Source organism: Musa acuminata, chromosome BXJ1-11 (genome assembly GCF_036884655.1).
Source record: "Musa acuminata AAA Group cultivar baxijiao chromosome BXJ1-11, Cavendish_Baxijiao_AAA, whole genome shotgun sequence".
NCBI lineage: Eukaryota > Viridiplantae > Streptophyta > Magnoliopsida > Zingiberales > Musaceae > Musa > Musa acuminata.
In genome coordinates this window covers 7402889-7454182 of record NC_088337.1, presented here as the reverse complement: position 1 = coordinate 7454182, position 51294 = coordinate 7402889, and the positions used below count along the sequence as shown (strand labels likewise).

At 39.7% G+C, this 51294-nt stretch overlaps 4 protein-coding genes across 4 annotated transcripts; 2 read left to right on the top strand and 2 right to left on the bottom strand.

The window, feature by feature from the left end:
* Window positions 1-10258: 10258 nt before the first annotated feature.
* On the bottom strand, window positions 10259-18074 carry LOC135597127 (defective in cullin neddylation protein AAR3-like). Its single transcript, XM_065089668.1, has 9 exons — window positions 17801-18074; window positions 17111-17195; window positions 16067-16118; window positions 15904-15979; window positions 15719-15801; window positions 14637-14733; window positions 14468-14513; window positions 10936-11024; window positions 10259-10803 (listed from the first exon to the last, which is right to left on the bottom strand). Exons 1-9 carry the CDS (start codon window positions 17856-17858, stop codon window positions 10475-10477), a joined length of 915 nt encoding a protein of 304 aa, XP_064945740.1. The 5' UTR covers window positions 17859-18074; the 3' UTR covers window positions 10259-10474.
* A 3018-nt stretch (window positions 18075-21092) lies between these two features.
* On the bottom strand, window positions 21093-26387 carry LOC135597126 (probable glucomannan 4-beta-mannosyltransferase 11). The gene is made up of 10 exons (XM_065089667.1): window positions 26205-26387; window positions 25759-26102; window positions 24100-24198; window positions 23564-23816; window positions 23081-23191; window positions 22866-23002; window positions 22379-22492; window positions 21999-22198; window positions 21715-21909; window positions 21093-21611 (listed from the first exon to the last, which is right to left on the bottom strand). Exons 1-10 carry the CDS (start codon window positions 26209-26211, stop codon window positions 21446-21448), a joined length of 1626 nt encoding a protein of 541 aa, XP_064945739.1. The 5' UTR covers window positions 26212-26387; the 3' UTR covers window positions 21093-21445.
* Window positions 26388-35893: 9506 nt separating this feature from the next.
* On the top strand, window positions 35894-36626 carry LOC103970762 (transcription factor DIVARICATA). The gene is made up of 2 exons (XM_009384677.3): window positions 35894-36285; window positions 36357-36626. The coding sequence occupies exons 1-2, from the start codon at window positions 35930-35932 to the stop codon at window positions 36574-36576; spliced, it is 576 nt and encodes a 191-aa protein (XP_009382952.2). The 5' UTR covers window positions 35894-35929; the 3' UTR covers window positions 36577-36626.
* A 1930-nt stretch (window positions 36627-38556) lies between these two features.
* Window positions 38557-43960, top strand: LOC135597125 (vesicle-associated membrane protein 714-like). The gene is made up of 4 exons (XM_065089666.1): window positions 38557-38884; window positions 40522-40712; window positions 41641-41804; window positions 43605-43960. Exons 1-4 carry the CDS (start codon window positions 38668-38670, stop codon window positions 43696-43698), a joined length of 666 nt encoding a protein of 221 aa, XP_064945738.1. The 5' UTR covers window positions 38557-38667; the 3' UTR covers window positions 43699-43960.
* Window positions 43961-51294: the final 7334 nt, after the last annotated feature.

Sequence of the window (51294 nt, the reverse complement as noted above, 5' to 3'; positions counted from 1 at the left end):
GATGCAAGCATGGCATTAATACTCATATATTTCTCCCCCTTTGTCATCAACAAAAAGCATGGTAATTGTGATAGCAGGAGAGCAATAAGCGAATTTTGAGCATAAGCGTGATAGTTGTTCATGCCTTTACATGTTATTTTCCAAGCATATAAAGGAAGGCATGATACATAGATTGCTTTGAATACTTCTTCCTTTTTATTTATTATAATCTTTTTGCATGAAGGAGGAAGGCTATTTGTGATTCCAGCTATTTGTGAGTTTACTTTGAGTGAAGTTAAAACCGATGAGAGATTAAATCATGCTTCATTTTTACAAGGATCAAGATATATATGTGAAACAAATCTTTGCAAGTAAAAACACTATCATTCATATTTCAAGATGGAATTCATAAGCAGGAATCATTTCATCAAATCCATTTCAGAAAAATATTTTTCATATAATAAGTGTATGAGAAAATTCGATTTTTAGGATACCCATTGTTAAGCGAATCCGAAAATGAAATTAACACTTTCATTCATTCGGACAAGACTATGTTATTGATTTTCAAATACAATCATGAAGACAAAACATGCTTATTGTTATGAAAATTTTTGTATTCAACACATAATTTCCAACATGTTATTTAGGCATGTAATGGCAATCAAGTGATTTGATCATTCAATAAAGTCCGAAAGATAACTAGTTTATGTATTCGGACACATCAACATTCCTAATTCTCTTCTTATGAAATCAAATTGTTCTTCACTTAGAGGTTTTGTAAAAATATCAGCTAGTTGATGTTTAATATTATGGCAATATAATGGCGCATCAACTGCATTGGTATATCATTTTCACAAATCATATTTATCATGGAAACCAAGACACAAGGTTTTCAAAAACATTTAGTTTCGATATAAAATCCGACAGTGAGTAACGAGATTAAACAATGAGTGATGTTTGTGTTGGGAAATCATGGGGGTGACATCACATGCGCAGTGGAAGAACAAGAAAATAAAATCCCTGATTCACAAAGAGATGTTCGTCGTCGTGCGAAGATTGGTGCGCAAAATCCGCGAAACTTAAAACTGCGTATAGAGTAGGTTGTGTTACCTAGGGAGATCGTATATCCCTATTTCCTTACAGATCCTTAGGAGAGGGTGAAGGAGGTCAAGCGTCCTCCTCTCTAGCGGTGATCCACACAGCAGGGTTGCGACGATGCTCCTCAAAACTCCAGGCCTGCTCTAAGGTGGAGAGGAAGAAGAGAATAGAAAAGGCAAGCAAAGGCTCTAGCCTATGAGGCTCTGAATCCCTCCTATTTATAGAGATCCCCTGTCAAACCCTAATGGGTCCTTCCCTAGTGGGTATTGGATCTGCATCTAATAAGACAAGGGCTCCGTCGGATATCTCATATCCGAACCTCTACTCATCGCAATGTCTACCATATGTGTGACCCTCTAGGCCCAATATCGAGCTGGCCGTGAGTCATACCCATCAGAACTCCTTCTAACTCAGTGAATTATTATCTCTGTAATAATTCATTTGACTCATCGACTACGGACGTACTAGGCCACTACGCCGTAGTCCCCAGACGATACAGGGGAATCCAATCCATTGGACCTGTCTGTCCTCAGTTACCGTATACCTATAATATCTCATCCATCTAATATCCCAGAGACCGTATATCGAGCATGGTGTTGTCAGACCCATACGGTTTCTACTCGAGTCTCGCTCTAATCGGATTCTCCCGGAGAACTCTTTCTCTCTCAACCCGAATGACCCTGGTCAGGGATTTGTCTGAGCAAGAACACATGGGATATTCCTCTCATGACGCCGAGAGTGGATGATCCTCTATCGACACTCAATAGCCCTCGTACGGTCGACTATCACTCCCAATGACCAGCTGTACTAGATCTGGGACAGCCAAACCTATAAGTCTGGTATCAAAGAGTGGAGCACTCATACAGGACATCCTTAGTGTCTCAAGTCTAAGGACCAGATACACCACTAGGACTACGGAATCACTGTCTGATAATAAGGCATCATCAACCATCCAGCATTCCGTAAGCGGATCAATCAGTGAACTCATTCTCCAATTAGCACATGTACTGTATCCCTAGTGTCCCTACACGAGCAGCTATGAGACCAGCTGCATCCATCATATGGACGGGTATACAGCACACCAGTCTATCCGGTTATCACGATGTCCCTCTCGAGTAACCTATGATCGGGATTATTTAGGATATGTGTTTAAAGGTCAATCGATCTCATTATTGTGATCTCATCACGATCCGATTCCCATTGCACAAATCTAAGGACATCACAATATATATATATATATATATATATATATATATATATATATATATATATATATATATATATATATATATATATATATATATATATATATATATATATATAAAGTGATATACGCCAAAATATAATAAGCAAAAAGATTCTGTATCAAGTCACATGTGCCATCACTCATGTGATTGGCTTGCTGGGCACCTATGACTAGCAATTTAGGCTAGAGAGCATCGCAAGTTCTTTTTGGATCTCGGGTCATGAATATCGAGAATCCAAAGAGCAGGATATTATTTCTTGCTCCCAGCTTAAGATATTTTATTTCTTTACAAGAGAGGATGATCTTTAGTACCCATTTGCTTTTGGGTGCCTCAAAAATAGATCTACATTGTTTATCATGTTGCATAGAATTTATCATGGTTCATTTAGGAACCCAAATTAATTTGTTTGGACTAATTTTCTTGAATGGACAATAATGCGTTTTGTGTCCAAGTTTGCAACAAAAGTTGCATTTATCTTGGTGTAGAATATGTAAGATGGGGTCTTTTATGAAGGTGGTTGGATTTTGGTGAGGACTTCTCACAAATCTGATTCCACTTCTTTTGGGAACGTGACCCTTGTTTGCAAGGATCATGTTCAAGGACTTGCTACCAACCTCGAATTTCTTCAAGGTGTCCTTAAGTAGCAAGTTTTCCTTTTGGAGAGTTTCTAGATCATGGCATTTTATGCATGAACTTAAACTATCATGATATTCAGCTTTTAACTTATCGAAATTACAAGTAAAACTATCATGCTCCTTTTTTAGCAATTTGTATTTTCTACTAATAATCTTGCATTCATCAAATAAATCATGGAAGACATTTAATAATTCATCAAATGATAAATCTGCATCTATTAAGTTTGTTACCTCCTCTCCGATGGCCATTAAGGCGTAATGAGCAACTTGCTCGGTGTTGGACTCCTCTTCTTCGGACGCGCTCGAGTCATCCCATGTTGCTTTGAGCGTCTTCTTCTTTGATGTTTTTTTTTTGACTTGGGGACAATCACTCTTGTAGTGTCCCCGCTTTTTGCACTCATAGCAAATAACTTGGTCCTTCTTGGGTTCAAGTTTATTTTTTATGTCATTCTTAAACTTGTTTCATTTAATGAATTTTTTAAATTTTCTTGTTAGAAGTGCCAAGTCATCGTCACAGTGAGTTTTCTCACCCCCCCCCCCCCCTTCTTAGTGCTCTTGATCCTAACAATTGGTATCAGAGCGGGGTTAACTCTCAAACGGATTAAAACCCAAGAGAGATGGCATACGCCGAAAACCAAGAGGGTCATTCTATTACACGTCCACCCATATTCAATGGGACAGACTACACCTATTGGAAGACCCTAATGAGTATCTTTCTTATTTCTATAGATTTTGAACTTTGGAATCTTGTCGAAAATGGATTTTCGAAGTCTTCTATTCCAATGATCGATTGGAATGAATTGGAGAAGAAGGCTTTCACTCTTAATGCAAAGGCTATGAATGCCTTATTTTGTGCGCTTGATAAAAATGAGTTCAACCGTGTTTCGGTTTGTGAAACCGCATTTGATATTTGGCACACACTCGAAGTGACTCATGAAGGCACAAGTAGAGTGAAAGAGTCAAAAATCAATCTTTTGTTACATTCTTTCGAACTTTTCTGGATGAAGTGCAGCGGAAAACCTTCTACGAAAAATAAAAACTACGTTCGTTCGTTAAAAGTGATTTTGGTAAGAAAGCCAATTCGTAAATCACTTTAACTTTTGTTTAACCGAGATGCAACAAAGATATAAATGCAGTTTGCAGTTATGATTCTAATCAGATAGTAGGCACAAACTAAAATATGATATTCGTACGAAAAAGCTGATTTACGTCTAAATGCTGATTCGTAAATCACTTGATTAAGCGAGATATAGTTTAAGCAAGGATATAAAGGCAGTTTGCAGTTATGATAGAAATCAAAACGTTAATGTAAACAGAAATATGATGATCGTATGATGAAATTGTTTTACGTCTAAACGCCGATTCGGAAAGTGCAAAGCTTGAAACCCGATCGTATATGTGCAGAAAGCAGTAAGCTTTAGAGGAGGTTTGCCGTAAAGATAATTGCTCAAAGTAAATGCAAACCGAGATTTAGAGTGGTTCGGTCAATCTTGACCTACTCCACTTTTGGCTTCCTCCACCGATGAGGTCACCGACGTCAACTAGAGGCCTTCCTTCAATAGGCGAAGGCCAACCACCCTTTTACAGTTTCACTCCTTTTGACGGGCTTAGGAGACAACCCTTACAGAATTTTCTCTCCTCTCTTTAAAGCTCAGAACTTGGAAGAAAAGAGGGAGAACTTACAACAATTTTGAACTCTAAAAATCATAGAACAAGATCAGGATTTCGGTGTATATTCTGTGCCCTTTCAGTGCTGAATGGGTGGGGTATTTATAGACCCCAACCCAGTTTGAATTTGGAGCTCAAAACTGTCAATTCCCGGAATTCCGGGATCTGGCGGTTGCACCTCCTGACTGGAGCGGTTGCACCGCCTGGCAGAGCTCGAAAACTAAGCCTCTAGGTGGTGCCACCTCCTGTCAAGGGTGGTTGCACCTCCTGCCAGAGCTCGAAGACCGAGCTCAGGCGGTGCCACCTCCTGACTGAGGCGGTTGCACCGCTCAGCCAGAGCTCGGAGACCGAGCCCAAGCGGTGCCACCTCTGTCAGGGGAGGTTGCACCGCCCAATCTCGCTCGGAGACTGAGCCTAGGCGGTGCCACCTCCTGGCTGGGGAGGTTGCACCGCCCAATCTCGCTCGGAGACTTAGCCCAGGCGGTGCCACCTCCTGGCTTGGGTGGTTCAACCGCCTGGCAGAAATCAGGGTCCGAATGGGTTGATCCATTCGGCCCAATTTGGGTTTTTCATGGGCCCAATTGCCCCAAGATTAAGTTAATGGAATCACCTCCCATTTTCAACTTAATCCTTGTGCTAACTACGATTTTTCCTAAGATATTTACTGCAACTTGCTCCGATGCGTCAATCGCTTCTTCCGGTGAGCTTCCGGCGAACTTCTATCGATCATCCGATGAACCTTCGGTGATGCTCCTGCGGACTTTCGACAAACTCCTGGACTTGCGACGATCCACTTGGCGAGTTCCGACGAGCTTCTTTTGGCAAGCTCATGGACTTCTCGGATTCGTTCCCGCAGAACCTCCGACGACTGTCCGAACTTCCGTCGAACTCTCGAACTCCCAACGTGATCATTGTCTTGACTCCGGCGCAACTCCTGCTGCATATCTTACTTTCATCGTAGTTAATCCTACACACTTATCTCAACATATAGATTAGATAACAAATGACAATTGATTTCATCATCAAAATCTGAGATTCAATTCAACACACAAACACACACACACACACACACATATATATATATATATATATTGTAGGACAAGTATATTCCTAACCTTCTTTTTTTGTCACATCTTGGATTTTTTTTTTCATATATTTTCACACAGGCCAAATAAATAAACATCACTTTATTCATCATCTATAACCATTTATTACAATTCATTTATTCATCAAATTACAAATAGAAAAGTTAACTTCAAGAGTCATCCAAGTGGCTCTACCTAGCGGTAGAGGAAGGTTCGCTCTCCACTGGAATCCGATTTAGTACTGGAGGGAGGCTGCTCTGAAAATCAAAAACAAAGAAAATTCAGCAATGCTGAGTAGGAACCCCAAAAGTCAAATCAAAATAAATACATGATCAAAATTCAATCAATCATCCCATTGGCGTATATCAAGTACCCGAAGGAACAGCGGATGGAGAGGCTTTATCCTACGGGATGAGTTTGTGTTCTCCCAACAGCGGATGGAGGCAAACTCATATCACACTCCCAACCGCGGATGGAGTGGTGTCCCACACCCGCCAAAGTGGGGACACGTTCCTCCCAACAGCGGATGGAGGAACCGTCCAGCCGCCACGTCTGACGGCCCGCTAATCCCCGAAGGGAATCGCCCTACCTGCTCTCGGCAGGAATATAATCTCACACTGGTCATATCCATTTCGGGATGAAATAACATATTTAAAACATCTCTTTCAAAAATCATCAATATCAAATAATATAAATTAACCCTCAATTGACTTAAACTCTAGTTTAATCGATTCAATTGAACTCGATTTACTAGAGCCTAACTGAACTGATCTCTAATCCTTATTTAACTGGTCTGGAACCACCCTAGACTAGTATAATTTAGACTAGATTAAGTTCAATTTAGGTTAAACTAACTTGAATAAGTCAATCAATTCGGAATCACCCTGAATTGATCTAGACTAATCAAGTCTAGTTTAATTCAATCAATATTTGGACTCAAGTTCAACAATAATATTGGGCTAGATTAAGTCAGTCCATCTACCGGTCATGTGCATTATACATGATCGAGCATGCATTACATAAAACTGGCCCAGCCTTGGCCCATGGACTAGTCATAGCATATACCCATTAACAACATAAATGAAAACATAATAATGCATTAAAAGATAGATGAGGAGAAAAGCTTTAATACAAAGAAATAACATTCTCAATTTGACTAGAAATCATAAGACATTAAAAGAGGGACTAGGAGATAAAGTTTTAACACAAGGAAATAGCTTTCTAAATTCAAATAAAAATCATGTTTTCAACACATAAAATTTCAACATATTCTAGTCATATTTTAAATCATTCAAAATAATATATTTTAAATTTCAGATCAAAGAATATCAAAAAAAGGGATTTTAGATAACATATTCTAGTCTAACAAGATTTTAATCCAAATAAGATTGAAGATAAACTCTAATACAGAAAATATATCATATAAAACATATATTTTTTTAACATATTTAATTCTACAATAAAAACCTTAATCATGGGTCAAAGAATATTATGAAAACTTTAATTGATTATTTTAATATAAAAAAATTGACATTTAAAGAATTGATAAATATTTTTCAAACTATAAAACTTTCAACATTTAAAGAATCAAAATAAAAGCTAAAACTTTTAAGAAAGGTAGGGAAACCTACCTCTTGTCAATAGGGTGTAACTCCTCGTTCCTCCCGCTGCCAGGCTCGACTAGGTGAGGAACGAAGGAGATAGATCCCTCCCCTTTAAATAGGAGGAGGCGAGCCTCTATTAAGGGAAATAAATTTTTAATTTTCGTATTTATAAATTATTTCCATTTAATATACTACCAAATATGATATCATCATATTTGGAATACTTACTAGTTATTTCCTTAATTCATATCAACATATAAGGAAGTAGATTAAGATTTCCTTAAATTATAATAACAAGTAAGGAAAGAAAATCAATTCCTAACTTAAATATTTGATGTGATTACATTTTTACCTCCTTCAAATGTGTTTTGGATTGGAACCTCTCTACCTTGTAATTATATAGAATGGTAATGCTGAAGGTAACTTTGAGATATAAAAAAAGATTGGGCTTCCATTCTATTATTTAGTGAGAGAAATATCTTCTCCTATAGTGCAACTGAGGAAGAATATGGATTATAGTTATGTAAATTGGCTTAGTGATGATATCAATGGCTATCGAATCCAATAGCCACTTCAAGTTTCTAATATTGGGAAGTATCATGTATGAGATCATACTTAATATTATTTTGATTGAAGAGTGGGAGACTGACATAGTAAGAAGTCAACTGTGACTCTTCTCCTAAAAGAAGGTTTTCAAGTTCATCATTATATAACTTATCCTGCATTTAATAATATCTTACAACTCAAAAGGTTGATCAGTGTAAATGCGAAGCCGAAAGAAGTCTCACTCTCCAACTATGAAGCTCCGATAAAAGACACATTTAATTTCATATTGATCGAAGAATCGAAAAGCTAAGGCCTAATAAAAAGACAATAAAAGTATACTGTATCGTACATGCTGGTTCAGTAGACGACCAAAACAGATACTAAACTGAGATTGAAAACCTTGGATCGAACTACATGAGATCTTACGATCTATCATTTATTGGACACCAGGTAGTAGTGCATACGGTAGTATGTTTCTACATGAGTTCTTCGTATGAACAAAAAATGGTGCTTTCTGCACACCGACGACTCGTCTTTCCACCCGACAATGGCCGACTCATTTAAACCTTCTTCCTCCAAAGTGGATGGTCACGACCACTAAAAACCTTGTGCATTGTTGAACTCCTGATGTAAACATCTCTCGGAATGCTACCACCACAAAGGAGATGATATGTTTCTTTTCTCCTTACAGGATAAGCCATCGAGATGAGTGCTTGCAAAAATTAGTATTCCAACAAAAAATGGTGGAATTCAGAGAAGTTGGAGCTCCCTTTGAATCCAACATGTACGATGACGAAAGATGATGCAGTAAAGTGATCTGCATCTTATGGCATCACCTGATTTCTCTCTAATCCGTCATGGGAACGAGATTTCCTCCCTCTACTCCATCACAATAGATCTTATTTTGGCTTTGGATTCATCATATTGCTGCGTGCTGTTATAGAGGTGTCACCCGAAACATCAGTGACCACATCTCTCGTGTCACGCTGCACTTAAAAACCGGTGCATTCCCTCTTCCCGCAACCTTGACTTGCTTGCATCCCATGTCCACTTCCTCGCCGTATTGGCTTTACAGATCAGCATGTCAATCCAAAACTGCATTGCATCTCTAAAGGTGGAACACAGCTTTCTTTTTTCTGACTTTGCCAAGTTGAAGGATAAGTAATCTGTCACAAAGCAGCAAAATCCCTGACGGCAAGTCCACCTATGGCCGCTGCACAATAAAAAGGATCCCCTGGTGGCTCTGCTACTGGAGCGGCAGCAATGGTGGATACGAAGGGGATGACGAGCCTTCGTCTGCTGTTGATCTCGTTGGCCTTGGCTCACCTTATCGCTGCATCTCATGCAGTTCCATCGACAAGTGATCATCTTCTGCTAATCCCCACTCCTGTCGTGAGACATCAACCTCATCCTTCTTCTTCTTCTTCTTCTTCTTCATGATTTGTTCTTCTGTGTCCTCCAGGGGATGGAAGAATGCTGAGAGGATGCAGGAGCGTTGGTGATGCGGTTCAGGTAAGTGAAACTTCAAGGCCTATATATTCTAGCATTCGGATGATTTTGATGAGCAGATTTGTTGTTGCTGCATATCATGAATTCGATGAAAACCATCAACCAACAACAATAAGAGCTGAAGATGCCAACATGGCAGGAAGAATTGTCAAAGACAACATACTCTCGACTGGTTTAGGGTAGAATGAAAAAGGTATTCTCTGAACTAAACCTATCACCTTCTCGACTGATGCAGGTTATCAACGAGGATGAAGAGGCCAAAATCCAGAGGATGGACATAGAGATCAATGACTATCCAGGATCAGGTGCTAATGACCGCCACACTCCAAAGCCACCAGAATAGATCGGCGATGTCGATGATCATATTCACAAGTCGAATCTTCTTGGCTTCCTTTGACATTTGCCATTAGATGGATTCTTGCAATTGCCATATATTATACTGAATGAATAAATTTGGATACTTTAATTTTGTTGCTTCTTTTTTTTTTTTTTTTGGGAGAAAATTGCTTCCTAATTCCTATACACAGACAGAGAGAGAGAGAGAGACTGAGCTTTAAGAAACCCTTCTCGGACACTTGAAAGCATGTAAGGGAGACAATGAGATCAAATGGATTGAATTTGTTGCAACATGGATGAAGTTGCAATGTTTGTAGAAAACTTTTAATTTTCTCTTATATCATTCTAATGTCAGAAAACTTCCATCAATACCTTTTAAATCATAAACCATCCTCCATATTATTAATATACTTGTGGCAGTCAGATCGACGAGAAAATGATGCTACTTATAATGGCCGACAGGCTGATTTCAAACATGACAACTTGAACAATTAATACGGTAAGAGAAAGAAAAAAAAGGGAAAAAAGAAAGACAAACTGTAGCCATACAGTTACAAAAGGAAACATATGGTTAAAGCTCGAACTTCAATGGCATACCTTGCGCGACAGTGACCGAGAATAGACATGCGTAAAACAGGACATTCTCCAACAGGACATTCTCCATGGCACAAAGCCATTCTTGAAGACAATTTGCGTGAATTGTGTTCAAGATTATCAAACCGGTTTCGGCAGCGGATGGCTATAACACCAAAAAATAATTAAAAAAATCAAATACCGACCCGTACTGATCTATATGGTCTGGTACGCGGACTTGGTTGAACCTGTGAATACCGGTTGGTATGTACTGGTCCTACCGGTACTTGAAAACTTATCTTATTCATTCCATCCTGGTAGTCTGACGTACCATCGGCCATGCTCATACATAAATCAGAATTCGGATGAACAGTGTTGGCGATAAAAGAAGTCTGCTTTAGTCGCTTGGATTGTGCCAAAAAGTCCGAAGATTTCGAGACTTCCTGAGATTTTATAACTTTATCAACGTTTTCCTCAAAATCGGCAGAATTTTTTCTCTTTGACCCCGGGTGCAAATTCAATCCTGCAAAACAATGCAACAATCATGGGAACATGAGTCACAATAAGGGGTTCTGTTACTGCTACCGTTGACATTATGACACACAGACACACAATACAAAATCTTGCAGTTCTACATAAAGTTTGAGCTTATTACCACTAAACGTGTTGGATATGCTGGGTTGTGCTTCTAGATTGCCACAATAACATATATCCTGTGAGCTGCAATCATTGGATTGATTGATGCTGCAAATTGGCATAAAAATTTTAACGAATCAGATAATCTACACACAGACAAGCGACAGCAGATTATTCTTAAGATAAGTAAAGAAATTTAAAAAGGGAGGAATAACTGAGTTGCGCAGTCCAAGAATCATGATGAAATTATCAGTGCTAACTCAAATGTAGTAAACTCAAATGAAAAAACATACTGCATGCATATCAGAACAAAACCAACAAACTAAGCCAAACATGGTTGGCCAGTAATTATACTCATTCTTCACTAGTAAGCGTTGGAATGGTTTTCTTATCATTGTGTACCTCTTCTATTTCATTTCTTTGCATGCAGAGTCCCATATCACTTATACACAGTATCCATATTTCTATGTGCTGATGTTTTGGAATTTCTGCACAGTTTTCCTGCAAATTGATTATTTAACAGACACCTATATCCAGAGTCATCCGCATATGCGTAAGAATATTACAAGAAGTCATGTTAAGCTTCTCTAAAAGATTTGCCAATGCTAGATAAAACCAGCGCAGAGCTTCAGCAATGTAAACTGCAGCCTCACTCATTACTAGCCCGACTGCTAAAAATAACTTCTCAATCATATTAAAAATTTAAAACCATAAAAGAGTAATTAGATAAGCATCTAAAACCAGCACCACTTGATTAAAATTTCAGTTCTACAGTCATCCCCTTCCACACAGTTACCACCTCTTGATTAAAGCAGCAATCAAGAAGACACGTTTATACATTCAAATGAAAACTTATGGAACATCTTTATTTCTTTAACAGATAATTAGCTCCTTGATTATAACACTACTCTTGTTGAAATCAAGAAAGTCAAAGATATTTAATGGAATTTTGTGAAATTATTTTATTTTATAATATACGGTTCAAATAATAATTCCCACCAAGACAGAATCAAATAGCCAGGAACTTGTTAGTCCACCATAGCAGGGTTGCTCTTTCCTTGGCTCTCTAGATATTCATGATAAAGAATCCATCAGTTACAACATCTGATGTCAGGTACATGATTCTTTATACATTTAGACTCAGGTACATTATGTTTTGTTAATTAATGAATTCTACAAAATGCAGGATAACTAGTCAACCTAAAAGCCACAAATAATTTTTTATTGTTTCTGATAAAGTCATCATGGTTCATTATCTGTTTCTACTCGCACCACTGCCCTAAAATACTTTCAGCTAATTTAATGCAAGTAAACAATTTATATAGTAATCCCTGAAAGTATTTATATTTGTGCATACTGCATACACAATTTCAAAGTCAGCATTTGCATCTCTTCCGAAAAAAAAAATATCATATTTACATGTATAATCCTCTATACAATCTCCACATATGGTTTTCACTAATCTGAGTTATATCCTTGTTTTTATTTAACATAAAAATTTAAACCTCTTGGTTGGCATGGAACGTAAGATTTGAAGGAACATGTCACAACTTATTGTCAAACTTTCTCTATTTCTTAACACAAAATGTTTCATGGCTATACTTCCCCGGTTAGTGATAAAAATCTAATGTTTGGAGAAGTTAACTAAAAGGGAATTCCTTAATATACATAAACCATTTTGAATGGGCAATGGCGTGACTATCTAGACTACAAGGGAATATATGCATATGCCTAATTCACAAGGTACATATACAAAAATGCCCTCAAGTGGTTTGTACTCTTCCTTATTGTCCTCTTATTCAGATGATGTATCATTGGATACGACTGGGTCACCTTTTGCCACTAATAAATGGCAAAGAAGTCCTCCGAAAACCATGTTTTACAAGATTGACCGATCCTAAAACAGATCCAGGATAAGTTGGGTCGTATCTGACACTGAGAGCATCAATTTTTAATGAAATCTCCCAAACTCATAACAGTCAAGACCAACCATAACACAGCGCATTAATTCTTATTAGAGATTGATGAGGTCCATCACCAGCATTACTAGTGTGATTACTCTAACCTGTGAAAAATTGTCATCTCTGGAGTGGGCCCTGCACAATTTCCCTCTTGGGTTCAAACCACAAAGTACACCACTTGGAGAAGAGTGACATTTGAATCACTATGAGGCCATAGCTTTTTGACTTTCCAGCCCCACGTTAGGGTGTTAGTGCCTCTTTGGACCCTTTGGTGGGTGACATCTAATGATGTCCACCACATGTCATCACTGGTGTGGGAGTAAGTCTGCACTAGAGTGTGCCCCATATGATTTTATTCTTTCGGGTGGATCTCAAAAGGCGACTCCAGTTAGAGGATTAAGTTTTGGCAATATATGAGGCCTTGGCTCTCTAGCTTTCGAACTAACTTGGGACCGAATTGACCTCATCAGATTCCAATTAGCCAAACTAGTTTTGGCTAAGTCACCAAATGTTCAAGTCAGTCCCTGACAATATCAACATCCGTAACTTTCTCAGCCTAAAAAGAAGCACACGCTCCAATTGTCATCCAAATAACTTAGTCCAATTGCAATCCCATGGCTCATCATGAATGTGGTCCTAATCTTCTGAAACTTGCTAAAGAGAGATTTTCAAAATTAAAAAAAAGAAAGAGAGGACAAGCTGGTAAGTCCTCTCCAGCAATGGACCTAGTGATTGTTGATGCCTTGAAGCCACTTACCACCAAACCCAATGGTTGACCTATATCTACTTCTTGTGGTTTCCATTCTAAGCCAAGAAGAAACAGATCTCCTCCAATAATTATGTTCTTCCCCAAAGCTACCATTGTTCTAGGGTTCATCTAAAGTGTTTGTTTTTTGGTTTGCTTTCGATATTTTCCACTGTTCTGGACATTGGTGTCAGCTATATAACTCTAGTGAGTGTATGTTAAATGTTTTTCACAACTGCGCATCAAGCCTGGAAAAGGAGAGAATTTTGTTAGGTAGCTAATAACCAACACAATTTTTGCCAGTCTGTAACAACATGGATATCTAGATAACAATATTGGCTTAATGATAGAAAATGATTCATATAGTCAACAGCAAATAGCTGGAAAATTATGGTTTCTTGTCACTGTAATGCCATTGCTTGAGTAGATTAATGACCAAATTTCCAAAGCTTGTTAGGTAAAACCTAAATATGAAGAGAAAAGATAACAATATCAATATTTGGGTTAACAAGCTCTTATTTGAATCAAAGAACTGCAATTCTTGTTCATATGCCAGGTATGAGAGCTTAGAGTGTCCATTATAATCCATCTCACAGTTCCATATCCATGTAACGTCAGACTTGGGTAGCAACATGACAGTAGATAATATGCAAAAAAAGACAGCTTAAATGGAAATATACTATTAAATAGTAGCATGTACCATTAAATAAGCATAATACCAATAATCCAGACAGCTGAAATTGAAATACAAAACGAAGTTCCAATCATATGATGTAAGCCTAATAATATACCAACATGTAAAAGATGAAATCATTTATAGTACATAATATGCATAAAAGACAAACCTGTACATGTGCTCAACAAAATCATCAATAAGAACAGGCCAAGCACCTAAAAGAATAAAAAAATGAATTATCCCTGCTTAATTATTTCAAATTGCACGTGGGAAACAGAGTTTAAACAGCATTGTTGCCATAATTATACCAAGATAAGATGATACTAATATACACTTACCTCTTGGATCATAGCCTTGAAGATCTTCATTCACGCATCGGCTAAAAGCCAGGAGTTGTTGCCAAGTATCCTCAGATATATTATGCCTCTGGTGTTTCTGAGCTCAATAATCAAAATGAAAAAGGAAAAGTCAAGGACTTAAATGCAATGACTACCAACAAGTTCTCTCATAAATAAGAGCATGTTTAGACTCTTCCAGACAAAAAACCACTTCCACTTTGCTTACTTTAAGATAGCACTTTATTCCCATATTTAAAATTCCATCATTTAGCTCAGAGTTCAAGTTCAATATACTTTACAAACAAACCTTTGTATTGTATATTTGCTACTAGAGGAATGTATAACATGGTAAAATCTGAGCTTATGTATCCAGTTTTATCTTTTCCTTGTATTGTTCTTCATGTATGCTTACAAAGTTTAAATGTCATTTACCAATGAATCAATTTATGTCCTCATAAGTTCAGTTGAAATAAAATTATAAGTTTTAGTTTTGAATTCTCAATAACTCTAGATTTTCCTGGTTCCATTGTTTCCTACAAGAAAATCAATTCTTCAACTGACAATCATATAAACCAACTCAAGCCCCTTTTTCTGCATGCATTTATGCACTCCAAGAACGTATAATTGAACTAGAGATCCTTTGCCTTGCTGATTTACAATAACTAGTCCTCAATTAGTTACCACCTCAAGGTCAATGCAATAAAGATGCTTCTAGATGGCATAGTAACCAAATCCAGCACTTTTTCACAAAGCATCTAGGAATTATAAATACCACCAGATTGCACTTCAACTGAAGTATTGGTAAAGGTTTATCTTCATGAATGTCCTACATAGTTTTTGAGCAACACCACCAAATGTCCTAAGGATGGACATGCCAATATGTAATTCATAACTGCATTCACTTAGCAGAACATGAAAACAAATTACAATTCAAAAGTGAGAAAAAGAATGATAATGAATAGTCAGAAATGAAACAGCATATTGAACACTGATGTCTTGGAGACCAACTAAAGAAAGGCCAAAAGACGATATTGAAGGTCTATGCAACTTTTATGTAGTGATCATGTGTGATATTTTCATACCTCAACAAAATTACACCATCGGTCCAGCATACGGAACCTTCCATTCAAAACCAACCTCCATGCTGTTATGGCCCTATTCACAGCTAAAAATATGTGGAAAGAAAGAGTCAGATAATGTACAACATGGCAAAGAACACCAAGTTACAAATATAGCTACTCAAAATAGTTCACAGAAATGATCTTACTGATATTCTTCTGGCTGTTTTCACGACAAATGAAGAAGACAAAATCATAAAAGCAACTGAACTTAAGAGAATCGACCTACAAAATCATTACAAGCAATAAAAAATTAAAATGGCAAACAGAAATGCGATATACAAAGGATATCACTTATAAATCCACACTCACAGACAAGTCAAGGCATGTCATGAGCTTGTAGATGTCACTGAATATTGTCTCCCTAAATCAAAAACCAGAAATTTATTAGAAAGAAAGTGAAGCATAAATAAAATAACTAATGCTACTGCAGAACAGATTTGCATTGCACCAAAATGGTCACTTCTAGAATATTCTCTTTTAAGTACAAGAACGATGGGTATCCACTTCTACCAGCACTGTTAGGATTAAATATCTCTACTGTACTACACAGTCAATGGCGGTGAACCACAGTGCCAACACCAAATTAATGGGTTACATTGATCTTGATATGGATAACTATGAGAAATTCAGAAGATACATTACAGAAGTTTTGAAATGCTTAATCAAAGAATTTTAAAATTGTCTATTGCTTGCGAAAAACAGAGAATCAAATGAGACTTTTATAAACAGATCTTTTAATCTTGTTGTGGATAAGTGATTGGACCTCCAAGACATGCAAATATGAGAAAACCGAAGCTTGTCCAACCAAGGTATTACAAACAGTTTAGAAAACTTAATAAAAAGAGAAAAAAATACAAGATGCCATGTAGGATGAAGGTATTCTTATATGGTATGGAATGATAAAAACGCAGTAGGCCCCACAATGATGAATCCAAACCCTGGGATACACAGGTTTTGAGTACCAATATGTCATTCAATTCTGTGAAAAAGGTGTCAAATAAAGCTTTTACCAAATGGCATGTGTCAGCTTCAAAACCCTGCAAAGATGATTATTGATTCAAATCGAGTCTACAAGGTAATCACGAATTCCTTCAACCCGTGGTTTTTATGTGATCAGATGGGTACCTGGTGTTGGTGACTCCTATTTATGGAGTGAATTTGAGTGCTAAGTACTTGGCATTGACAGATGGCATGTCCAGAAATATTACAATTGCATTTGATGTTAAAAAACTAATGCATACATGGGAATGAGACATGTATACTCCATTGATCTTAAAAAGAAGTGCAACAAACAGAGGAGCGTCAAGTCTTCAATTTGATTCAGAAAATCTTAAGCATCCCAAAGAAACAAACCTTGTTTGCCCCCGATACTCCATTGATCTTAAAAGCACAGCTAACAGCTCCTTTGAGCTTGAAAGTTCATTATTCGACACAATATCTGCATAAGAATGTCATACAGTCCATATTAGTAAAAAAAACCATTTTTTTATTCAGAAAATTGCACTAAAAAAATTATGACCAGAAATACTCAAGAATCAAAAAAAAAAAAATTTCTTGCTTTACGTTCAAAATTGCAGGTTTTCGAATTAAAATCACTATGGAATAAGCATACTCGAATAGTATTGACATATTCGAATCTTCCAAGATAGTAAGTACACTTAAAAAGAAAAAAAAATCTTCCATCAGTGTGTAAGAGTAGTAATAGACGCCAACTAACATAAGGAGAAACGATCAGAAGCTGATTGCTTCATATCACGATTTACAGCACAGCCACCCCTCTTCTTTCCAAGTATTTCACAAAGAAAGATATCCGAGTCGGGGCCAGAATGCTTCCTATAAGACAAAATTTTCCAGGTAATACACGGGATTCATATACAAATCAACACGAAAGCACTCGATTCTGCGCCCACAGGTCATCTTGCCCCCACAAGACTCCAAAAGATGAACCACTTTCCCGCATCGGGGAGCGAGCGATTTTTTTCCCAAATTACAACACCAAACAAAGGTCCATAAACCAAATCTGTCAAGAAGGATCCCACTCACCGCAGTATCTCGCGAAGACCTCGAAGATGTCAAACCGCTGCGGAGCGGAGGATTCCATGGATCCGAACAACAAGGGTTACGCGAAGTGTTGTCTTGACAGCACAAACCCAGGATCCAGTTCGTCGAATCGAGACGCAAGAGGTCCGAAACCGTCGATCTCCTCTCCGATCGCGTCGATCGGCTCGGAGAGGAGGGTTAGCGGCAGCCTGCGCTCCTCAGTACCAAGATAATATGATAGACTTTGCTGCGGGTCCCAAATTGCGGATCCCATCCAAGAAGAACATGGAGGCAGAAGGCACAGATTATATGTATGGTAAGCAAAGCTACGCGTGTAGAATACATACCAAGTATAATGTAGATATTTTTATACGGGCAAAATTGCACATATACATACTCATTAATTTATCCCTCTTATTATATTTAAATATAATGTCATATAAGAAAGAGATAAGAAAATTACACATATATATATATATATATATATATATATATATCATTGTGGCTGATCATTAATATAATAATATTTAAAATTCTAATTTACATTAATATGATTTCAAATATATTATTATATATTGTATATTTTTCGCATCAAATTCGGTCATTGATTTGTTGCGTCAAAATTGATACGATCTGATCTATGTTACCATCTTCGAGATTAAAGATTCGAACTCGATAATTGTGTTGTAACATATTGAATTAGAGAGAAACCTAAAGGAGAGTCACTTAATATGATTAGAGACTTCAACTGTATGAATTTAATTTAAGGGTAACATTCTTCGAATCAAGTTTGATTCAGATGATATTTATCATTTTGATTTAGTGCTGATGTGACAAATGTCGAGCTGGAGAACATTCACAGAATCAATATTATATTAATATTAAAATAGTAAATAGGAATCTAAATAATATAAGTTTTGCTATCAATAACCATAGTATTTATCAACTAAACTAATTGACATCTTTTAAACCATATAAAAAAAATTGTAATTAACTCAGGAGATTAAATGTGATATTTTGTATGATGATTATTCTTTAAAAAAATTAACCACGATGATTATGGAGATTATTATGAGAAAACAGTAAAATTCTTTCATTAGGTTACTACGCTCCCTAGCAATTATCTTGAAGTTCATTATTTTTTTGGGTTCAAAATGGCGGTAAAATAAGCAAACAGCAAACCTTGCATTCACTGGTTCATGATCAACAACACATCTCAATCTACTTGTTAGAGGTCAACAATAATAAGGTCAACGCAACTTTGTTGGTCAACAAAATGCATGGTCAAGATCAACATAGACAATTATGAAAACATGACTTTGCAGTATCTCTGATGCTTTTTCTTCTTGACAAATCTCATCGTGTTTCTATCGCATCCTGATTTTTTTTTTCATCAGATTATCTTTACATCGATATATCAAAAGTCAAATAAATAAATATTTATTTTATTAATATATATATATTATAAATACTTATTATAATTTATTTATTTATAAAAAATATAAGTCAAAATTTGTCCTTTTATTAAAAAACTCAGCTCAAAATAAATCGAAACCATAGAAGAAAGTCTACTTTATACTAGAATCCGATCTAATACTATTGGAAGGTTGCTCTAAAAATTAAAAATAAAATAAAAATATTTTAACAATACTAAATAAGAATTTTTAGAATAAATACATGATCAAATACCCGAATGAACACTCTCCTGATAACGGACGAAGAGTTTGTGTTCTCTCAAGAATATATAGAGACAAACTCATATTATGCTCTCAATAACGGATAGAGCTGTGTATCTCACCTGTCAAAGTGAGGGCATGTTCTTCCCATAGTGGATAAAGGAATTGTTCAACTATCTATATTATTATTTTATACTGGTCATGTTTATATTTATATAGATATGAAATAATACATTGAAACATCTTTTTCGAATATTATTAATGTTAAATAATATCAAGTAGTCCTCAACTAACTTTAATATTAATTTAATCGATTTAATTGAACTTGATTTAACTATAACATAACTGAATCGATCTTAATCCTCATTTAACCCGTTTTAAATTATCCTATACTGATATAATTTGGATTAGATTGGATTCAATCTAGGTTAAACAAATTTAAATAAATGAAACTGATTTGGAATCATCTTGAATCGATCTAAACTGACCTAATTTAATTTGGTTCAATTATTGTTTAGGTCTGAATCAAACAAAACAAAATAAGGGCAATGAGTTAAACTGTATAATACTTAGCAATGTTGTTGGACTAACTCATATACTAGTCATATGCATTTTATATAACTGGGTATGCACCACAGGAAGCTAGCCCATAGCTCATGTGCATTGTACATAACTACTCATGTTAGATTGAGTCGAACATATTTTAATTATAACATCATAGAAAATTATAGCATCTCAACCTAAATCCTCACCGATTCTCTCAATATTGAATTATAGTATCATGGAACTATAATCAAATATCTAATCATTATTAAAACATAATAAATAGCAACAAACTAGACAGATAAAATTGTATAAATCTACTGAAAATCACATATAAAATTACATAAGGAAGAAAATAATACTTTAATCAACTATTATATAAATATATTGAAAATCACATATTGTAAAATTTTTAAAAACTATGTATAGTATAAATAATTATAATATATTTTAATCTTAAAATAAAAATTTTAATGTAAAAAAATCTAGAAACTGTATATAGTATGAATAATTGTAACATATTTTAATTTAATAAATTTTAGATATTTAAAAGAATAGAAGAAAATATCAGAAATTACATATATCATAAATAATTATAACATCTTTTAATACAAAAAATAAAAATTCTAAATATTAAAAAAAATAAAAAATAAATAAAAAAAATTTTATCAAGAAAGACAATAAATCTATCTCTTCTCAGCAGCATGAAATTCCTTGTTTCTTCTATTATTAAGTAGAAGGAGGTGAATCCTTTAAATTTTTATTTTTTAAATTTATTTAATATTTATTTTTTTTTATTTAATTTATTAAAAAATAATATCACCTTATTGAATAATTTTTTTCTAAATTTTATTAACAAAAAATACATATACCTAAATTAAGAATTTGATTACAGTTTTTCCTTGCTAAATGACAAGCAAAGAGACTGTTGTTGGTTCACAATCTCTTGGACTGTGATGTTCTGTTTCTTCCCTCAGTTACGCAAGCCCAGTAAAAAAAGAGAGAAAGAAAGAGGAAAGATAGGAGAAATGGCTCCAAATCGTTCATCGGCTGATCACTTCCTCAGCAAGACATCATAAGAGAATGAACTGATATATTATTACTCACTAAACAGAACAGTTACACTGGTGTTTCAGTGGCTGAGTTATAGGGTGTTATTCTTAAGAGAACATAAGCCTAAATCTGCATGCAATCAGCTCTAACATAACTCTGCACTGCTCATGCAATCAGCCTATAACTTTCAGCCATTAGCGAAATCCTTCTCCGTGGAGTCAATTAATTTCTCCCCCATGATGATGCTGGATTGGCCTCTTATTCATGGAAATAATACATAAAATAGCTGTTGGATGACATGAAAGAATTTGTGTAGAGAAGAAGAGAGGAACAATGAAATGGAGGAGGACAAATGTGATGTCGAAGCTATGTTCAGCTACTTTGCTGCTGGAATGTGAGTGCCCACAAAACCAAAACCCATCAAGAAGAATGAGAGAGAGAGAGGAAAAATGAATATGAAGTACTGGTTTGATCTGTAGATGAAGTTGTAGCATGCACATATCAAGAGGACTACTGCCATTCCCAGCTCCAAGAAAAGAAACCTGTGAGCAACAAGAGAAGTAGTGCAAGACTGCAAGTTAAGCATGAGTCTCGTCGCAAAGAAAAAAATTGAGTTCATGGTAATGATGCTGCCATCAGAATTACCTTTGCCAGAACTTATTTGAACTTCTCTTGGCAGCTGTTGAAACTTGTTTGGTCTTTAATGCTTTCCCTAATTTCTCTGTGACGACCCACTCATTCACTCTCCCTGCTTCAAATAGACCGATGAAGACAGCCTTGCATCGATGCAAGGACATGACGTTCTCGAAAAATATCCAGATGATAATGAGATGTAAAGACCTGTAAAAATTGAACCACTTCAGGATGAAGAGAGGAAGCGACCATTCGGCCATGGCTCAGTAAAGATGAACTTATGGCTGGTATCAAACCTTGGAGTTCCAATTGAATTGAGGATGGTGATGACTGTTGGGATATAGAACACCCCCCATTTTGGGATTGTTACTTCGGGGAAAAAGGAAGACAATGGAATGATGATGCAGTAGAAGAAGAAGGTCACATTGTGGGATATAATTCGTCTTGCAAAGAAGAAGTTGTAGAGCAGAAATAGTTTCTTCAGCAAAGACACCTTCTGCAGAAAGCCACATAAAGCAAATGAGAAATCATACACTTTGGACATCGCTAAGCTAAATATGTGAGAATCTCGCTGCAATTTGTTCATACGATTGTATGATAATTACTCATAGTAAGAAAAGACAGATACACAATCATGGCACTCGTCATCCATTTATGATCAGTAGATTGAGCTGACCTTTGCCATTATAATATCTATTGTCATTTTCTTGAACAAATTTGCAGGTCCACAGGACCAACGATGTTGCTGATACCGATACGCCTTATAACTGCTTGGTAGTTCACTTTTAACCTGGCAAACACATATACAGAAACATGTTAATCACTAACGATTCAATGTTATTCACAGCTTACCTTCTGAAGAAAATATGTTTTAGCGATTGGAAGATCCGCAAATTCTACTGATACTTTGTTTTCGCCTCCTAAATATTATTTGTCTTGTGTTATAAACTTAGTATTGCATGAATGTGAAAATTCAATCAAGATTCAGAGATTTTGTAATTTACAAGAGCCTAATAGAACTTCATTTAACCAATTATGTTATGCCATATCCTAAATCAGTAACTTTGTGCATTTTGTGTGCATTGTCAATTCATCCTCTTGAAATCCAATTCAGAATGTGATTTTTCATTCTTGAAAGCAGCCAAGAAAACATATACACAAACCTTAAGGTCTCCAAGATACACAAATTTCCAGCCTTGAAGAGATGCTCTAACTGCTAAGTCCATGTCCTCCACAGTAGTTCGCTCTTTCCAGCCTTCAGCTTCATTAATAGCTTGGATTCTCCAAACACCGGCAGTTCCTAATGCAAAAGAAATCAGTAAATCATGACTATCACTCGTTACTCTTCTTCTACCGCAAGAACAAAAACAAAACTCACCATTAAATCCAAAAAATGCCATGGTTGATGAACCCGACTGTTGCTCCATTTTGAAATGGTAGTTCAGTGACATCTCTTGTATCCTTGTCATTATGCATTCATTGGCATTCACTGCATAGAATCAGAGGTCAACTTGTCTGACAAAATCCAATGTTGCAGGAGCAATGAAAAGAGTTCAGTGTTGCATTAAACTCAGTGAAATGCGATGATATAGTTGGTGCAAATGAGAGTCTTTCTTTTTCCGTGTCAGTATGCTCTAAAACCATGGAAAATAAGCCAATCAAGCTGTCGAGAGTGAATTCTGCATCTTAGGAATAGCATCGAAAGAGAGAAAAACCGAGTTGGACAAAAGTGAAAGAAAAGTGCATGCCAATGTTGATATCATTGAGAGTTTATAAACAATTTATATGTTACATTTACTATCCAATTTCGCTGTCGATGCACAAAAGCTAAGAAGATGCCAATGCTGATAAGTAAACTTACCAAACTTCCAACGTGCTTGAACAAGAGCAATGTCGGGATTGTGCACGAGGAAAGGGATGGTTCTCAAAAGGAAATCGGTTGGGGGCTCATGATCTGCATCAAATATTGCCACATAGTCGCATTTCTTCACATAGTCAAGATCCATTGCTTCTTTCATAGCTCCAGCTTTATATCCATTTCTGTTGTCCCTTGATATGTAGTGTATTCTTCTTCCCTTGTTGGACCACTTCTGGCATTCCTCTTGCACCAGTTCCTGCACACTAATACATATCATGTCATGATCTTAATGTAGAACTCCTTATGATTCAGCCACAGCAGGTGATCAGAAAGAATGAATTGATGGCATGTTGTTTTATAAGACAACACAGAATGAGAAGACCCATTTTTCATGATACATCATATAAATAACCTTCAACCTCATGGAAGTACTTAAAAAGTGTAAAATTCAAAGTAGATATCATAATGATCTCGCATATGCATCTGTGGTTAGCTCACGGTCTCAAATTAACCATGATTCAAAGAGCAGGAAAGCTGACCCTAATTGATAGGTCTGTTGAATCATCAAGGACTTGTATTATGAGTCTGTCATGCGGCCATGCCAGTTTGCACACTGCTCCAATTGAGATCTGGTAAACCTGCATAATTCAGCTTGTGCTTTATCAGAAAGCTCAAAAAAGTATAAAAATGTCAATCAGAATGTGGAAAAACTGACAGTATAAGTAAAAATTAAAGAATTAATGTTAGATAGAGTATCTCCTTTTCCTTTTCTATTCTGATACAGTGATACTTAATGATGGGCATTGTTTGTCTTATGTTCTGAGAAATATAGTATTCTTTTATATGAACCCAATCTCTCAAGCGTTTCTTTTTCCGATTGACCTTGACTAGACCAATGTACGACCTCTCTCTCTCTCTCTCTCTATTTTTTTCTGCACTGCAATCATACACATCTATAGTGGAAGCAATTGATATATCTCCATCACCAGTGTGAATCATGTGCACAAAACAACAATCTGCGGAGTGCAGGCGGTGCCCATGTGCTCTGGTCGACATCCTGCCCATACGACTGGGTAAAGGATTAAACTTTCAATGGAAGATAGGCCAAAGGATAGAAGTCTTAGATGGCCTACAACCACCAACCCTGCTCTTCTCCCTTACTGTGAAATGTTCTCCAGCAAACTGCAACATCATCAGCTGTAGCAAATGTGCTTAAATGAATGTGTCGTGTGATTGGAAGACTTAGTACTCTCATGAAGCTCACTCAGTAATGAGAACTTGTTTCTTACTGTCATCGAGAAGAATTATAGGTCGACTAGGTCCTTTATGACCTGGCCTGTCAGGAAGGTACTACATGTGGGGTAAAGATCTGTGAAGAAAGCCAATATACTGATATAAAATGGAAGAGATCAGATCCAGATGAGACGGGGCAAAGTCATGTTCAGATTACATATATTAATGTCAGACAACATTTGGCCACCATGGTGGGGCAAAGAAGGATCCACCAGTGACCAAGCAATGTGCCTTCTCATTATAGTGTTTGAGGTGCACCAGTAAGTTCCTTGCGATAGCCGACACAGCTTCCTTTCTCCTTTCTTTTGAACAAAGCAACAGTTCATACTGTAAGCCACTTGGTCAACTACTTCCACTGCAAGCAGCCATTTCTCAAATCTGATATGGCAATCGGTGCCCAGTTGTCTTATGATTTAGGTTCGATAATTGACCTAAAAACCTAAGAGAGAAAAATTGTGTGTTTTACAGTCCTACTGCTATAGATCGCACAGATTCCATTAATTATGGACTCAGAGGTCTTCACACCATTTGCAGAGCATGGACAGTTGTTCTGCACCATCCATCACATTGATGGTGGCGGTGTACTATATACGACAGCATCAGCTCATGGGTCACGCGTGTGCAAACCAAAAGCATCCATGATCCACCACCGATCATGTCGGAGGAGGAGCCACTTTAAAGCACTGGGTCAGCCCTGAGATTATCCCGGGGTGATGTGACCTCTCACATGCGTGGGCTCCATTCGACAAGTGGCACCACCCAGTGTGCATCACAGCCCACACCTACAGTATCGTATCTGCAAGGAACTTGCAACAACACACAAATTGTGGCTCGTGTCTCTGTGTGTGCTTGAGAGAGAGAGAGAGATGATGATGATGAGTAGCTTGGGTCGGGAGAAGACTTACCTCTCGCTCGTTGAACATGGGGATCTGGACAAGGACCATGGGGTGGGAGAGAGAGCCTAGCTCCAGATCCTGCGACAGAGGCGCCCATTTGTAGATCTTCTCCGGCGTGCGCCGGAAAACCTTCACGTAGAGGGCGACGATGGCCATGAACAGCTTCTCGATGACCAGCATCACCGACATGGTCAAGCACAGGACGACGGCCACCTTCAGCAGCGGCACCAGCACCCCCACTCTTACCACCTCGCACACGGCGGCGACCCGGCTCAGCGCTTCGGCCGTCGACAGGGAAGAGAGGAGGTCGTAGGCTCGGTCGATGTAGCGAACCACACTGGTAGAGACACTGCCTGCATTGCAAACACCAGTGTTGTGTGAACCTACTGAAATGTGCCTAAGAGTAAAGTAGCTTTCACAAAGTTTGGCCAAGCTGGGGGAGGTGCTTATAGTACCTTCCATGACCCTGACCTCCTCCTCCTCCTCCTCCTCCTCCTCTCTCTCTCTCTCTCTCTCCCTCTCCCCTACTCTGCCAAGTCTTGAGTGGAGATGACAGATAGTCGGGTTATAGCAGGTTCTTTCTTAAATATAACCAGAGCAACTGTACAGATCAGTGGACATTTGAGAGAGAGAGAGAGAGAGAGAGAGAGAGAGAGAGAGAGAGAGAGGTGGCATGTATTTGTTCTTGGCCAATGGGACCATATCTACTGGTGACAATGCCCAATACCAGCAGAGAGATACGCTGAGGTATTGTGGCCTCAAAAAAGGAGTTCTTCGAGAAACTCTACTTGAGTGGAAGTCATTCTCCAGAGAAGCAAGAGAAAGGTTTAATTGGGTGGTGGGCAAAAATGCCATGGGATCCACGTTGCAGGACTTTCTACCTACTCATTTTGCAGGTTTCTTTCCCACAAGTAATGTGTCTGTGTGGCTGCATGTCTGTTGGCCTTTAGGTGGATAAAATAGCTGCTCAGTGGCTGTGCTTCTAATTATTCTCATTTCCTGTAGTCAACCATCTGCAAAGTTGACATGCCTTTTTTTTCTTGTTCTAAGCAGTAAAATGCCATTAGATGGCATGTGATAAGTTCCAAGGTTAAAATTCTCCTCAAGTTGGCTTGTAATAAATGCTGCTTTTGCATGTTCAGCATGTGCCTGCCTCTTTTTTTAAACCATATAATATCTATCATATCTCAACGATCACAGCTGGTGACATATTTAAGATTTATCATGTCATAACATACACTCCATGTAACTGACATACTATTAATAATATATATGAGTACGTTGATGTGTTTCATGTGTTGATATGTTGATACGACTTAATATATATCGTAATGATAATTTATTGTTATATCGATACAAATCGATAAGATAAATCATGAACATATTCCTAAAGTTTCTTATTCCCTTATTCGTATTATATTAATAGTTGCTATCCCCAAATTCTATATAACAGCGAAAGTAATTTTTTTTACAATGAAGATTTTTTTAACTATAGAGGAAAGACTAAAAGAAGAATCCATAGGCGAACACAAATAATTAAATAATTTATGTGAATCAACACTTTTTACTTGTGTTTGAACCAAGGATAATAAAATTCTTCGATATATAGCATTATACTAAGACACAACTTTGGGTATACATTCTTCTCGTAAAAATTGGAAGAATTTCTCCTGATTTTTCTTTCAAAATGTAAGAATATTCAAAGCATTTTCTAATTTTTTAATAAATTTTAAAAATATATGAGATATTTATAGAATGATCAAATCTTAATTATAATTTGTTTTGAAATCTTTTCATACTAAGATTCCATAACCTTCGAGGAATCCAAAAATATTCATGAAATCCGAGCAGGTAGGACGAAACATTATTTTGATGTTCTGTAGATCTGTAAATGAATTGGTGATGACATGCAGGTCATAATCATCACTGGTTATGGTGGCAATATCATGTGAATGTTTTGATGGGCTGATGAAGGTCTATTTGGTTGCAATCAAATCTTCCCTCAGCATTCCCCAATTATCCTTGGCACATCAGCATCAGCTCTTCTGAGCAACTCTGTGCAGGCGGGCAACCACACCCCTCCCTCCGAGCTCTGTTAGGGCAGAAGAGCAAAGGCACAGACCAACGGTGGCCGCCTAAATGTCCAAAAAGCTTTACTGAGTTGTCTCCAAAGGACAGGTTGGCCTGCAAGCCTTCAAGTCAAGAAAATGATAAATTAGAATCCTCACTCAAGGCTGTGTTCCCATCTGAAGCTCCATCACAGGGATGAAGACAAGAAGACATGTGGAACGTACCGAAGAAAAAGAAGGTCACTGGCAAGTAGAAACAAGGTGGCAGGGCACCCACCACGCACTCCAATAATTGGAGGGGCTTTTACCAGCTTGGTGAATGGTAACCACATGATATCTCTTCACACCAGTGAAGGTATCCTCCCAAAGACTTACCTCACCCTACATGGTTATCTCAAAAGATGACATCTCCGATATGGAAATTAAGAGAACCTCATATCATATTCATGGAGTCGATTAGGATGAGAAAGCGTTTAGGACATCGACTTGGGGAGACAAATTCTTATTCTTCCTCATTCCAAGACTTTAAAAGCTCAGATTCATGGAGTCAATCCGTATGAGAAAGTGTTAAGTACATCAACTCGGGGAGACAAAAGTCTTATTCTTCCCTTTATTCATTTATAAAGCTGTTAAGAAAGAATGACGAAATTCGCAACACGTGAAGCACATGTCTCTCGTCAACGAAGGATGCATTGTATTATTATATTTATATAGTTCATAGTTCATACTATAGCAGTCAGATTCCATTCTCATCATATGATGATCACCATGCAAACGATAGTTGAGGTGAGTCACAAATAAGACGAGGATCTTTATTGGCTTAATTATTTGTTGGACCCACCATGTTGAATTATTCATGATCAGGACCGATGAGATGGAACCTGCTGCTAACTTCGTCTCGTTCATGTCACACTCACCTTGTCCGTGTCCGATTGTCATGAATACTCTTTTTGTATCATTTCAACAGCAATAAATAATAAAAAAGATGACCCGAAGTCAAGTCATAACTCTTTTTTATTTATATGTTCGTCAGGAATTACAGACGCTGCAATTCCTTCTGGATTCCATGAGCGCATGATTGAAAGTGAAATGCTATGAACTTATATGGTTGTCAAGAATCAATATCTTATAAATCGAAGTGCTCAAAATTCGAGAATAGTAGTAACACACCCATTGATCCTTCTCAGATCGCACATCGGTACACGGAGATGTGAACGAACGTTCGATGTCACCGGCTTCTACTGAGCTCGATTGCGACTCACGGCATCTCATTATCACATTGAATCTTCATTCTCAGTGCCGATAGAAAGAATGGTGGACGACTCGAGCAGCAGATGGACTGGAGGTGACTTGCTGTAGACTTACTACAGGAAGCTGAGGTGTTTAACGGGGGATGTAGGCGCATGCAAGAGATCTTTATCACATGAATGCCTGGCGTAATTACGTCCCTACTGCTGTGACACATCATAGAACCCCTACATCATCTTGTCGGCTGTGACAAAGTATCAATCATGCAGATGTAATTGACGGGTCTGATAAGGCGAACAACTTCAATCCGTTCGCTTGGCAGATGAACAGTATAATCGATTTACTTTGATCAAGCGAATCACATGTAGAAGAATAGCTGTTCATTTTGGAGACTTTATTTTCTTCAAAGAAACAATAATAGTCTACACACATGATCAACTTAATAATCCTGAAACAAACTAAGGTCAAGATGTGCACCACATGAAACTTCTATTCATCCACTTCTTCCCCCTCATTATCATAATTCTTTACTCAAATCAATAGCATTTCAATACTTCCAATTTGTAAATAATCAAGATGTGTATCACACGCGTAAGTTCCTTCAGACATCAGCCGCAAGAAGACACAGATGAGACCGTTGTCCGCGATATAAGAACAATAATGCACGATGGCGGTAAGCTGCTCATCTACACCTCATACATATGTGTTACATTGCATCCGACGCACTAAGCGTACTGCTACTGCCTCTCCACGTTGGCTACAGGGAAGACCGAAGGTGAAAGTTCACGCACGTAGGATGCATGATTTGCATATATTTATTTATATATGTTAACCAGACATAATTTTCCACGTGTAAATAATCAAGATGTGAATCACATGCAGGAGTTCCTTCAGATACAGCCACGAAAGAGGGGACAGATGGGACCGTTGGCCACAATTTAAGACCAATAATGCACAATGGGGATAAGCTGCTCATGTACACCTCGTGCATACGTTCCATTGCATCCGAGGCACAAGCGTACTGCTGCTGGACCTCCACAGTAGCAACAGGGAAGACCGATGGTGCAAATTCATGCACGTAGGATGCATGATTGCACCAGTTTTGGATCACTAGAAGTGGTCCTCCGAACTCGCGTGAATTTGATGGATGCGTGGCCTGGGCCATAGTTCTTGTCTCCTGTTTGGTGCGATCGAAGCGGGTTGGTAGAATTCTATGTTCTTAATTTTGTTCTTTCTTTTCGTTCTATATTTTAGGGTTCTTGTCATTCATTTCTCCGTGATTTTTCGTCGAACGCTGGATATTCCTGTGGGTGAAAGGGATTGAATGGTAGCTAACGAGCTTTTATTGAGCCTTGTTTTGTAGTTGCACATTTATGTCTTTAGGTCCCCACGAGAATATATTCAGGCAATATTTAGTCCCTTTCGACTTAAAAACTTATTCTTTTTATCATGGCAAATTCTCATAAAAAAAACCCCTCTTATTTTTATTTTTTTTCTCAATTAGTTTATATTATTTTTTTTTTTATAAAATATTTTTTATTTTTTTTTAATTTTTATCCTTAACCTTCATCTTCGGTTTATCGCATCTCCCCCTCGTCACTTGTTGCATTCATTGGTCGATTACCCTATGTTGGAAAACCTTATGCCGTGGTCGAAGTGTTAGCATGACTTGTCCGATCCCGAATGCATAGAGTTGCCTATACGACGGCTTGAACAAAGGAGATCGATGTCAGGTTAGGTCGAGACAACGATCTCTCCCTCGGTGGGTTGCTATATATACATATATATACATATATACATATATATAGAGGTACTCCGGTGGATAATATTGTGCTACATTATGCATCAACATGACCAAAGATTGAACATAAGTCGATCACCAGGAAAATTCTATTAATGGTTCTCCTAATTCTAACGTTAGGCCATTCCTTCTCGTTTCACTGGACATCATTAGGTCATATTACTTGTGGTCTATAAATTTACATCAATTTGAACTTAGCAGGGTCACAATTTTGTCTTGTGAATCTATTAATATTTACTATATTAGTGTTACGATGAGAGAAGAAATTAAAATAGACTTAATTTTTTTATTTAAACATATTAAAAAAGACTCAAATACTCCTAATTTTGTTAATAATATGATTTTTTAAATTTTACAAAGCTCAAGAGCAATAAAAATCTATATAAAATTCCAACCCAAATAATTAGAAATTTATATCTTCGTTGCTGTCATTTAAGACCAAACTCCTCATTTAAGCCTATGTTTTGCTTATTTAAGACTACGGTATTCCTTTTTGCCCATATTGGTTCATATGCATATGCGTAACTGAAGGTAAAAGACTCTTATATCTAACCAAACAATTGAACTCAGAAAGTAAAAGTAGAAGAAGACACCTGAATTCACTCTGAGAAGGAATCAAACATCTCGACGGACGACGTACAGAGCTTCGGGACCAATGCATGCTGCCGCGGATTCCTTGTCGACGTCGCCACCTCCACCACATCGTCGTCCCCGCCTTCCTTTCCCTTCCCCTCCAATTTCTCCATCCGTCCTTCCGCCCTCCCCCTCTTCGCGCGCCGGACCGTCGGGCTTGTCCTCCATTTCTTCTTCCGCGGGCTCGTCGCCTTCGGCAGGCCGGGGGATCCCTGCAAGGTCTTGCGACCCACGAAGAGGAAGGGTTTCTGGCCCTAAAAACGTGAAAACACATTTAGAACGGCCGGCTTTTCGGCCCATAGTCTAACGGCACACAGATATGCCCATTCTTCACCCACATATATCTTCTAATCCTTTTGCATATAGCCCGCTTTAAGATAGTAGAGTACATATGGCATATGTTCCTCCACACGCTCATCCACAAAAACACTATATTGTCACTATCTTTCAAGGCCTCATCCTAATAGATTACTAAGAATCCTCTAGTGACGCACTTAAAAACCATGAGTGATGAGGATAGTAATTATGATAAGACTCGACTGATGTCAGCAGACGCCTCATGCCTCGATCGACGTGACTGTACTCGGTCAAACGAACCGGAACACCGACCGAGGCGCATTAACGCATACTCAGGCTCGATTCTTCACGCCACGCTAACGCCAATGTCAGACGCTACCAGCCTGCCTCCTACAGGCGGGCACATCAAACAACAGTAAGCTTCATATAAATACCCTCTCGTTCATCAGAGAGGGGGGGGGGAGGGAGAGACACAAAACACTTCTTCATCCGAAACCCCCTCCACATCTGCTAACTTGATCGTTGGAGGGGTCGGGCTAAGCACCCCGGCCCGACCTTTGTGCAGGTGCAAAGCCGAAGGTCCCTGCTGGACGAGCAAGCGAGGAGTTCCTGCCCGGAGGAGGCGGCTACACCATCCCGATCGGACGCCACACATGACCACCTCAGCGGGCTCGAGTAACGCCCCAGGGAGATCCCCATCGTCCGGACCCGAACCGAGCCACGTCGGCCCCGAGGCCATGGCTCAAGGTTGTTTCCCACAACATTTTGGCGCTAGAAGGAGGGCCGCAATGTCGGGTGATCACCCGAGCGACTCAGATGAGCCCACGACCGAGAGGTCACACCCGACCGAAGCCTCGGGGGAACATCCCTCGTGCGGAGGCCATTGTGACGAACACCCCGCCACGACCTCCGAACGATATTGGCAAATATTCAATGACCCGAGCTGTTTCTCTCGGCCGTTGACTGCCGAGCCCACCTCAGGGTGACTCCCCACCTTTGTCATATCCCTCGGCCGTAGATTGCCGAGCCCCCCTTAGGGCGGCCTCTCGGCCCGAGTCCACCTCAGCGTGACCTGCCCGCCTGAGTCGTGTCCCTCGGCCTTCGCCATATCCCTCGGCCGTAGACTACCGAGCCCCCCATAGGGCGACCTACCACCCGAGCCACACCCCTCGGCCATGTTGCCTGAGACCACGCCTACGCGACCTGTCCGCCCGCGTCGTTCTCCTCGGTCGCGTGATGCCCGAGACCACACTTGTGCGGCCTGCCTGCGTCGTGCTCCTCGGCCGCATGATGCCCGAGACCACACCTGCGCTGCCTGCCCGCCTGCGTTGTGCTCCTCGGTCGTATGCTCCTCGAGACACACCTGCGCGGCCAGCCCGCCTGCGTCGTGCTCCTCGGCTCCATGCTCCCCGAGACACACCTACGCGGCCAGCCCGCCTACGTCGTGCTCCTTGGCTCCTCGGCCCCATGACCCGAGACACGCCTACAGCCCGCCTTCGTTGTGCTCCTCGGCTCCATGCTCCCGAGACACACCTACGCGGCCAGCCCGCCTGTATCATGCTCCTCGGCTCCATGCTCCATGCTCCCGAGGCACACTTGCGCAGCCAGCCCGCTTACGTCGTGCTCCTCAGCTCCATGCTCCCCGAGACACACCTGCGCGGCCAGCCTGCCTGCGTCGTGCTCCTCGGCTCCATGTTCCCCAAGACACACTTGCGCGGCCAGCCCACCTACGTCGTGCTCCTCGGCTCCATGCTCCCCGAGACACACTTGCGTGGCCAGCCCGCCTGTGTCGAGCTCCTCGGCTCCTCGGCCCTATGCTGCCCGAGACACACCTGCGCGGCCAGCCCGCCTTTGTTGTGCTCCTCGGCTCCATGCTCCCTCAGACCGCGCCCTCGCGGCCAGCCCGTCTGAAAGCTAAAGCCATGTCTCGGACTCCCGTTACAACGACCGACGCATAGCTTCTTTCCGGGGAGGAATATGATGAGGATAGTAATTATGATAAGACTCGGCTGATGTCAGCCGACGCCTCACGCCTCGATCGACGCGACTGCACTCAGTCAAACCAATCGAAACACCGACCGAGGCGCATTAACGCCTACTCAGGCTCGGTTCTTCACGCCACGCCAACGCCCATGTCAGACGCTACCAGCCTGCCTCCTACAGGCGGGCACATCAAACAACAATAAGCTTCCCTATAAATATCCTCTCGTTCATTAGAGAGGGGGGGGGGGGGGGGGGGGGGAGGGAGAGATACAAAACACTTCTTCATCTGAAACCCCCTCCACATCTGCTAACTTGATCGTCGGAGGGGTCGGGTCGAGCACCCCGGCCCGACCTTTGTGCAGGTGAGAACCCGAAGGTCCCCGCCGAACGAGCAGGCGAGGAGTTCCTGCCCGGAGGAGGCGACTACACCATCCCGATCGGACGTCGCACCCGACCACCTCAGCGGGCTCGAGTAATACCCCAGGTAGATCCCCGTCGTCCGGACCCGAACCGAGCCGCGTCGGCCCCGAGGACACGGCTCAAGGTTGTTTCCCACGACAACGAGAGATTCATCCATCAGTTCGACCAATGCCAGAAATCTAGCTACAGTTCTGAGCTCGATAACTCTTTCTCGTCAGTATTATAGATTCGATGCCAATCATCCTTTCTTAAAGAAAGGGACAGGATGACGACAGGATCATTAAGAGGCAACGATGTTAATGGAGAGAAGTGAGGCACACATAATTATCCTCGTAATGGAGAAGGATTGAGGGTGTTGCAGCAGCAAAGTTTGACCTCCAATGATTATGTGCAGCCCATGCAACAGGTAGATAAACTAATCTTGCAATCATAGAATAATCATCCGCATGAGAATGTGATTGCATTTCCATCTCTGCACTTATCCACCTACATAATTAAGACAAAAAAAAATGATGACCACAACCAAAAACCCACATAAACTATTCACGTAGAAAAAACTCACGTGGTTAGAGGAGATTATATATAGGAAGATATTCCAACTTGATTAGATCGCGTCATGTCTGCTCTCCGGACAATGCATGAATCAAGAGAGTCGAATTAGCACATGAAGAAAACACTGCGATAGAAATGGATTGCTTCAAACTATCTTGATGATATCTCTGGAGAACTGGAGAAAAGCACCTTATGATACTGTAAAGGAAGGTTCCTAAAAGATTAGTTATATATCTAACAAGGCATCGGTGTTCTTTTCATAATTAAATGTAAATCTAAAAATAATGAATGCAAGATAGATATACTATCCTTAATATCAAATTCTTTCTCATGCGAAATTAAATTATGGGTTTCTCTTAAGTCAATCGTAAACACAAATATTCTTTCTACATCATATTTTTCTTATTATTTCTTTCTTTTACTCTACATAGATATGTCATAGAAAAATATAAGAGCTATATGTCACATTCTCTTGCCAACAAGACATTTATAGAATAATCGAATCCTTATTGGACTTTCTTCTCCTCTCTTCAAACAATTCGAATACTATGGAAACTATAAAAAATACTCCCAGTCAACACATCCAAATCCACTGAAGCATATTTCTAAAAAGTATCCTTGTCAGCATCATCTAACGACACCACGTTAATGGGACAAAAGTTGCGTATCATCAGCCGCCTACTCACATTGGCTCGTTGGCGTCATTCACCTTCATGCGTCCAAGGCAAATAAAGATGACATCCATTTAGAAACCCCAGTATTCTTATATTTATATAATGTTTTAGTTGATATTAACGCCATTTAGTATTTTAATTTTAACTGATGATCGAATGATAATTAGTCATAATGATTTATATGTAATTTTTGAACATATAAATCGGACCTTCTATTCTATCAATTCGATTCGACTTGGGATCAAACCGTAGTCGCCTCGTACTTTCGATGTCAACATTTTCGCATCGTGACCGTCCGATCGAGAATTCAGATTCGTGTCGATTATGATTGACGTAACAGACGCGTGTGCGACGACGGCAGAGTGGTGGACTTATCCGGCGCGCCCATGATGTTAAACGTGTTCGCCCACCACCACCACCCTCTCATTATATATTCGCTTGCAGCGCTCGCCAAACACCCACCGACTCCGTCCCGTCTCGCTTACGTGGGCAACTCGGCGAGCATGTTCTCGGGGCAGCAGCTAGCGGGGGTCCCGCGGCCGTGGACGCGGGCGGAGGACAAGCTCTTCGAGACGGCGCTGGTGGTGTACTCGGAGGGCACCCCGGACCGGTGGTCAGCCATCGCGGAGCAGCTACCGGGGCGGAGCGCCGCCGAGGCGTGGGAGCGCTACCAGGCGCTGGTCCATGACTGCGACATGATCGAGCGGGGGATGGTGGAGCTCCCCGAGTGCTGGGGCGAGTACGAAGACGGCGGGGATCTCGACGGCTCGGACGGCGGGGCGGAAGGCAACCAGCAGACCGCCAGGACCAGGAGGGAGGAGCGTAAGCGCGGTGTCCCCTGGACCGAGGAGGAACACCGGTGAGCACATCTACCTGCTGAACACGGAAATGGGCTCAACCTAAAGCCCGCATTACTGGTTTGTGGTGTAGGTTGTTCTTGGAAGGACTGAGCAAGTACGGAAAGGGAGACTGGAGGAACATCTCGAGGTGGGCGGTGAAGACGAGGACGCCGACGCAGGTCGCCAGCCACGCGCAGAAGTTCTTCATCCGGCAGAGCCAGAACGCGGGCAAGAGCCGGGAGACCAAAAGGAAGAGCATCCATGACATCACCTGTCCTTCTCCAAGTAGCAGCATGTCTTGCCTGAAATAGAAGTAGATTGTACAGGCTTCTTCTTCATCGTGTATGAATGACGGACAGTATGTCGTGCAAGTGGATTAGCAAAAGACGTTCGTATTCCTCCGTCGGTGGCGGCGGTGCTCACGATCTACATGCAGTGTACGAGTCTCGCCCTTGCGCTTTGGATGAGAGACGAGCTTTCCACTTGGAGCGGTCGGTTTTCGTTTCTGTTCTCGTTTGGTTACAACTGGCTGCTCGGTGGCTCACGCACGTGTCCAAGGGATTCGGTTTGGCGCATAGGTGGCGAGTCGACGCATGATGACTGTCGGCCCTAGTGTTGCACACGTGCAGGATTGCGCCGTTGGCTAGTTTAGGTTCATGCATGGTCATCGCCCGTAGATCGAGATGGTGCTCGTATGCCGAGTCACCCCTGGAAGTTCCTCATCGGTGCGGGCCCTGCTCGCTGTGGACTTCACGTTGGCTTGACTCGGCACGTCAAATTGGGGATGTTGGGAATAATACTCTTTATCAATCGTACGACGAACATTTTTCGATCGATCGCTTAAAAGATCTTTATCTGTTCGTTTTATCTTGAATATTTATTTTTTTTGAGTTGTTTTATTCATTATTCATTTCGATTTTATTTTCTTTGTTCGATAAAGAGTCGAATACTCTTTATTGATCTTGTAGACCACATTAATTTGGAAGATAAGGTTAGTCGAAGGACAAAGATGTCAAAGCATGGAAACAATCCCTCGGTACTTAAGATTTATTTATTCTATAAATAATTTAATATTTATTATTCTATAAAATATATAATTAGTATGACATAGAGGAAAAACATTCTAAGTGCTCATATATTTTCGATATTAGATTTAGAGAGGTACACGTGAAAATATTTATAAGAAATTTCAAGCTTATATTTAGATTGAAAAAGATGGAATTTTAATCTTATGTTTGTATCCAAGTCTTTTTCTATCCAACAAAGCCTCAATTTAGTACATGCAATCCTTTCTCAATTTGCCTTGAATAATACTTTATCAAATTCCATGGCACAAATTATTAAATTTGAAGGTATGTCTTAGTCTTTACTTGGAAACTATAAAAAAAAATTCCATTATTTTTTTCTTCAATAAAGATTCCATGCACCAATCATAGTTAATGAATGCAACATAGAAGGTGATTAAAGGGATTTAGAGGGAGAACTTCTCTTAATAAAGTTACTTTAATTATATTTATGTAAACATTTTCTACATGACTGACTATTCTTGAAGACCATTTTACCTTTATTTTTTCACTTAATATTCCTTCCATAGGGGGGATTCAAGTGACAAAAGAAGTAAGAATAAGAAAAGTTTTTTTTGAAGGATTTTACAAAAAAAAAAAAGCTCTTTTACGTGTGTTATTATAGGATAATTTTTTTAAAAAAAATATTTTTGGTATTTTGAAAAATTTCATACGATTATATAAACCATCCCATGCCACCCTACTAACCAACGCCATCTTCAGCGTGCTTTGAGATGGGCACAGAAGTGTGATTACCACCATCAAGATTCGCACCATCACGGAACAAGCCTTTCGTCCGTGCTGCGTTGTGATGGGCGTCGAGGCGTGATTATCATCATCAGGATTCGCGCTAGCATGAATCATCTTTCCTCCGTGCTGCGTTGAGATTCGCGTCGAGGTGTGATTATTATCATCAAGATTCGCGCTAGCATGAATCATCTTTCCTCCGTGCCGCGTTAAGATGCGCGTCGAGGTGTGATTATTACCATAATCAATATTCGCGCTAGAATGAACCCAGTTTTCCTCCGCGCTGCGTTGAGATGGGCGTCGAGGTGTGATTGTCATCATCAAGATTCGCGCTAGCATTAACCCATCTTTGCTCCGTGCTGTGTTGAGATGCGTGTCGAGGTGTGCTTATCATCATCAAGATTCGTAGTAGCATGGAATGGGAGAATTTTCGCCTCGGTTATAATGTAATAATTATCTTTTCACAAAAGAGACCTTCCCACTTTTAACGCCTATCCCCCGACGAGCCATCGGAGGTTGACTCTCCAGTGGCTAAAGAAGGGCGTTTCCTTTGCCAAAAAATCCTAACAAGGCGACCTCGACGAGAGAGAGATGGCGATCCTCTACGCGGTGGTGGCGAGGGGAACGGTGGTGCTCGCCGAGTTCGCGGCCGTGACCGGCAACGTCGGTGCCCTCGCGCGCCGTATCCTGGAGAAGCTGCCGCCGGACTCCGATTCCAGGCTCTGCTTCTCCCAGGATCGATACATCTTCCACGTCCTCAGGTCTGATGGGATCACCTTCCTGTGCATGGCCAACGAGACCTTCGGGAGTGAGTTCAAGGCTCATGTTCTCGCATTTCCTTTATATCATCCATATGTTTGTGTGATTTTGAGACTTGGTTAGAAAATTGGTGTTTCTTGATGATCTCTTTCTGTTTGAGATATAGGGGTGTGGGGTATTTAGGGTTATAATCTGTTTGCTGGGTCCTATTTTTATTGCAAGTAATAAGAATCTTGTTCTTTTGTTCATAACCTTAGATTACTGATCATGAAACCGAATGGTTGATGCTCAACGAGTATATCGCAGTTATATTCAACTGTAAGAACTAATGGAAGAAAGAAGGAAATTATTGTAGTATTTGATTCATGATAACTCCATGCAGGCTTAAGGTATTTATAATTTCTTTGTTATTCTTACTGGGGAGGGGTAGGAGATTAGGTTTTTAATGTTAGTGGGATTAGGGCATGCTTATATATATAGTCATTTATTTTAGCTAAAATTATGGTAACGTCAGCTTGTTAGATGGGTTTTTTTTATGTTGTTTGGCAGTTTGGCTGAGTGCATGATTGGAAGTTTTGAAGCAGCCAATAGAAAACCCTTCTTATATTTAACTTTTTTTCAGTACATATTAGGACATGTTGCAAATATGTGAATAAGTGCATAAAGGTGTATCCCAAATTGTAGTTAATAAGATTAGTTTTCATACAAACATTTTAACATTGAAATGGGATAGGAAAGGTCTTTTCCTTTCCCAATAATTATACTGCCCTGTTGTTGGTGGACGGTCTTTTGATCCTTCCTGATGGTAGAATTCTCTTTTTGCTTGAGGGCTGGCTGTGTTGATTTTTAAATAATTCAATGCTATTTTGTATGGGAGATTGGACTTGACATTTGCATTCCACAGATTCTGTCAGACAATGGTTCTTTGTTTAATCTTCCTACTCTGTCTTTTGATTTTTCACCATTGGTCTTTATTTCCTCTCATTTTTTGTCATGGTTTGGTTTGGACCTGACCCTGTAACTGTCTTATTCCTCAGCCAAGCAGTCCAAGATGTTGACTTGGTCAGCCAAATTCAGGTGTTGTTGGACCCTGTTGAGGGCTGCTTTGCGCAGCTGGTCCTGTCTCTAGTAGTATGTATTCGTAGTCGTACACTGTTAGCAGCAGTGTATCTAAGTTGGCCAAGATCTTAACCCATTAATAATGAATACATGAGGCGTGCTAGTTATTTGTTGCTATTTATCATAATATATAACTACACATTCTAACACTACAAACAAATTCCAAGCTTTGTCATATAAAAGTATTTAATTTTGCAATTGCTAACTCCGTGATTTTTTTTTTCATGATTTGATATATTGGTGTATTCTTATCATATCATATTACTACCAATGTCTGTATCCATGCTTCATATCCATAGATTCCACGGTGAGAAGGATAAATTAATGAAACTTTGATCAGACCTGGGTAGAGAGTACAGTTGTCCTTTTCTTCTTAACGAGTTACTTAGAGATGTTTATTTTAGCAATGATTTCTGGGTGTTTATAGTTTATACATAAAGCAGTTGAACTTTGTGTTTTATGTGTCAAAATTTATTTTCAGTTACTCTGTCATTTATGTTCTGCCTTTATGTTCTATCATCTCTGGATTTTGTTTCGACTAGACGGTGTTCATCTGCTTTTCTGTAGGGCGGGTTCCTTTTCTATATTTGGAGGACATTCACATGAGATTCATGAAGAATTATGGCAGAGTTGCCCATTCTGCACTAGCTTATGCAATGAATGATGAGTTCTCCAGAGTGTTACATCAGCAGATGGAATTCTTCTCAAGCAACCCAAGTGCAGACACACTTAACCGTGTGCGAGGTGAAGTTAGTGAGGCAAGTTTTGAAGATTTATTTATAATATATTGTTTTCTTAAAAAGTGGTAGCTGGCCGATTACTGTTCCGATGATTAATGCTATTTATGTTCCCTTTAAAATGTTAATCTTGTTATTAGGTGCACGGACATAAGACTACGTGATAGCTGATAGTTGATGGATAACTAAACAAATGTAATGTGATCCCTTTCTGTTGCAGAAAAACACTCAGTTTCAATTTTTAAATGGTTAATTACTTAAACATAAAGGGGTTTTATCCTGTGATTCTTATTTTAAGAAGTCCTTAATGCTCTTTTGTTATCCTCTCACCTTTTGTTTTTCCTTCCTATTCAAAATTTCTGTGCATAATAAACATGACTACAATGAATCCATCATTTGTAATTTTGTCTTTGGAATTGTATGAGCTTTGGAACATATTCTCTTAGTGGCATGGTTGTTGCATAATATTTCATGTTAAACATTGATTGAAAGTTTAAATCTGGCTCTTTCAACTAGAATGATTTAATTGACTTCGTTCGCTACAGCTAAGCTCTTTCGTATGACTCAAGAAAAAGTGAGTATGATGGTATTTGATGTGAGATTGGTAATTGACATATTTTTTACTTTATGTTTGTTTTGTTGAAGTTGCTATCGGCATTTAATTCATCTGTTATTTTATAAAGCATTGGTGTTTGATAGTATCAAGTTGCTCTCAAGAGATACTATAGTCTTGCCGTAAGTACAGGGATTTGGGGCTTGATGTCACATTAGTTTATGTAGACATATAATGAATTTATCTGTTATTTTTTAAGGAATTCTGTATTATCTTGCATTAGTTTTGTCCATTTTCTTACAAATCATTTCTCATTTTTATACTATCCTCAACTTTTAGTTGATCCTCTTTTGTGATATGTGCTAGTCAAATTTATGACACTTCAAAAAATTGCAGATACACACTATCATGGTGGACAATATTGATAAGATATTGGACCGAGGTGATCGTATTTCACTTCTCGTTGACAAAACTGCTACAATGCAAGACAGTGCTTTTCATTTTAGAAAGCAATCTAGGCGACTCCGGCGTGCTCTGTGGATGAAAAATGCCAAGCTTTTGTAAGTGTCTAATATTCAATTTGAGCCCTATGCTTGAACTATTTCACACGTTTACATTTTTTTCTTAACAATTATGAGGACTTTATAACCTGACAACCAAGTTTTGTTTCTTGTGTGGTTAATATGTCTAAACTTATTGGTGGTGGTGATGATGCCAATAAAATTGTGTTAATTGAATTTATTTCACTAAATAAATAACTGAAAAAATGTCTATTTCTCTCAGTTTTATTACGGACTAGGCCTTCACTTGATGTCAACCTGTGATTGGTAATTTCACTGATTAATAGATCCAGATGATCTGATTGTTGAAAATAATTTGAGTTCTTTTCGTTTCTCCTATGGTTATTGTTACTGCAGCATAAGAAGTTGAAGGAGTGTAAAAGCTACTGTTGCATAACAGTTACTGTTGGTAATTTCACTACATTTTTGTCTCTCAGGTTTGTTAAAAATGACTCACTGACTTGTGTCGTATAATTGTGTCAGAGAACAAAGATGTAAAAGTTGATTGAAGCTTCATCTTGCTCAAAATCTTTTGTAAGAAAATGCAGAATTAACAATATTGACTTAGTTTGCAGTTTCCTTGGATAATTAGGATATAATTAAGGTGAGCAAATGAAAGTATATTTGAGATTTCTTCTGAATGATTTAGAATCAGTGCCCTTTGTGCATATAGCATTTGAGTTTTTCTTGAAAATGAATGAGTAGTCGAAGGCTCAAAATGTGGATCTATGATCTGGAAGTATTGATTAGTTGATTCTGTTTCTCCATATAGGTTGTGGTGATTTTGCCATTCACAAAATCTGAATGCACATAATCACCACTTAAAATCTAGAAAGCTGGTGTGATGCATTGCCCAGTCAGGATTATTAAGAATAGAAGGTCATATGATAGTTTTGTAAACTAGCGTTTATAATTTCCTTTGGTTGTTGAAATATGTCCTTATGAAACTGTGTTGTTCAGGTTTAATTTCATGTGTTTAGGAAACAAAGTGTTAATACTTTACATTTGGTTGCTGAAATATGTCCATATGAAACTATTTTGGTCAGGTTTTCTTTTCATCTTTAGGAAACGAAGTCAGAGCTTAAGGTCTTTATCATGTCGTTTGACACTAGCAATTGGGGTTTGGATTTAACATTATGATTCTGTACATCCATACTGAATATTATTAACTTTGATACTCTAGAGAGACATTATTTCATGAGGCAGTGAAAGGTCAGATGGATTGACTGGTCAAGTGGTGGATTCCTGGATGGCACCATTCTTATAATCTTGTCTTGTGAGTATAGTTATATTCCGTGGAAACTGTTAATTGAGAGTTGTGGTGCCTAGGTTTAAATTGTGAGTAGGGCTGTGTGCTGGTTTTTGACCAGCACATTGTACTAGAGGCCTTAACAAGTCCATGGATTTGTGTTATATACTAGTGTTGGATTAGTTCGTTGCGTAAGGGTTGATGCCCCTCAAGTAATGGCTTATGTACTGCATTAATGGTAAGTCAAAATTCAAGACTGTTCTTCCACCAATAGCCAAATATTTATGGTGTTGGTCTCTATGGTTTTGCTAGCATAAAGTTCTGAAGATGGCTGACCGGATCAAGAGGTAACATCTGTATGACTAGATCACGTAATCGAGATGGGACCAGAGCATATGTTTGCTTATTATGTATTTACAAGCTTTAAACTGTTTTCCATTCACAAGCATTTTATTGCTGCTGCCCATTGGGTTTCTGTAGGTTAATTTTGTAGACTTGGTCAATGTTCCACTCTAATGATACCAACTGTTTGTCCGTTGGTGGCACTGCAGAGCTGTGTTGACAGTTGCAATTGCTCTGTTGCTGTACGTAATAATAGCAGCCTGCTGTGGCGGCATCACTCTTCCATCATGCAGATCAAGATAAGTTGTTATTAAACTTCGTTGAGGTGTGCTTTGTGCATTTTCTTGCCTGTGCGATGAAAGCTCCATTAAGCCTGCGTGATGCAGAATTTCTAAATGCTGGACTCCGCCGACTGCATAAGAGCTCTCCCTATACTGCATGGTTTGTTCACTGTAGATTCTTGATTTCTGGTGTGACTCTAAGGTAATTAAGGTAGCATTATATATGGAGTTAATTTGTATCGTCTTCTTGATTTCTAGCTGTGAAATTTTTATATCTTGGGGAATTTTCGCCCTTTGCCATGTTTGGTTTGCTTGGTGATAGTACAGAACTTCAAATGACAAAAGAAAAGAGAACAATTAATTTAGAATTAATAATTCTTTAAAATAATAAAGGATCATTAAACTTTTGTTATTTATTTCTAACAAAATCATTATGTACAAATTTGGTGATTCTCCCTCTCTCCCTCTCTCAGCGCACGCAAGCTCTTGCAAAATAGGGTGGGAAGTAATTTGGTGGCATAGTTTACCTCTATGAAATTTTAAACATGTCATTGATAAGAAGGCGAAGGGCAAAATGAGAATCCAAGTCAATAATGTTTCCTCCAATATAATACGACGGCCCATATCTGCAGATCTCAGCGTGGGCCCTTGCAACACGCTTTAGCTCTCCTTAAAATGAGGGTAGAGATATGCTTTCGTTAAATCCTTCGTTTGCATCACCTAGCTTAAATGAACGGTAGAGATCTGCTTTAGCTCTCCTTTAAATAATCGCAACAAACGCTAACCACCGTGTTATTAAGCCTGCATATGTGAACGGTCGAGATTAGCTTTAGCTCTCCTATAAATAACCGCAACAACAGACATCTTGCTTTACTGTGGGTTTGGGAAGCGGAAGGCATTCGAGGGCGGACGACCAGGAGGAGCCAAACCCTGCTTCGACCTCTTGGCCTATGCCTCTCCCGTGCAATTCGCCGCCCAAGGTTCTTGTGAGGAAGTATGGCTTCCTCGCCGGTATCGCATCGTTCTAAGGTTCAAGACGGCTCTCATGGTTCGATCCGTCTCCTATTCTTCCACGGATCGTTCCCTCCGATGTCTTCTTCTACGGATCGATGATTCTTGCGCCGTTTCTTTCTTACGGAATGATCGAGTTATGTGATGATCTTCAACTCCTGGGGTTTGCTTCTTGTGTTCGTGGGATTTTGCATTTGAGAAACTTTAGGGATCGATTATCCGTGATTGTTTCGTTCTGCTGATCAACGATGTTCTTCTTGGGCTCGATAATTCCTGATCGCGTTTCGCGCCGTTTTCTCTTATTCTGAGCGACGATGATCGTCTTGGGCTCGATAATTTTTTATCGTTTAACGCTGTTCTCTCATATGCTGAACAACGATGATTATCTTTGGGCTCGATAATTTTTTTATCGTTTCGTGCTGGTTTCGCTTATTCTGATCAACGATGTTCTTCGTTCTTTGAGGTCTGCTTCGGATCCACGTTGTATTTCGTTATAGGAACTTTCTTTCAAAAAATCTGTAGCAATATATTTTGATCGATCGACGGTTATCTTGCGTTTCTTTTATGGTGATATCTTATTGTAACTAAATGATCTTTGGAGTATGTGAAGTAATTAGTTAGGGGAAATTACTAGTCAAGAACTAGGGTTTCGTGATTGTTTTGCTCACCCGCTTGTGAAGGGTAAATAATGTCCGTCCGTAAAAGTCAGCCTTCCCGAAACCTCTATTGGTTGTATAAAAGAGAAAACAAGTTAGAGAAATATCTCACTGGAGATTCATAAGCAAACATTCTAGAAAACACTTCATAGCCAATGCAAATTAGAACGATTGCACAACAAAAGGTCAAAATGGTCCAATACAGACTGAATATCTTTTACAAGTGTTCACATGACACAACATTTATTTACAAGTCTAAAATAGGGTTATTAAATCTTCAACCGTCCCTTTACATGCTGTGCAAAGCATGAACAAACTAAAATATACGGATATACATAAGTATTATATCAAACATTCTGTTTAGAAGTTTGTTTGTGACATTCTCTCCCACCCGTTTCTTTGACGTCCTCATCGAAGTCTTTGCCGACACGGTAACTCCTCGCCTTCGTTGAGTCTTCAATCTTCTGCTTTAGCTGCAATGCGCCTCTTGGCTCCCAATTGCTCTCCGTTGTTATTTTTGAGTAGTCGAAATTTTGATCCGTTATGCTGTTTCAACTCGTCAATGACTCTGACTCTAGTGTGGGGTTGGTTGAGTTATGCTGATCCTTGTTGGTTCCTACGGATCCATGAGATGAAGGAAAAGACCATCCTTACTATACGCCAGTCTCTCAAATGCCTCATGCTGCTTGAATTGTGTGGATGCTTGTTGGAGCTTTAACGAGCATCGTTTGAAGTTTTGGGTCCTTCCTTCACAAAATTTGTCCATCGACTCAGTTTTGGGTCCTTCCTTCATAAAATTTGTCCATCGACTCTTCTTTCACTTAGTTGTCACTTCCAAGTAGATTCACATCACTTCCACTTTCGATTGGCATTCTATTGGGAAATGAAGCGGATAATCTACTCTCAGTAGCACTGATCATTATTGGTGAGGATTTGACAATTATTATTTTCCATAATCTTCGAAGGGTCTTTGAACCTGTGCAAAGCTCCTTTACTGGATAAATAAGAGAATTGGGATGTTCGGTTTCACCCATTCTCTTAAGAGTTGAGAAGGCAAAGGTTACTTGACTTCGTCCGCCTCCTTGAGGGTTATACTCCATGCATCGAGCTAGTTACTGGCCTTCGTATGCTCTTTGCTCACACTTCTGAAGCACTCTTTGCGTTGAGTTAGTTACTATGATTCACCTTCTTAATGCCATCGAACTTTTGGAATGCAGAAAGTTTTCACCCCAACTTAGAGTAAGTCTCTAATAGTTTTGGTCGCTTTTGGGATTGTATCGTCTTCTCTATCAACTTTGTCGCCTACTCCACTGAGTAGTAAAGGTACTACATCGTGTACTGCCTGCTTCGTTCCTTGGTCATGCACTCTTGTACGACTTGAAGTCCTTCACTTTTAGCTATCTTGATGAGAAGCTCGTTGACACCGATCTTACGAAGTTCCTTGGCCTCTACCCTTTAACCTTGTCCTAGTACTTTGAGTTTGCCTCTGCATGCTCCACCTCCTCGGCTCCTTTCACGACTAAGCGCTCACCCTCCATGAGAGCAAGGGATCGATGCCTTCACGGAAGTCCCACCTCTGCAGTACCATGGCGCTGCCATGCCCATGACCCTACTATCCGTCACCTCGCATCTACATCCCTTTTCTTCATGATCGGTATATATGCCTTTGTGGCACTTTTTCGAGTCCACCTTCATTCTAACCGATGTTTTATTTTGGGTAGCTAAGTCCCTCTGGACTTTTCGTCGCTTCCTCGCCCCTTTCGACCCCTTGCTTCAACACCTCTGTGTTCTCTAAGCAGTTCCTTTTGGTTGATGGAAAGACAGAATGCAACTCTCATGCATGGCCTCTGCCATCATGTTGTAGGGTTTGCATCGAATCTGTTCTCCTTAGCTTCCTTGTTAGCAACGTTCGCTTACTCGACCTTATCCTCTGACTTGCCGGGCTCCCTTAAGCGAATATGAGCTTTGAAGCAGTCCAACTCTCCAACTGCTTCGATCATACCTCTGCATGATCAAGTCCCTCCCAGGGGACTCACTAGTACTTACATTCGAACTTTTCCCTCGGTGGTACATAGCCCCTATATGTTGATAACCAAGGCTTTCATCCGATGCAAAATTCGATGCACGCACGACAGACCCGCCTCTACGATACCGTGACCTTCACTCCTTGAATCCATAGCTCTTCTTGTTGTCGTGTTGTTCACCGAAGTGGAGCTCCTAGTAGCTCCCGATCATACCTCCATATGATCTAGTCCCTCACGGGACTATATTCGTGTGTATCGCATTGCCACAAATTGTTCCATCACGATCCGTTGCACTATGTCGCCTTCTGGTGACATCTCCATTGTATTCTGATCCTCGTGGGATGAACTCGAATTGTGATCCCTTCATGTGTGGCCTTTGCCAATACATCATAGGGTCTCTTCCACCTTCGATTTTGTTTGCTCCTTTAACAATCGACCTTCATCCACCCGCTCTTGGGTCACACCTAGATGAAGCACCGCTCTATGACAGCCCGTCGCCTAGTAGTTCCCGAAGTCCATCGACTTAGTTGAAATTAGTGTATCTTGGGCCTCTGCCCCTACCAACATAATCTTCGCTGCGCATCGCTTCCTTCATGGCAATTTGAATGACAGCACCGTGGCATATTCTTCAAGAGTACCCGCCTTCGCGTCCTCTTGTCCTGTGCCAAGGCCTTCTGAACCCAACTTCGCCTTCGCAAGTTGAGTCATCTCAGTTCCTCTGTCAAATGCTTCTTTGAGGTAAGGTGCATATGCCCTGAAGCTCCCTTCGTTTTTAGCACCATGCAGGATAAGCTCGCTCCATCAGAATGAAGGACCCATGGAACGACATGATCCCGCCCTTGCTTCTGCAAGAGTTCATGTCCTTGACCTCTGTCCAATGAAAGCTCTGTGCCTTCGCTCCATATTCCTTCTATGTCAAATCTCTTTATGCGGCTTGGGTACTTCCCCAAGTTACACCCAAGTTGCTCCGTTCTTAGTTTTGCATTGAGTTGATGGTGGTCCTCGCACCTATCATTCCACGGGTCAGCCCTCCATTGAGTCTGATCTCAATATCGACTCCAAGTGTGCCTTCATTTGTGTTGTCTTGGATCGCTCCCCCACTTGATCTCGCAATGCATTACCCAATGCATTATCTCAAGCGAGATCATGCGATAACTCCTCGCCGCTCGCTCGGTCCGTTGAGCATCGTGGAGTTGTTATTTTTGAGGTACTCCTCAACATGTGCGGTCTGTTGCACATGGTTCTCCCTCTAGAGAGTCGAGACTTATCCCTCTTGGTTATCTGTCTTGTTGGAACAACTTCTCTCTTCGCTTCTTTCGCTTTGAAAGTTTCGAAGACCACCATCCCCTTGGACTACGTCGACTTGCTGAACAAACTATGCATTGTTCTACCTCTTGCAAACACACTTGCTAGATTGTGACTCCATGTTAATACAGCCCCCGTTGTACCACTCAAGGCCTAGCAACATGCTGAACTCGTAGCACACTTCAGCCTCCTACAGACGTATCCTTCCCATGCCGAAGAGAAAGTTTCAATGCTCCATAGCGTCGAGTTTCGGTCGCCTTGGGATGGCCACGAATATTCTATTGTCCGCATATAAGCCCTTACATTAGTACCGAATTATTCGAGTTAGCAATTCCTCTCATCTCTGTGAGCTTTGCACAACTCTTTTGATCGCTGAGCAACCCATTCCACCTTGCATGGTCTATCTTACACCAAGCTATGCATTGTTCTACCTCTTGCAAACGCACTTACTAGATTGTGACTCCATGTTAATACAGCTCTCGTTGTACCACTCAAGGCCTAGCAACATGCTGAACTCGCGGCACACTTCAGCCTCCTACAGACGTATCCTTCCCATGCCGAAGAGAAAGTTTCAATGCTCCATGGCGTCGAGTTTCAGTCGCCTTGGGATGGCCACGAACATTCTATCGTCCGCATATAAGCCCTTGCATGAGTACCGAATTCTTCGAGTTAGTAATTCCCCTCACCTTTGTGAGCTTTGCACAACTCTTTCAATCGCTGAGCAACCCATTCCACCTTGCATGGTCTATCTTACACCAAGCGCCTCACTTGCCTTGAGCACCATCAAGTATGGTTGTCAACGTCGAATCATATCTCGAACTCAGCCATCCCAACCTTTGTGCGCTACACATTCTTCCCAACTTGCTTGTCCTCGTGGTGTCTCTTGCGCAAAGGGTTGACCATTCCTCTGAATGCCAATCTCAGATGCCCGCTCCTCTGAGCGACTCGTTTTCTCTACATCTCCATGCCCGTTTTCCCAAAAACGGTCGTGCATGTTGGTTGCCCTTAATGCAGCCCTGTTAGGTCCCCCACATTTGCATGCCAAGTGTTTCTATGAGTACTTGTCCCGCTCTAATACCATCTGTCACAGACTTAGTTGGTTTTGCCTAAGTCGTGTGGCACCCTTGCGTGTCCGTCCGCAAATGTCAGCCTCCCCGAAACCTCTTATTGTCCCTTAGGACCTACAAAAAAGAAAACATATTAGAGAAAACGCCTCACTCGGAATCCACAAGCAAACATTTCAGAAAACACTTCATAGCCAATGTAAATTACAAACGGACTTTACAAGCTCTGAACGGTTGCACAACAAAATATCAAAATAGTCTACTACAGACCGAATATCTCTTACAAGTGTCTACATGACACAATCTTTATTTACAAGCCTACAACGACCATCAAACCTAACTAAAATGGGGTTATGAAGCCTTTGCCCCTCTACATGCTATGCAAAGTATGAACAAACCAAAATACACGGACATACATAAGAAAACATGTTAGAGAAAGTGCCTCACTCAAGATCCACAAACAAATATTTCATAAAACACTTCATAGTCAATGCAAATTATAAACGAACTTTACAAGCTCTGAACGGTTGCACAACAAAGGGTCAAAATGGTTCACTATAGACCAAATATCTTTTATAAGTGTCCACATGACACAACATTTATTTATAAGCCTATAACGACCATCAAACCTAACTAAAATGGGGTTATTAAGCCTTCGACCGCCCCTTTATATGCTGTGCAAAGCATGAACAAACAAAAAGACATAGACATACATAAACATTACATCAAACATTCTGTTTAGAAGTTTGTCCGTGACAGTATATTGATCACTAAACAGAGAGAGTTTAGCAACAAGATTGCTACTCTGATTTTCTTCTTAGGAATTTTTTATGTGATAAGTATACAGTCAATTATCGCTGAGAACTTTGGGCTGCAGAAAGATATTATGTTTTGGACTAGTCTGATATAGGAAAATTACCAAGTTTTCTTAGAAGTGCATTATACCATCGTCATGAAGAAAGTAATTAAATCAAATGGTAAGAATTTCATGAATTCCCCTGTGATCTCACTTCAATAGGTTCAATCAGCTTGAGAAATATGTCTTGTGAACGGAATTAGATTTCATAGGAAAAGTTCAAGAAGCAATAGGCAGAATTGTAAATTATTGAATTCATTTAATTGGCATTAATGTGATTTATCTGTGACGTTATTATGGGACCTAGAACTTTTGACTTGCTAGCTTAGAGGATACATAAGAAGAGAGTTACAATATACAAAACCGAGAGAGATTCAACAAGTTCTTCAGCTATGCCTCCAAGTCTGCAACTTTGGAGGGCACCAAATCTGAAAAATCAACGAGTTCTTCAGCTGTGCTCGCAAATCCGTGACTTTGTAGCAATAAATCTGAATAGAGGATCTTTTAATTTGTGTGAGTCAATTATCCATTACATGATATAATCGTTCATTAACTAACAGGTTTTCATTGTAATTATAGGTGCCTTATAATTCAATTTGTGTTTGTTTATGTCTAGTCTTACCTGAAAGTTGTCAGATTGTGATAAATCCTTCAATCATATATATGATGAAATGCATTTCTAATTTCCTCTTTTTTTTTCTT

Coding starts and splice junctions, on each gene's coding strand:
- LOC135597126 (XM_065089667.1), bottom strand. Junction 24,199..25,758: donor CCATGTTCAACGAGCGAGAG/GTAAGTCTTCTC, acceptor TGAATTATGCAG/GTTTACCAGATCTCAATTGG. Junction 22,199..22,378: donor TAGATATTATAATGGCAAAG/GTCAGCTCAATC, acceptor GGCTTTCTGCAG/AAGGTGTCTTTGCTGAAGAA.
- LOC135597125 (XM_065089666.1), top strand. CDS start 38,668: ATGGCGATCCTCTACGCGGTGGTGGCGAGGGGAACGGTGGTGCTCGCC. Junction 38,885..40,521: donor GGCCAACGAGACCTTCGGGA/GTGAGTTCAAGG, acceptor GCTTTTCTGTAG/GGCGGGTTCCTTTTCTATAT. Junction 40,713..41,640: donor TGCGAGGTGAAGTTAGTGAG/GCAAGTTTTGAA, acceptor AAAAAATTGCAG/ATACACACTATCATGGTGGA.
- LOC103970762 (XM_009384677.3), top strand. CDS start 35,930: ATGTTCTCGGGGCAGCAGCTAGCGGGGGTCCCGCGGCCGTGGACGCGG. Junction 36,286..36,356: donor TGGACCGAGGAGGAACACCG/GTGAGCACATCT, acceptor TTTGTGGTGTAG/GTTGTTCTTGGAAGGACTGA.
- LOC135597127 (XM_065089668.1), bottom strand. CDS start 17,858: ATGGAATCCTCCGCTCCGCAGCGGTTTGACATCTTCGAGGTCTTCGCG. Junction 17,196..17,800: donor GGTCTTCGCGAGATACTGCG/GTGAGTGGGATC, acceptor ATTCTTATGCAG/ATATTGTGTCGAATAATGAA. Junction 10,804..10,935: donor CATATCCAACACGTTTAGTG/GTAATAAGCTCA, acceptor ATTGTTTTGCAG/GATTGAATTTGCACCCGGGG.